This window comes from Leptonotus elevatus, chromosome 1 (genome assembly GCF_054856555.1).
Source record: "Leptonotus elevatus isolate MCC_2025b chromosome 1, RoL_Lele_1.0, whole genome shotgun sequence".
Taxonomy (NCBI): Eukaryota; Metazoa; Chordata; class Actinopteri; order Syngnathiformes; family Syngnathidae; genus Leptonotus; species Leptonotus elevatus.
In genome coordinates, this window is record NC_141239.1 from 426,274 (window position 1) to 496,261 (window position 69,988).

General features: G+C 47.0%; 4 protein-coding genes and 1 long non-coding RNA gene across 8 annotated transcripts in view; 2 read left to right on the forward strand and 3 right to left on the reverse strand.

Annotated features, from left to right (window-relative positions):
* Positions 1-235: 235 nt before the first annotated feature.
* Positions 236-30,265, reverse strand: smg7 (SMG7 nonsense mediated mRNA decay factor). 3 transcript variants are annotated; one of them, XM_086082695.1, is made up of 23 exons: positions 30,140-30,265; positions 29,549-29,580; positions 28,391-28,508; positions 28,170-28,302; positions 26,900-27,092; positions 26,748-26,819; positions 22,148-22,298; positions 18,048-18,183; positions 17,823-17,964; positions 16,809-16,974; positions 16,658-16,728; positions 14,738-14,798; positions 14,541-14,660; positions 8,920-9,364; positions 8,418-8,562; positions 8,023-8,327; positions 6,356-6,646; positions 5,900-6,055; positions 5,711-5,785; positions 4,366-4,516; positions 4,106-4,282; positions 2,773-2,915; positions 236-1,344 (listed from the first exon to the last, which is right to left on the reverse strand). In XM_086082695.1, the coding sequence occupies exons 1-23, from the start codon at positions 30,163-30,165 to the stop codon at positions 1,231-1,233; spliced, it is 3,423 nt and encodes a 1,140-aa protein (XP_085938821.1). In that variant the 5' UTR covers positions 30,166-30,265; the 3' UTR covers positions 236-1,230. The 3 variants fall into 3 exon arrangements, with proteins under 3 accessions (XP_085938821.1, XP_085938829.1, XP_085938838.1); XM_086082703.1 differs by lacking the exon at positions 5,900-6,055; XM_086082712.1 differs by lacking the exons at positions 5,711-5,785; positions 5,900-6,055.
* A 3,203-nt stretch (positions 30,266-33,468) lies between these two features.
* Positions 33,469-45,645, forward strand: nmnat2 (nicotinamide nucleotide adenylyltransferase 2). The gene is made up of 11 exons (XM_086071798.1): positions 33,469-33,653; positions 35,274-35,362; positions 37,705-37,772; positions 37,854-37,932; positions 39,136-39,262; positions 39,329-39,409; positions 39,475-39,519; positions 39,640-39,716; positions 41,881-41,982; positions 42,057-42,124; positions 42,940-45,645. Exons 1-11 carry the CDS (start codon positions 33,569-33,571, stop codon positions 43,040-43,042), a joined length of 924 nt encoding a protein of 307 aa, XP_085927924.1. The 5' UTR covers positions 33,469-33,568; the 3' UTR covers positions 43,043-45,645.
* Positions 45,646-45,923: 278 nt separating this feature from the next.
* Positions 45,924-63,558, reverse strand: lamc2 (laminin, gamma 2). The gene is made up of 21 exons (XM_086071783.1): positions 63,446-63,558; positions 61,285-61,458; positions 59,892-60,009; positions 59,226-59,341; positions 59,016-59,147; positions 58,743-58,932; positions 56,948-57,060; positions 56,496-56,876; positions 55,562-55,795; positions 55,296-55,435; positions 55,050-55,212; positions 54,758-54,963; positions 53,666-53,745; positions 53,463-53,600; positions 53,236-53,380; positions 51,721-51,870; positions 51,106-51,220; positions 50,826-51,022; positions 50,208-50,357; positions 50,052-50,151; positions 45,924-48,737 (listed from the first exon to the last, which is right to left on the reverse strand). Exons 1-21 carry the CDS (start codon positions 63,501-63,503, stop codon positions 48,484-48,486), a joined length of 3,354 nt encoding a protein of 1,117 aa, XP_085927909.1. The 5' UTR covers positions 63,504-63,558; the 3' UTR covers positions 45,924-48,483.
* A 4,138-nt stretch (positions 63,559-67,696) lies between these two features.
* Positions 67,697-69,443, reverse strand: LOC147180220 (uncharacterized). The gene is made up of 3 exons (XR_015094759.1): positions 69,022-69,443; positions 68,199-68,252; positions 67,697-67,956 (listed from the first exon to the last, which is right to left on the reverse strand). It is a non-coding gene; the product is annotated as an uncharacterized LOC147180220 (long non-coding RNA).
* LOC147180221 (dynein axonemal heavy chain 17-like) overlaps positions 68,957-69,988 on the forward strand; it is a 28,702-nt gene continuing 27,670 nt past the window's right edge. For both annotated transcript variants that reach the window (XM_086074959.1, XM_086074960.1), the window contains exon 1: positions 68,957-69,617. The gene's annotated coding sequence lies outside the window, so the exon portion shown is untranslated. The remainder of the gene's footprint in view (positions 69,618-69,988) is intronic.

The window sequence follows — 69,988 nt, forward strand, 5'->3', positions numbered from 1 at the left end:
AAACGAGGGAACAGTGTAATAAAAGCATGTTAATTTATACAATAAAAGAATGGACATTTTTATCTGATTCAATTACTGGATGTCCTGCTGGCCTTCGTTTTCTTAACGACTCTCGTTGCCCTAAAACCCAGTTCGTTTGCAACGACGCGTGGCAAACATAATTGTTGAAATGAGAGCCCTCATTCTCACGCGCGTCCCCCCCCCTCCCTCCCTCACCCACACACGGCATCTTGCATGAGCCTTTTGTTATTTATTGGCAGCAAGGACACAAAAAGAAAGCGAAAAAGACGACAAGTGAGCGGAAGCAGTTCCTCATTTTGTCTTCCTCCCGTAATGATGAGCATTTAAAAGTTCATACACGCCGTCACGACGGCGGCAGGAAGTCGCCGACGGCCACCTTCATCAGCAGCGAGCGTTTCTCCCCTTCCCGGCCGCGCAACAGAGGAGGAGGCGGGGCTTCGGGCCAGCCGTCACGTGGCGTCGCCGATCGGAAGATGACGCTTACATTTAAAAAGCGGACGACTTTTTGTTCATCAGCCTTCCGTCACCGCTGAGCTTAAAAAGTGGTTAAAAAGTTCCGGTCCGGACGACTTCCCGTATGCTCAACAACTGGCAGAAGAAAAAAAGCTAACGCGGGCTAAACTAGTGAGCTTAACGGTCAGGATTATTACAGTAGCTGTCACGCTAAAAGACGGCTAACAAACAAATCACTAACTACGCCGTTTTCTACATCCACCTTTTTGCGCCGTTACATTTTCCGACGTTTTTGTCATCTTCATCAGCAAGGAAAGAAAAAAGTTTGGTGTGGTAATCAATCTCCGGGTCACCCGACCACCGCAGGGTCCTCGCTCCCCCTCGTACTCACCGAAGGCCACGAAAAAGCCTCATGTGGACAACCGGGTCCCGCCTGTCGGCTCACGTGTGTACTTTTTGTTGAACGTGCGTGTGTTGTATGGAAAGTGTGTTCAGTTAGCGATGACGACATGCGCGGGTTCCGCCACGGTCAGCGGGCGGTCGGTCGGCGGTCGGTCGGTCGGTCAGCGGTCGGTCGGTCGGTCGGTCGGCTCCCCTTCAAGCGGAGGCGGCCTGGTCCGGCCGGGTGAAGTCTCATCCTGGTGTTTTGGAGGGAAGGGGGGGTGGCGGCTCCCCGACCCCCATCCCCAGCGTCCACCAGCAATTGCCGGCGCGGGTCAAAGTGTGACGGCCATGATGGCGATGATGTCACGGTGTTCAGTGCGGCGGGTTCATGGCGCCGTGCCCTCGCTGTTGTTTCTGCTTCTGCTGGAGCAGAAGCTGCTCCAGCGCCGACGGGCCCGGCTGCATCATCGAGCTCGACCAGATCGACTGCAAAAACAAAAAGTCATCCGCTGAACTCTTTATCCGTTATCCAAAAAAGTGCCGGCCCACTTGCAGCATTTGAACCTCTTCCAAGGCAAGCACAATATTGTGTGCTACTAAAACTACATGAACACATGAAAGTGTCTTTCGACCTTATTCCATTCTTTAGTAATCACCGTTTGAAAAGAGGTCATTTGAGTGACATTGAGGGAAATTTGAAAAGGAGAAAACAAGCTTTTTGTGAAGAGATCCATTTTCTGCACAACAGTGACTTGGACACGAATGTTTTTTGAGTACCGACGCTCTGTGGATTCGATTTCATGCGCCAAAGGCTTTGATCATTCACGTCATCCTTGAAGACGTTCGATTTCCTCCGATTCTTCGCGTTTCGTTGTAATTCCGTACGACGGAGCTCATTGAAAAGAGATACAATGCTGCCATCTGCTGGCCATAGTTAGTGGCCGTGTTGTGATTTCACAATCTTTCAAATATACTTGCCTAATAATTCTGCACATCCGTATAGTCAACCTCGTCCTGTTTTTATTTTGTCTATTTTTTGTTGACTAAATCTCGCTTTTGAGTCTTTATTTTAGTCCAAGAAACATCATTTTATTCCTCTCGTTTTAGTCAGGACAATCGTTTGATCTCTTAATTTTGGGGGTCAGCAGATAATGTTGAACATTTGGGATGGAAAACGATTTCCCATCAAATGTTCTCTCATCTATTTGATGACAAACAACTTGACACGCAACGGCAGGATATCGACACGTGGCTACTATAGCTCCATGCTACAAGCTAGTAAGTTAGCCGGCATGAGTTAGCGTGCGGATTAACATTATTGTTGGAACGTTCGAGCCGTTGCATTAATGTTATATTATAACTATAATTGATTTGTTTGTTTTTTAAGCGTGAATGCACTTCCTGTCTGTCCCGTGTTTGTGCATGTTGCACTCGCGAGCTGCACATTTGAAAGGAGGCGTGTCACTGTGTGTCACATGACAGCGTCGCAGTGACAACATTTGACAAAATCAGATCGTTTCCTTTCATTTTTGGTCATGAACAAAAATGTCCTGAGATTTGAGTCCAGTTTTTATGAAGTGAAGAACATTTTCGTCTCGTCTTCATTAGTCGACAAAAATGCAAACCGATTTAGTCCCACTTATTGTTGATTAATGATGGATTTTGAGTCAAGTCGAGTTTTCGTCTGGTGAAAAATGTGCGTTGACAAAAATATTTTTGTTCAGTTTTGGTTGCCGTAATTAAAACGACTTCAAACGCAGACAAACGCGAGAAGCAATGGTGGATGCTTGAAATAAAAAAAATACATTCAAAAGAGGAACGCTCATGTCACGTTTCTTAAAATCCTAATCATCATCAACTGTCCAGTGGCGTCCGCTTGGACTGGACGCACGACCTACGGCGACCTCTCGCTACCTTGAAGCTGTCCAGCAGCACGCTGGAGGACGACTCTTCCATCGGAGAGTCCTGATTGGTCCAGGAGCCGGGCGGGACCTGGTGCCAGCCGGCATCCGAAGCGGCCGCCGGCAGGTAGTCCAACCCGAAGCCGCTCGCGCCACCTGTGCCACATGCAAATCCACGCTGCAAAAACTGACAACATACTGCAAAAAATACACCATTGACATACTGACGGATTGAACTGCGTGCGTGCGCGTATATAAACAAAATCGGAAAAGCTTTTCTTTCTTTTTTTTAAAGACGCACGTGCATCAAATAGAATCCGTATTGAAGATTTATTGATGAGCTACGATGTATCCTCGAACTGGTGTCAAACTTATTAACTCAGGGGCTGCATGTTAAAAAAAATTGCCGTCAATGATATGCCGATTTTGGCGATTTGTGGGCCAGCCCGAAATTACGGAGCGCAACTGTAATCATATTGTTCCAAAAAAGAACATGAATGCAAAACTTTGCCTGTATGACTTCCAAATGTGTTAAATGTACCAGTTTTGCATATATATTGTTGCTCCCAGAATGCATTGTGTGGCAGTTAATGAAGTGAATCAAGTTGCAAGGACGTCCATCCTTGTCGTATGTGTTTGTTACCGGTAATTGAATTTGTGTCGTATTTGACACGTTTATGCGTCGATCTATGATTTTTTGAAAATGTTTCTAAAACTAACCGTGACTTTCGGTTGTGTGTAAAATAATGACATCCAGGACGATTCCGTGCACAAGTTGCATTGCTCATCTGAGGACTGCTTGTGAAATGACCAATTTGTATGTTCTGATTGTGGTCGGCTGATTAATTGGTCCGGCATTACAAATGTCTTCTTGCTTTACAAAATTGTCTCGCCGGCCAGATTAAACCCCTTTGCGGGCCAAATGTTTGACACCCCCGTCCGTCCTCCACGGAAGTGTCCGATTTTGCGTTGATCCAAATGTATGCCTAAGTCTGATTACTATCTCAAGGTGGCGCTGTGTCTTCATTTAAGGAAACGAAAACATCTTCAATATTGGCAATCAATATTTCTTACTGAGCAGGCAGGCACGTTTTTGTGTTGCTTCAACAATAATATTTTTTCTTTTGTCCTGCATTCAAACTTGTTGCAATCTTTTTACTGGTTGTGGCGGAGTCTTGAGTGTTTCACTTTTTTTTCAAAAGTTCGGGTTCGGTTGTGACCATATAAATTCCACTATTGCAGCTTGACCTCACTATTTTCCTTCTAAGTATGACGGTCAAAAAAATGTCTCTTTGGTTTTTTCTAAAGAGACATTTGTTGCAAAAGCCGAGGAATTTTGAGCGCACCTGTCTTGTCAGCTTTCCAGCGATCGAGCGCCCTGCGCTCGCGACTGTCCGGCGTGCCGATAGGACCGAAGTTGGAGAAGGGCGCGCCGGCCGCCGCGTGGTTGTGAGTGGGCGGGGAGGAAGGCAGGCTGCTGGGGTTGGACGAGTGAGGGGATTGGCTGGCCGGGGTGGAGTGATCTGCCAATCGGAGAGCAGCCGGTGAGCCGTCGGCACGGTGCCGGCGCGTGCACGTGCGCACGCGCGCGGTGTGCGCTACGCACCTGAGCTGGCGGGCAGCGAGGGCGACCACGGTGTCCACTCAAACAGGGAGTACAGCGACGTCTCCTGGTGCATCATGGGAGCGTCACACTTGGAGCTGGACGCCACGTTCTTCCCGTACGCTTGACTGAAGATGCTGTTGTGGTTGTACTCCTGACACACACGCACACACACACAAACACAAACACACATAAACAAACAAGTACTAGCTAAAAAGTTTAGTAGTCAATGGTAAAATCTTACGAGGTGAAAGTCGGGTTTTTTTTAGATCCCCCGAGAAAGAAAATCACAATTGTTCAGGGAAAAAAACAACCTTGCATATAAACGTCCTAATCTTAGAAGAAATAAAGTCGTACTGCTCGCGGCAGTCACAGCACTTAAATGCAAGAGGCGAGCGACACTCGATAGTGAATTAACGGCAGCCGCGTGTGGCTCCCTCTGGTGGTAAAGCAAATTATTGCGCCGTAATAGGATGATGTCAGGTTGTGCCTCAAAATTATTTACACAAATATATTCATAATTTTCACGCGTTTTTCAGATGCACAAATATATAGACGATGTTTACATGTCTATCTTAATTTTGTGTGTGCATTTTCCATGACTTATGCCTGCGAGTTGTGGAATGTGTGTGTTTGTGAATCGTTGCGCACGCACATTTATTTTTGAGACAAACATCACGCCGTTTTGAGATGCGCCGTTTCTCATTACAAATTGAAAAACAGAAATGGAGTGTTTATCTGACCTTCCATTATGTGTTTATTTTACACAAGTCGGGAAACAAAATGCGAACTTCGTTTGTTTCCCTTGAGCTTGTTTTGCCTTCACTTCTTCTGTCACCTTTTGGCTGTTGCTGCTTTAGTGGAGTAGAAGAAGAACATTTAACAATAGAAGAAGAGTGTCTTTTGAGTGAAGGCAAAACAAGCTCAAGGGAAACAAACGAAGTTCGCATTTTGTTTCCCGACTTGTGTAAAATAAACACATAATGGAAGGTCAGATAAAGACTCCATTTCTGTTCTTCACTTTCCAATCTTAAACGAGAAACGTCTCGTTCCCGTTCAAGGGAGACAGCAATGATCTCGAAACCGCGTGATGTTTGTTTAAAAAATAGATGCATGTGCGTGGCGATCCACAAACGCACATTCGACAACTTGCAAGCGTTAGTCATTGAAAATGCACACAATTTTATTATTATTTTTAAAATCACAAATATGTTTGTGGATCTGAAAAACACGAGAAAAGCAAGAAAAGGTTGTGGATCTCAAAAACGTGAAAACCACGGATTTATTTGTGCGAATAATTTGGAGATAAATCTCTCCCCATAGTCACGAGCCGGGAGGCGGGGCTAACCTGCGCAGGCAAGAGGGGAGACGATTGGCCGAGCGCCTCGGGGCCACCGTCCGTCTGTCTGCTGTGATTGGGCAGCTGGGGAAGAGGAAGAAGAAGGAGACACGATGAAGGACGGCGGCGCGGCATGACCGCGGAGGAGAGTTGGAGGAACGAGAAACGAGGCTTGAGCGCGGGAACAAAGCTACGTACAAACATGTTGGGTCCGGGAAGCGAGCTAAGAGGAGCGGACAGAGCCCGGAAGAAATCGGGAGGCTTAGAAAAAAGCAGCTCGTCCTCATCCTCCACATCGGCGGCGGCCAGAGATTTCAACAGGTCGGGAGGGAGAAGAGGTGAGCGCGCGGCCTCCTGAGCGGCGGGAGGAGAAGAGCGGAAAAAAAGGAAGGAGAAAGAACGCAGGAAAAGAGCGACAGGCACAGGAAGTCAGCAAGATCGTCTTGAAACCCGAACTCCAGTTGAGACTGGAACCCAGGCTGGCTGACAAAACGACATTTTCAAAACACAAGCTAACCTACTTTCATGAAACGAAAACCGAGACTTGCAAACCTATTTTGAAAACCAAAAGTTGGACTTGAACCCGACACCGAAACTTTGAATCCGAAGCGGGGCTCAAAACCCCCCTGGAAAGCGTTTGTAAGCTTGGATCACCTCAAAGGGGGTCCCTCTGGGCGCGGCGGCGTCCTGCTCGAGAGGCGAGGGTCGCTTCATCCTGCCGTCGGACGGCCTGAAGGAGGCGGCATCCCAGTAGGGCGGGAACTTCATCTTCTTGTCCACGGCCGAGGCGTGCGGCTGCGGCGCCATCTGGTGCTCGTACACTTTGACAGCATCCTGAGGCGTCAAGTAGAAGGTTTGCGGCTTCAGCGACATCTGGACCGACGGCGGATGCTTCTGCAGTGCCGCCTGACTCGGACTCCACAGCTGCGCGTCCTGCAGGAACGCCTCACAAACACAAACGCAAACGCAAACACGTTAGGACGCACGGCTGGACCGATGACCCAAAAGAACAGAACGCAAATATCGAACATGCTGACGGGATACCTACGGGTGCTTTTTGCAGCAAAATCAATATTTCAATATGTTCCAAAAAACAATCCGTACGCGTAATTTGAGTGGCACGAGTGTCAAAAGTCTCACGTCAGAACATCCAATGTGGAGGCCCAATGTTTACATCACGCGCAGTCGAGTGCGCACTCAAAGTCAAGGCCAAAATATGCTTTCTAATAATATGTTCTATGCGCCTCCGTTCATCGAAACATGACATTCTGATTTGGGCCCAACAATTAATTGCATTTGCAATTAAACTGCGGTTTGACGTAACCGTGAAAAGCTGCCATTTAAATGCTCATTAAAACGCAAGGAGGGAAGGCGGGTTGGGGGGTTGGGGGGTTGGGGGGTTGGGGGGTTGGGGGGTTGGGGGTTCAGGAACGTCACGGCCGTGACTAAAGCCTGGCGCCATAAGTGCACGTCATTTTGGTGAGTTTTTTTTGTCTCATGAGACCTTGAGACGAGGGTCTAACATGTTTAATCACTTTGATCTTGCTTTTAAAACAACACTTCACCGTTGTGAGTTACGACTTTTCGGCTACCGTAGCGTCGCGCCTTTTGTAAACGAGTGTGCGCATGCAAGTGTGCGGCCGGCAGCGGCTGATACATTTGAGTTGTCCTATATTTGGAGGCTAAATACGAGGCCATATGTTGTGTCGTCCGATTTCATGAATGGCGGACGAAATGTTTATTGCTCGTCATTACTCGCCGCCATTGAGGTGCCGCTGCCGTATTGTAGCGTTGGTGAAGTAATCAGGCCAAGCGGCGAATAAACAACAAGTCTTTCTCGACAATTTGCAAGTAACCGTCAGCCGTAAGCACGCCAGAAAACGACACCACTGAACGCGCTTAGCCAACAAAACAAAAGTCTGTGTTGCCTTCATGGCCCATGGGAAACGACGCAACCCGCGACCCACCCACAAGGATTGCTACAGAATGCTAGTGGTTTTTGAAATCAAATTGGAAAATGTAAGTCATATAAGCAGGTATAATTTTACTTTGCCTACGCTTTAGCATGTGTGAGTTTACTTTTTGGGATGTCTGCATTCAAGTTTCATCCCAAAAACAAACAAACGTAAAAAAAAAAATGGACGTAAGCGTTTTTCACATAGCAGCGACGACACACGAATTAGTGCGGAGCCAAGTGCAGTTGGCTGGGAGTCAATTTACTGTAATTGCTCTTGAGGGCCCCCTAGTGGTCACAGCACCAAAGGCAGGAGCCCAGTTGGTTTCAGGATGACGGTGTCGGCAGGGAGCGGAACACAACTGACCTGCTGCAGGTGGGGTGGACTCTTGGCCATTGCGACCTGCTGGGCAGGATTGGTGGGCGACGTCACCTGCAGCTGGGAGGGGGGCTGCTGCTGCTGCTGGCCGGGTCCCGAGGAGACGGGTCCCGACGGCCTCTGCTGACTGTACGGGATGTGCGACTGCTTTCCCCCACCGGCCGCCTGCGAGCCCGCCTGCTGCAGGAAGGGGCCCGGCACAGACACACCCGCGGAGAAGGCGAAGCCCGGATTCACCTGCAGGCCCGGGAACGCCACCGGGGGAGGGATGACGAAGGCGGATGGCGGGAAGCCTGCAAAACGTGACACTCAAACGTGGCTCACAACTCGTGTGCTTGCGTTTGTGCGTGCGTGCGTGCGTGCGTGCGTGCGTGCGCGCATACCAGGGCGACTCGGCAGAGGTGGGAAAGCTCCGGGATGATGGATTGGGATGAACTGAGAAGAGCATGTGGCCGTTTGTGTTTGAGTCGCCGGAGTCTTCTTGGCCTCCGAGACCGGCGTCTTCCTCAGTTCTGTCTGAGCTTTCACCTGCAAGGAGGAAGACAAAAGGGATGAGGTCAAGATGGAGGTCAAGAGGAGGAAGAACGAGACAAAAAGAAGGTGGAGAAAAAAGGAGACGGATTAGGACAAGAAGGAGAAGACAGAGTCGGGTATCAGAAGACAGGTGTCCAACTCAAGGCCCGAGGGCCAGATGCGGCTCGCAACATCAAACAGCAGTTTTGTGTTACTTGAAAATGAATTGAATAATAGTTGACTGGACTTTTGCTTTAAAAAGGAGTTAACCATCAATTTGTTGTGCGCGTATAGACGACGACGATAGCAAGCCTGAGAGAGAAATCCAAAGCAGGATAAAAATGACTTGGATAGAAGCAGAACGTTGTTGACCTGTTTTCCAGCCTCGGGAACTTTCTCTTGAGAAATTTTCTTGGTCTCGCACTTCCTCTTGCCGTCTCTCTTCAGCTCACTTTTCCCTGTTGCCGCGGCCGTCGCCGTTGCCGCTCCGTTGCCTTTGGCCAAGTCCCGCCGCTCCTTCCCGCCATCCTTCTGATGCGCCGCGCGGCCGAGCTCCCGGCTCTGCTCGCGCGGTTTGATGTTTTCCTTGAAGGTGACGACGGGCCGCTCGGCGCCGTCCGCCCACGAGTTGGCCGCTTTTCCCGCCGATAGGACTGACTTGAGGCCGGCGTTGGCGCCCTCGCTGGCTGCCCGCTCGCCATTGGACGCCTCCTGCAACACGCACGGCTCCCTCTCCGCCGGCTCTTCGATGGCCTGCTCGGGAATGTCGCTGAGGAAAAGGAGCAGGCCGTCCTCGCTGGCGCGACACTGGATGAGCCTGTGAGAAAGGGGCGGAGTCACCAATGTAAAAAAAACAACAACAACTCACCAAGTCAATCAAAGTCCCAACATTGCTGATATAGCGACAATATATCTGAACCTTAGAACAGATGAATTCATTTGCAGTGTTTTTCTTTATAATTCAATTTAGAATATTTCATATGACATCAGAGCCTTGAAAAAGTCAAATCACTAAAGAATTTATTAGGCATATTTTTTGACAATGGTTGACAGTCTGCGGGGAAAATTTTGGATTTATAATGGGAGTCAATGTGACCAAAATGGGCACGAAACGTGGTCTCCATCTCTCGTTCCCATTTGCAACATCTTAGAAATGACTGCATGGTGCCATTTTGAAACTCGACATGTTCTACTGACATTTTTAGCTCGCGTGCTATGGATGTACTTTTTGCTGCAGGAAACTATGAATTTCCTCTTTGGTGGGGAATAAAGTATCTATCGAGAGGCAAAAGTCATCTTCAAAGTAGGCATGCGCCAAGAACCAGTTTGACGATTTAGCATTGTTTTGAAAGGTCAAGGTTCAATCATCGCTAATACTGTCTGTCTGTCACAGCTCATGAGTTCTTTTTGCTCAGTTGCGTAAACGAGCCAATTTGAAGTTAATTGCCTTTAATTAACTTTCTTCTCCTACAGCGAGTGCACATGCAGTCTTCCAAGACAGCTCTGGCAAAAGGGTCCTCGTGCCCAAAAAAATCGAAGTGTTCCCTCGCTATAACGCAGTTCACTTTTCGCGGTCTCGCTGCTCCGCGGATTTTTTTTAAGTGCAATTTTGTATGCATTATTGGTACAGTAATGTAACTATTTCATCAAATTTATGAAGGTAAACGAGAGAAATGTGAGAAAATGTAAATGCCTTGATAAGAAAATTGTATAAACTCTGTGGTGAGGGGTTTTAGAGCCTTAAAATTTGATAATAAATGTAAAACATGAAGCTAACTCCATTTCATTTATTGCAGGTATTTTCTGGAACCGAATCCCAGCAGAAGACGAGGAAACACTGTATTCGAATTCTACACTTAATTCCCTTTAAAATGATATATAATACATGATTGTACGTACCTCAATAATTGACAAAGTTACAGCAATTTTAATGTGGGCAGGTTAAAATCCCTCGTTTTGAGAAAAACGTGTTTAAAGTTTTGGTACTTGCATCGGTCCAATGTCCAGTACCTTAGTAAAAAGATATAACCCAGAATTTTTCAGGAATTGTTAAAATATCAGTGGAAAGTCAATTCCAATGCAGGTAAGAACATCGTCCGAGATCGGAACCCTTGAAATGTTTTGGAAGTTTGACCTCTCAACAGATGAAATCAGCCTCAACTTTGAAAATCACAAACTTTCCATCTTGTGAGGCATCAGCCTAAGTTTGTTTTTTTGTTGCTCCTTGTGGTATTTTTCCTGCTTAAAGGAGGTCATATTACAGCAGTGGGAAATTTGATTTCATCATTTTATGTCAATTCAAAGATGATTTGCCATTTGGTGTGACCTGTGACAAGTTTTGGAGGTTATGTCTCAACTGCATTTGTCCACATAAGGTAAATGAAAGTGTTTTGATGGTTCAACTGTTTTTTGTGTGTTTTTGATTCCCGCCCACCCCTTCTCAACTTAATATAGGAGCACAAGTCACTCCAAATATGCGCTGCGTTCATTTTTCATCTTCAAATTTTATATTTCATTGTAATTTCATCCCACTTAAAAGAGCATAAAATGAACATTTGTGGTGATTTTCTACGACTCAATGTGGCGCGCTGACGTGTTCTTTCACAGACGTGACGACATCAAGGAGTGATCAAAACATTTCATTATGTGGTAAATTTACAATACATTGACCGATGATCCCATACACGGCATTTGACAAGTTTGCCACTTGTCCGAGTGTGTGGCGCGACTCTTGCAGGCTGCTCCTATTGTGGAGTCTCTCCCCGTCTCCCCGCACGGTGAAATGCGCAGTGCATCGTTCACGTACATTCAAGTAGAAATAGAGATTGCGGAATTGAAGAGGATCACGATTCGGATGACAAACCTTCGCCGCGGTGTTTCCCGATGACGGTGCGCTTCTACTAAACTGCACAACAAGGTAGGATGCCGTTTTATGTCGTGCGTCTTCTGTTTGTTTTCATACCAAATGGTCACATGATGGGTGTATTTGGACTTTTATAGGTTGCTATGTCCATTTAGGTGTTCGTGTCACACGAGGAACTCAGTCCTTCGGGCAGGTTTCCGACATGCGTCGCTAACTAAAGTCGGCTAAAAACACATTGGCAAACGATGCACTTGTCCTAATAATTGCGTATTTACATTATCGACCTCTTGCTCTATTTTGCGCGACTTGTTACTTTCCGACATGTGGACCGTTTTGCCGGAGCGGGTCACAAATAAATAAATGTATGTGTAGGTGCAAGCTTGTCCCCAGGGACAACATAAGTAACTGGGGTCTGTTCTAAAAATAGCTCACCTGTGATGTGACACACAAGAAGAATGTCAACATTGATTTATTTAAACTTAGTATATAGCATGGAAAACTTTTCTTAATGTACCAAATATGATATATTTTGTTTAAAAATAAAATGTGTTGATTGAAAAAAAAAAAAGAAGCTGTTAATTTCATTTTCTTTTTAAAGCACAGAAGCTCGTCCCCGCCTTTATCTCCTCCAGGCTAGACTATTGCAATGCACACCCGAAGACTTCCCCGAACTACCGGCAACTCCAGCTAAATCTCCAGCTGCAAAAAAGGCTCTTTTTTCATTTTATAATTAGCTTATGTTAAGTCGAATATTTCAGTATTCGAATACCGGTACTACTGAATACTAAAAATGCTTTAAGTACTCGAGTATTCATTTTATAATATATTTTCTTGGATATAGAGTATTTTTAAGTTCACAACAAAAATACCACATTTTCACTTAATGAAAAAACAATTAGTTTATTTTTTCTTAAATAAGTGTGTTTTTCCAAATTGTACATTTACATTATACGGGAGGGTAGTGGTTGTGCATTAATAAATTTTGACCAGCTCAGCAGTAATTAGTAAGGGTGCACCGATCGATTTTGCGGGATCGGTTATCGGCCGATCCTTTGAATATAAACCGATCTTTTCCCTCCTCAGAGGTCTGAAAAAGTCAGCCACTGTCCTCTTCTGCTGAGATGACTAATGAGCTTTTCATTTTTATTTCAGAGAACTACTTAATTTGCAGTTAAAACAACCGGTTAGTATTATTTCACAGATATTGTTCAATGTTTTCCAATAAAATAAGATTGGAACTCTGAAGGTGTATGCTGCTTGGTATGAAAAAAATCGAGATCTGCAAAAATCGGGATTCGCAGGTCAGACTTTTTAAAAGATCGGAGATCGGCCAGAAAATTGTGGTCGGTGCACCCCTAGTAATTAGACAAATAAGGAATTTTATTCCTTTGCGTTACAGGTTCAAATATACTGTATATGGTGGACAAAATATTTTCGCATGGTCCTCAAATGAGCACCAGATGAGTTTGGTGCTAATTTTTTGTTGTTTGGCGCTCCTTTTTTTTTTTTTTTTTCAGCACCACCCGTGGTCTTCATGCTGAGCTAGCAAAGTTCTTATATCCAGCACAGTGGAGGGAAGAGAGAAATTTGTCCTAATGATTTAGGAGTCCTAAGAACGACTAATAGTGTTTTATTTTTTGCTCATAATGTTAGCATTAAAAAAAATGTTAACAAATGGACACTGTAGACATGTTTTCATGTAAATCTTGATTAAGTAATGAATAAATGTTGTTTGGAGACGTCATTTTGATGTAACTGATTAGCATTTTTATCAGTTATCAGTTTTTAATTAAACTTTCAGAACAAACTATATCAGGGCCACACAAGTGGAAATGCAATATACTGCTTTATAAAAAAGAAGACATTCAATTCCTATTTAGCACATTTGAGTTAGCCTACCATGTTGTTGTGGACCTTAATTGGCAACCGTTTGAGTTTATCCACATGTCAGCTTCAGCTGTTTGAGCACAGTACCTTTTTTGCATAACACAGCACTTTCACGCCATGTCGTACTTTGACGGGTCATCGAAGCCGCGGTCGTTCCCTCGGTGTCGACCCCACGTTCGGCGGCTCGGCCACCGCTGGAGTCTAGCAAGCTACCGTTGCCATGAGAGCAATCAAAGTCAAGCCGGCCACATAACGTTTGTTTATTCGCGCCGCGGTAGAAATTTCTAAATAAAAGCATCATAAGTAAAACTTTATGGATATCGATGACTTGGGAGTCTTTTATTCTGAAATTAACCTAAGGAAGCAATCATAGCGGCCGCAAGCTTGTGTTTGACTTTGAGAAGCTGCCCTGACCGCAGATTGCTGAATAAACGAGTACTTGATGCAGAAAAAAGCCCTCACGGTTATTTTTTTTACACTCTATTTACTCAGGACAAAGAAAAAAATAAAGTCCACCACAATGAATGTAGGCTACGAATGAATGACGCGCACGTCATAACACGCCATCATACCTTGTCGTAGAAGCGCGTTGGCGGTCCAGTTACCGTGCTGCGTAATCCAGAGATAATTCCGGGATCTCTTTCTTATTTTATCGATTTCTACTTTGAATTCAAATGATTACATTCACACTAGTCTTAAAGGCATATCCGCTGACGAGGTGCAAGCGAGGAGCAGTCAGGCGCATTGATTGACATGACTGACAGCGAGTCAGGAACTCGGGATGAAATGTAATTAAAGCTTTTAAATGCGCCAATGCAGCATATGTAATGTTTTGAGCACTTCTCGATCTCAATTTCATGAGAAGGCATCTGTGAAAGATGACACGCCGCTCGTCATGCGCCAAAAATGAACCGCCAGCCAGGTTCATATCTTTTTCCTAAGGTACTGGTTGCTATGGACATTTAATAGATGCAAGTACCAAAACTTGAAACCCGTTTTTCTCAAAACGGGGGATTTCATCACCAACATTAAAACTGCTGTAACTTTGTCAATTTTTGAGGTACGTCCATGTATTATATTGAATTCTTAAGGGAATTAAGTGCAGAATTTGAATATATCAATATCAATATGTCAATGTTGACTTTTTGGCACATGAGGACCGTTTTGTCACATATAGACCAAACTTGTCATTACAGTCGGTGTTCCTTTTAAGACTTCGGTCTAACTTTGGGCGGCGCCTCACCCTGGCTGGTTGTCGGCGATCCACTTTCCCAGCGCGACCAGTCTCTGGTGACGTGTGCGTAGCAGAAGCACGTCGCGGTCCACCGGAACGCTCTGGTGACCTTTGGTGAAGTCCACTGACCTGAAAGAGTTGAGCGCTTCACAAATCAAGAAAGCGTCGCTCCGGCTGGTGAGGACGGCATCATACGAAAAGGTTACCTGAGGGCCGGCCGCAGGGCCAGGAAGCCTTGAAGCTCAAACTCCTCCGGCAGCGGCGTCACTGAAGACCAACAACAACATTTATTCCGAGTATTCCTGGACAGCTGAGTCCAAAAATGACATTCGCTTCTTTGAATTGGCTTGGTTTTAGAGATCAATTATATTTTGGACAGTTGATGGAAAAAACATTCTGTGGAGTTAGATTTTTATATTGATTCTACGTAGATTGTCATGCTGATTCCAAAATGGCAGTCTTTTTTTCCCTTTCTAGCCCGTCAAGTTTTTGCTCCACAGCTTGGCCTCCACATAAGCACATTTTCGCTGGTAAGCCGCCGTAAGAGGAGCTGATTCCGACTGGACTACCCAATCAGAATCACTTGTTTGTGCACCTCCTAATAGGTCAGTGCAGTGAAAGCTCGGAGTTCGAACGTCTCGGAACTCATACAAATTGGACTTCGACCAAAAAACACGGAGTAAAAAATGGCCCCCGAGTTTGACCTAATTGTTGGAGAACGAACACCCAAGCAAAGCCAAACATACGAAGAGCAACATGTATGTTGAACAACAGCTAAACTTCAACACTTCCTTTGTCCGCTTGACATCGTTTTCTACCGTGACTGTAGGGGTGGGCGATATGACGATATGAGATTGTGTAACAAAATGCATGGCTCACGATCGGTCATTTCCGTGGAATCGTCTGATCGCGACGTAAAGCATTTCAGCAAAATTTGACCGTCAGCTCATTTTCTGCCACTGATTGAAAAAGATAGCCATGCGGCCTTGCCCCTATTTGACAGCCAATCAGTGTGTTCAAGTAGCGCACACACTTCGACCACGCCCCGCCCCATGTTTTCCCCAAACAAACGTGGCTGCGGTATGACGGTCACGGTCACAAACAACAAGTTTCCTATGATCCCAAAGGAGAAAACTTTATGCTGATGTATGTGCACAAATCTTTATTTATAATTACATTATTTCACTCTTTTTTTTGTGATATCTTTTTTTCTCCCAAATAGTTCAAGAGCGACCATGTAAATACAAATAAGAGTTGAATAAGGCCCCGTCCAGACGGAATCAAAGCCGGCAACGTTCCTCAAACAAATCTCGTACACACAGAAGCGTTTCAAGACTTGCGTGTGTCCAAAAGAAGACGCAGAGGACGTTTAACGGCTGTAATGTCGATGCCAAGTCAGGAGTGGCGCTGTAGCGCAGCCACAGGGAGTTAACGGAAAGCGTAGAAGGAGAATCAGCAAAGGCGACGAACACTTTATTGCAATTTACAGAACAAACATGGCTTTGCGTGTATCGAAACATGAAGAAGACGAACACAGGAGAAGTGACAATGGCGGCTGATTCAAGTACAACGCCGCTTGTTGAACGTGGGAATAAAGAAGCAAAATATTTTGCTGCAAAAGCAGAAGTAAGCTAAGGAGGCTGCGCAAAACGACTACGACGCGGCTATCCGCCTTTGTTGTTGACAGACTTGACGGTTCGCGCGAGAATGGGCGCATACGTCATCAATCTGCGACAACGCGTCGTCGCGGAGCTGCGAGCATGACGTCATCGTTGGAGGCGTATCCTGCATCTGGTGTCCAGACGGACGCGTACGGGCGCGTTTTGAAATCTTCCCACTCTGGAGCCCGCTTTCAAAAGTGATCAGGTTCCAGCTCCGAAACCGCGCCGTCATCTGGACGAACGTCCTAAACGGTAATAAACGTGTGAGGATTCATTGAAACGGGCTTTCGTGTGGACGGGGCCTAAATCAGACAATGACGGCAGAGCACCCTTTTTTTTTCTACTTCGTTTCAACGAGAAATGCTTTGCATTGGTTAGGGGGTAACTTGGCTGAAAAAGTATTTGACAAGACGTACGTCACTGAAAAAAGGTTGAGAACCACTGCCCTAAGGACAAAACGGATACCTGAGGATGCGGACACGTGCTGGTCTTTGGGCTGGAAGCTGTTGAGGATAGACACCAGCCAGGGCCAGACGCTGATGGGCAGAACGACATGTGACAGCAAGTGAGAGCCGGTCGTCGGCGTGGAAGGAAAAAGGCGCGAGAGGGGACTTACTGCTGCCTCTGGTCCACGGCGGCCTCGTGGAACACGCCGGGCTTCAGACGGAGCCAGTCCAGAGAAACTTTGATGGCCGGCAGGGGACACTCTCCCGCTGCCATCTCCTCCTCGTCGCGGTTCTTGTTGAGTAGAACCTGGCTGCACATGAGGCCCAGGAAGGACACTGGGAAGACAAGACAAAGCCATGCAGCAGTGACACGCCGAACCAACAATGAAATGTTTCCACTCGATGGCAGAAGATACATCATTGACCCACATGTTGCAGTAGCCAGTATGGTGGGTTTGGCATTTGCAAGCTTCAGTTTCAGGCTAGTCCTTTTTGGCCTCTCATACTGAACATTGTGTGTAAATCTGGAATGTCCAAATAAACTAAAACAGAAGTAGTGAGTGCATTTGTGAGTATTTTGAGACAAGATCAATATCACGCTATATGTACTTTACTTTCAAGGCCATTTGCTGTGGGATTTGGAGTTTCTTAAGCATTTTGTGTTGCTTTTCAAAGCAGGAAGTCAAAACAATTTTTGCAAATATAGGGACTATGTGGTAAACTCTTATTCTGATGAATAAGAATGGAGAAGACTAATCCAACCGTTTTCAGTCATGTAAGGGGGCCACTGAAATTCATGTCAAGGTGCCTTGCGAACGTCATGTGACGCAAACCCAGAGTAGAGGCCAGTTTTTTTTAATCTCGTTTTTTATTTATATATATATATATATAATATATAATATATATAGTCGGGGCACATGTTGCCAAGAAAATGTTTGATTTGACTTTGGCTTTAAAAATGACAGCTGTCATATAAATACAGGATTCTATTGCGGTAAATGAGCCTCGACTCAGTCAAGTTGGGGAAACTGCATGTCAGCAAGATTTGAACAATGGACACCAATAGCCAACCCCATTTCTACAAAAAAACAAAAACAAAACAAAACCTCCAGACACCTGACAAAGTGGAATCAATGTTTAAAATGGCCAAATGGCCCAGCCCCCGGCGCGGGTTCGGTTCTTACTGAAAAGTCCGAGTAGCTGGAACCAGCTGACCGCCTGCTGGCCATCGGCCGCCATCTCTCGCAGGTGATGCAGCTCGAACAGGTTGATGACCGTCAGGTGGACCAGCTGCTGCGAGCTGAAGGCCTTCTGCATGATCAGCCTCTGCACGCACACACGTCAGCATCCACGCTAGCATCAACGCAGACGGCGGGTTGGGGGCGGGTTACGGCGGACCGGGCGCCTACCTGGAATTGCTCCTCCAGACGTACCCTCAGAGCATCCAGCTGCTCCACACTCTTGCTCAGGTACACGTGTCCGTGGAACTTGATGAAGGCCTTGATGAAGTCAGGCACGCTCCACTTGCCTCTCGACTCCTCGCGGCTGCGCAGACATGTCGTGGCTTTTACGGAGCATCATTTGCTTCCCAAATCACGATTAACGCAGGGCTTAAAGTCCCAAAAATTCCTGAGTCTGAACTTTTTGGGGGGAGCGGTGGTACAGTGTCCAACGTGCCGATTGGTTGTTCGACCGACATCAAGCCATTCATTACTATTGGATTCGAGGCCGTGGATGGATCGGCCATTTGGGAAACTCATGAAATTCCCGATGGCCAGTCCACCCCAAATGTCAGCTCATCTCTTTCATTATCCCTTTTTATTTTGTATAGCACAGTATAGCACTGCGGGTTGCAGTCCCCTCTCGTGCTGCAGCTCTCGAATATTTTGGTATTCAAATATCCTACGGAAAATTCTATTGAATAATCAGGTATTGGGATACAAATAATTATATAATTATGAATACAGAAGACATTAAAAATATATTTCCACTTACTAAAGATCGACCAACTTTCTTTTCTAGATAGGTTCCCTTTTTTTTTTACTTAAATTGTGCTTTTCAGCACATTTTCCTGTCTAGAAAGTTGGTGAGATTTTCAACAAATCTCTCCCCATGGATTTTGGAATGACCTTCCGTTAAATATTAGGCAACCTCCCTCTCTACGCACTTTTAAAACACATCTTTGTTCTTTGGCGTTTGACTGGCCATGAGACTCATTGTTTCACCACTTGAACATACTTTTGCGCCACTCCAGACTTCCTCATACAAAACCACAGTTCCTCTCTGGGCACCCCGTCGCAAGCTTTCTCCAGATCTACAAAGACGCAATGCAGCTCCTTCTGACCTTCTCTCTACTTCTCTATCAACATCCTCAAAGCAAATACTGCATCTGTGGCACTCTTTTTTTTTTGGCACGAAACCCTACTGCTGCTCACAAATGTTCACCTCTGCCCTTAGTCTCGCTTCAACTCTTTCCCATAGCTTCATTGTGTGGCTCATTCGCTTTATTCCTCTGTAGTTGCCACAACTCTGCACGTCTCCCTTGTTCTTAAAAATGAGCACCAGCACACTTCTCCTCCATTCCTCAGGCATCTTCTCACGATCTAAGATCCTGTTGAAAGTCAGAAATTCTACCGCTACCTCTCCTAGACACTTCCACACCTCCACAGGTATATCATCAGGACCGAGTGCCTTTCCACACTTCCTCCTCTTCAATGCCCTTCTCACTTCATCCTTACTCATCTTTGCTACTTCCTGGTCCACAACAGTCACCTCTTCTACTCTTCATTCTCTCTCATTTTCCTCATTCATGAACTCTTCAAAGTACTCTTTCCATCTTCCCATCACACTATTGGCATCCGTCAACACACTTCCATCCCTATCCTTTATTACCCGAACCTGTTGCACGTCCTTCCCATCTCTGTCTCTTTGCCTTGCCAACCAGTAAAGATCAGTCTGTCCCTCCTCACTGTCCAACCTAGCATACAAGTCATCGTAAGCCCCTTGTTTGGCCTTTGCCACTTCTAATTTCACCTTATGCTGCATTTCCCTGTAGTCCTGTCTACTTTCTTCAGTCCTCTCAGTGTCCCACTTCTTCTTAGCTAACCTCTTTCTCTGGATCCACACCTGCACCTCCTCATTCCACCACCAAGTCTTCTTATCTCCTTTCATTCCAGATGACACACCAAGGACTGTCCTACCCGTCTCCCTGATCACATTTGCTGGAGTTGTCCAGTCCTCTGGAAGCACATCCTGACCATCCAGAGCCAGTCTCAACTCCTTCCTGAAAGTCATACAACACTCTTCCCTTTTCAGCTTCCACCATTTCGTCCTCATTGCCTTTGCCGTCTTTGTCTTCCTCACCGCCAGAGTCACTACCATCCATGCTGTCTGGCTCCACTCTCACCTACCTTTACTTTGCAGTTGCTGATCTCCTTCAGATGACACCGTCTACACAAGATGTAGTCTACCTGTGTACTCCTACCTAAACCGTTGTTCCTGCCTCATTCTTTTTGCAAAGTCAACCACCCTCTGTCCTTCTGCGTTCCTCTCCTGGATACAAAACGTACCCATCACCTCCTTCACCTCTCTTTCCTACACCAACGGGTCCATTGAAGTCTGCACCAATGACAACTCTTTCGCTTCTCGGGATGCTCATTCCATCAAGGTCAAACCAAAATATTTCCTTCTCCTCCAGCTCACACCCTACCTGTGGCGCATACCCACTAACAACATTGATCATCACACCTTCGATTCCTACCTTCAGGCTCATCCCTCTGACACTCTTTTTACCTCCAGGACGCTCCTAACAAACTCCTTCACGATAACTCCTACTCCTTTTCTCTTCCTACCTACACCATGATAGAACAACTTGAACTCTGCTCCCAAACTTCTAGCTTTGCTCCCTTTCCACCTGGTCTACTGAACACATAGTATGTCCACCTTCCTCCTCCGCATCATGTCAACCAGCTCTCTACCTTTTCCTGTCGTGGTTCCAACATTCAAAGTCCCTACTCAATTTCAGTCCTTGAGGGCCCCTGTCCAGCCTGTTTTCCATGTTTCTTTCCACGTACACACCGGATTCATGATCAGGATCGTTATCAGGCTTCTGCAAAGCTTGCTGATTAGCTGATCATTAGATTCAACTGTGCTCTAAACTCTTGTTTATACACCTGCATTGATAACATGTATTGCTGTTCCTGAAAGAATGTAAACATTGTCTGGCTCTATTTCTGTTTGGACATTTGATGTAACATGCAAGGCTGTCGTGATAAGGTTGTATTGTGGCTGCAATGTATCTGCTGTAAATAGTTACAATGGGGTTGATGAACATGGTTCCGGGATGCGGCTAGCGGGAGCTACTCCGCCGGGTGGGCTGGCCTCGGTGAGCGCTCAGGAGTAGATCTAAGCATCATCGGATGCTGGCAACAGTGGTGGCTGAACTGACCAGAATGGAGTGAACAATGCTGTCGACGCAATGGGCAGAATGCAAGCCCATCTACTCTTCTGAAAGCCACAACATGTGTGGAAGCTGATCCAAGGTCAGCGAAGACGCTACTGGTGAACGAGCATGCGTTCGCCTTGGCTGCTTGCCTGGTTGAGTGGGCCTGTTGGTGGCGTCCGGGAACCGATTTATTCATTCCAAATGATTGGTACGAGCTGCAACTTAAGATGAACTGATCCAGGAGTGTGCAGACTTAAGTCTGGGATTGATAACGATATGAATCAATGACTATCATAATCAATGTATATGACTGATGCGTATAGTAAGAATTGATGGGGACTGGTTACTAATAAGCCATGGCTTCTGCTCGTCAGCCCTTCTCTCGGATGTCAATGTTGCAAATGATATTACGTGATCGATGTAACCTGTAATGTGTCCGAAAGGAAAAAATGAATAAAACAAACAACAAAAGACGAGTCTTAAAAAACAAAAAGCAACGGTATTACAGTATACCCCGGTGAAATGTGGAGACGGTAAAACGGTTTAAAATTTTGAATACCGCCCAACCCTTCTAGGTGGAATATGAGTCTTAAATGATTACTCCTTTAAGGCTTCATTTGCCTTTATCTTAAGATCCTGTAATCTATAATAGATCTGATATGGTTTATTATATTAACTTTTTGTTAAGTAAAAAAATCATTGAAATGGACCTTGAAATATATCAATAATAATACATTTAATTTGTAATGCACTTTATATTTCAAACGAATCTCAAAGTGCTAATAAAATAATCGCATATGATATCGCAATCGCAATTTTTTGGGGGGGGGGGGAATCGCAATTAGATCATTTTCCATAATCGTTCATCCCTAGTCAGGACTAACCTATGCTGAAGGGGGTTTAAAGGTTGCCTCCCATTCTTAGAATCGGAACAAGCTTTCCCTCCAATTATTTTTGGCTCAATTTTCTTGATTAGGAAAAAGGAAGTCGATAAAAAAAAAAGAAAGATAAAAAACAATGCGAAGAGGCCCAAAGTGATTTTCGAGCTCTGAAAGTGGCGCTTACCTCTCCAGCGCCTTGGACAGCGCCTTCTGCAGGTTGGTGGAGGCTGCGGGGAAGGGGAACTTGACGGCAATGCTGCGGCAGTAGTAGAAGATAGTGGTCAAGTGGTCTCCTTTGGAGGACGCGAGGATAGCCAGCTGGTTGTACGGCTGACCTGAATTACACAACAATCAACAGCATAATAATACCTTGGATCTCTTAACATTGGAACATATCATTGGATGCTACCACTGGAAGCTCTGATGTAGTGGTAATATTGGAAACTATCAACTGAAATTGTGTTGGAAGTTAACTTAAGCAGCTCACGATGGCCAACTTTGGCTTTGAAATGACATGCAACAGTAAAGGTAATGTTGAAGCTAAATCATGGGTTAAAAATATATATATATTTATTTGACTGAAATGTTTTGATTCGTAAAATGACTGCGGTCAAATTTGGCAGTGCAATGATGCGCACACTGATTCTTTTGAAATAATATAGTACATGACAAATATATATAGCTTGTCCAAATGGGGAGATTTTCAAACACAAAATATCAAGGCATTAAAGTAATCAGTGGGTGTCAAGAACAAGGGGGTGATTAAAAAAATAAATAAAAAAATAAAAAGGACCGCTAGTCAAATTGGGCATTCCAGGCATAATCAGGTCAGGGATGAAAAAGGTGAGAAGGAAAGAACCGTTCTAAAAGGGTACAAGGGCATGTTCCCTTGGAAGAAAATATATTATGCAGTATTTAATATTTAAATGCGTCAATTTGATGCATTTTGATTTAAAAAACTCACGCAAAATTTAAAAAAAGTATCAATAAAATGGTCATATTATGCTATGGGTTGGGTGGGTTACTTTTAAAATGTATTCTGAGTTTCTAGTAAAAAAAAGAAAAGAAAGTAGTTTCTATAATAGTATACCATAATAGTAAAGTAATGCAACTTGAATAATATTTATGACTTTTGGATTAGTCTAATTCCAAATATGCTTATGAGGACAAACTAAAACTAAGTAGCACTACAGTACAGTGGACGCCTGCTATTTGCATTATGGGATAGAAAGGGAATGCAAATGGAGAAAATCCCTGCATAGACACTCGGGACTTCACATTTGAACCAGTACTTTTCCAATACTCGGTACCTGGTAATCGATACCGGTACTCAACGGTACCATTTTTCGGTTCTTTTGTACTCTCTTTTTTTATTAATTTTTATATTTTCCTTTCTGATGATATTCAAGTTAGTTGAAAAATAAACCTGCAAATTGCAGCTGTGTCACACTTCCGCACGTCATTAATATTAACTTAACACTTCCCGCCGCACCTACAAAATAAAAGTGTCCACATACTACAGCTGTCAGGACAGCTTTATTGAGGCAAGGTTTGACAACAACCATGCATGCAACTCTGCGCAATTGACATTTTCATCTGTCAAATAGCGCAGTCAGCACACGCCTGTTTCTTCCTGATCAAATTTTGAACATGTTCAAAATGTCTCTATGGCAAGAAAAACGGTTTGAGAGCATAAAGATGGCTTGGGAGAATGTATCAAGTGACTTTGCAACGTTTTACAACACTGACGGAAGCCTGCCGAAAAAGCAACACTCGCTATGTACGCGAACCCTTGCAAGCATATGCGGCTCAGTGTGACAAGGCCTTCATTTTTCTGAATGAACTTTAACCCTTCAGCTAAATCAATTCAAGTGGGGCACTTAAAAAAAATCAACTGCAGCTAAAACCAAACTGTACAATAATAAAAATCTAATGTAAACCACAACAATAACATAATTGATAATAAAAATAAATACAGGTATTTTACACGAGCCAGACAGGAAGTCAGGTGACAGCATTCGATGTAGATCCAGCATATTTCAAAAATAAAACCGTTCTGTGAACTGTTTTTTATGAACATACTTAAAGCAACACGGAAGACTTTTCAGTTTTCGTTGACTATGGCGGCACCACATGGACAAAATTGGTAGTGTTTTGCCTTGAATGAAGACCATATTTCCCATGAAGACCAGCGCATAGCATCGCGAAACCCTCTTTTCCCGGTAGGCTGGAGTTGGATTGCAATACATTTCTGTTTGCAGTGGCTGTGTGGAGGATGTGTAACGATGAGGTAATCAATTTCCTATTCCTTCTTGATATAATAATGTAACAAACTGCTACGCTCCCCACTCCCTTCCCGCGATGCATTCACAAGCACTCGTAAACAAGAACGCACACAACTAATGGCTATTTATTGCTACCACGCAAATTTCCGATAGCTAACATTAGCATAATCATTTTGATTTGAGCATGGAAAGCTACCTACTATAGATAGTATTCACATGACGTCATGTGCCCCACATTGTGTGCCGTTTACGGGTCCATGGAATGTTGAATGGTGAATGGAAAATAACCATGGTTTGATATGTCCTCATGTAACCTCTTATATAAGGATATGTTGTTGTTCTGAACTGTTGTCCAGTCAAGGTGCCCAACAATCTGGGAACTCTCAAGTTGAATGCCTTGTTTATACTACAGTCCTCCCCGTTTCAAAAACATGTGGAATAGAGCCTGGGAATTCTCAGGTTGTATGCCTTGTTTCTCACGCTCATCCCTTTTTGTTAACGCATAAAAGACGGAGCGGCACACGGTCTGGGTAGAGTCAGCTGAGGGATACGTACGATCGCCCAGCCGTTAAGCAGCTCGTTCTACCCGGACCGCCGACTCTCCGTAGTGTCATGGTAAGCGCTGATTGGATTATATTATACTGCTTAGCGTTGAAGTGTGTTGATTGCCGTTTGCGGGGAATAAAAGGCACAGTTATTCTAGCACAGTATATCAGTCTCTGTGTATTCATTGTTGCCGCCGATCACTCACGATCCTACATAAAAATATAAAAGTGAAGTAGTGTTTTCCACAATACAAATGGGAACGAACAAAGAAGTGTCCGGAATAGCAAAGATAACTTGAAAGGATTTGCAACTGACAAAGTCTACCAAAGTGTGTTCTGACCATTTTGATTAAGGTAAGTGTCGTCGTAAGATGGTAAAAATGCTTTTACAATAATGCGATCATGATATACGTGAGCCGCTAGCTGTGGCTAACTAGCTCTGGGTAGCTAGCTCTGGCTAAAAATAGATCTTGTGATCAAGATGTTCCCTCCAAATACCCTCCTCAAGGTCTCTTATTTTCCTTTCCCAGCATCCCAAAAGTTGAAATTGTTGTTAAAGTGTACGAAAATAAGTGATGAATCAACAATGTTGTTGTTTTTATTGTAACATGCTAGCGCAGCGCCAGTAGCTAACGCGGTCGGGAAATGAGCTAAGTTGGTTTAAAAATAACCCGTGATTCTTCACCTCAAATTCACAAATGATAAATGCACATAGCAACCAATAAAAGCCGAAAGTACAGAAGAAGATGACGTTTTGGGAGCCACCCTACCTCAGAGCATACGTTGCCATGTAGTCCGGTCCGGGCTGCAACATCGGCAAATGTTTGTATCCAATCGATTCCACTAATCAAACGTTTCAATGTGTACCACTGCAAGGTGTGTTGAGCTAAATCTTACGCATACGTCTTGCTTACACAAGCAACGTTAGAGGACCCACCATGAGGAGCCGACTCGCGATCCCGTGACGTCAGTGAATACTATCTATTCCAGCAGGAAAAGATTCATGCAAGCGATGAAAGCCAGTCCAAGGTTAATCCTGTACTATGCTTTTATCCAGGTAGGCTACCTTTTCTTATTTTTTCCGTCTCCTCAGACAAATATATTCGTTCCGTGGGTTGATTTGCAGCATCTCCATGACAACAGTAATCGCGCACAGATGTTCTACCAAACTTCTGTCTTTAAAACGAAAGGGGACGTGATGTGTGCCGTAAAGCAATCTGCAAGTGTTTTGTGTGGCAGTGTTCCGACCACCCTTCTCAAAGTTGCTCAGTACAAATGAAAACGATTTGACAAAAGGTTCCATGTTTCATCAGTAGAGTTATAAAAATATGAATTGAGGGTTGAAAAGTAAATAATCGGGCCTGCAATCGAGATGCATCAAATGATGACAAAACCTGTGTTTTCTTAGTAAGCTAGCTAAGTACATAGCTTGACAAGAGTTGGACATTTAAAAGACATAAAACGATCTTGAAATAAATTAAACATGACAAAGACTATTTAAACCCAAAACGCCCTTAGCCACGGTAGAAAAGCTAAAGTCCGGGAAATAATGTCCAAAAAGCGGATCAATGTGAACGACAGGAAAGTGTGGTTATGTGTGGGTTAGGGTTAGTAGCACGGTAGTTATGGCGTGAACTCAACACTTCAGCGTGAAGCCCCGAGATCTTGTGGTCTCGCGGGCACAGATTTCCAGACACGTACGCCTCACGCACCGCACTCTGTGTGAATTGCAGTATGTTCGGACATCGCTCTGTGTCCGTACCGCAGTCGGTGTGAACATCAACATTGCGTAATAAAGTGCTGCCGGAAACCCTGCATTGGTATTTTTATGCTTTGCTTTGTATGTAGCAATGGTTTTTAAATGAAGTTGAGTTAGAGTCTGCGAAGCAGCAACATACACACCAATGTTGCAAATGGAGACAAGATGGCCGCTACGATGAAGCATCGGACTCACCATTGGATGGGACCAGCTGGGCGGCGTGCCGGTAGTAGGACTCGGCCTGGCTCGTCTGGTTGCGGTAGCGCGCTGAAAGCAGCAAAAGATGCGAGAACGTCAGACGTCATCTCCATCTGCACCGTTAGCCTCGTGTGGCTCCTCCTCCTCACCGATGTCGCCCAGGTGCACCAGGCAGTGCTGGCAGATGTACGAGCACGAGCTGGGCTGCGGTGTCACAATGCCGCCGCCGCCGCCGCCGCCGCCGCCGCCGCCGCCCTTTCTGTTGCTGATGATGCCCAGCCGCGAAGACTTGACGCGACACGGCAGGTCAACGTTAAAGACGCTGCACAGCTCCTGTAACAGCTACACATGGCCGGCATGTCATGTGACACACCAAAGCACACGCATACCACAACATTCCAATCAAACTGTTTACATGACACTTGTACAGATTGACAAAAGGGATAACCCACCCCTATTAATCCCATTCAGATTTTTTTTTCTGACTAAGGAATTTATATGGAGCATTTTCATTCCGTTTGGCCGTTCGGATTCATTGTAATCGGATTACATTCAGCTCCAAATGTCAAATATGTCCATTTAGAATGCAGAAACACAACAGTGCAACATAAAACGGAATTGCACAGTGTTCCTAAAATCTTAACGGCCATATTTGACATTTTGAGTTGAACGTTCTTATTTAATAGGTAGACGTGTTTTGTAAAGAATATGATGATGTTCTAATTATTTTTTTTTAAAGAATGAAAGAAACATCAATGTGCAATTTAAGGCACATAGTCTTCCTTTAAACATGAAAAGTGAATGACAAACGTTAACAATAAGCTAACCCAAAACGAGCTAAAAAAGAAGAAGAAAGAAATCAAAGCCGCAGCTGTTGGACAACTTTAAAAGGACCCGGCTGGGCACTCACTGCTAGCAACTAGCTGCTAACGCAGGAGACCTGTGCTGAATCACACAATGACGGCGTCGTCAACTAGCGGTTTCTTCGCATCCTATATTAGCAATTTGATTTTAAGGATGGCAGAATGACATTGTAATGAAGTTGGCATGTAATGGCAATAAAAATGACGATAAATGTTGAAATAAGTCAAGCTAGCTGTCAGTTGGTCATACCACCACGCAGGCCAGCTGCAAACTAAAAGCTTCCTAAGGCTATTGCATCGGCCTAAAAGGTATATTTCTTAAGCTTTATTTTGAAGATAGCCTTTGTTTCGGCAGCATGTTATGTTACCGAGTATGTTTGAAGCTTCCTTGACAAGTAAGTCTAAATGGCGGCCGCAATAAGATGCCATTGATGTTTGCATTTGTAGTTTTAATACACACTGCTTAATAAAACAAGTGGAGATGTGGCTTTAAGTGTAAAAACGTTGCCAATTGTTTGAACATGTTGAGCCATCACTCCACTTGGCCACAGCTCACCTGAGTGTAGAAGCCACTGGCCGCCTCCAGGAACAAGGACAGGTTGGCCTGTACCTCGCTGCGGTTGGGGTTGGCCCGATTCTTGGCCTGGCTCTGCAAGGTGGTGATCTGGTTCTTGAAGGCGTGGTTCCAGCTGCAAGGGGGGCGACAGACGACACGCCAGTTGCGGTCACGAGCGCCCGAGGAACGTCATGAGCTGGAGGGGAGCGGACGCCACTTACAGGTCCTGCTCCACCTTCTTGTCCAAGGCGTACTCCAGGTCCGTGACCAGCATCTTCTGGTACAAGTCCTGCAGGGCCTGGCGGGACGTCCACACCTCAGCCGCCGCCAGCTTGGAGTCTGCGCCGTGCAAACACACGCAAGGCAATTAAAGTGTGACGCTGCAGTTACCATGGCAATTACACACACCAAGTAATAAGCGAGATGAGGAACTTTGACATCACTTCATTTTTTATTTTATTTTTTTACACACATTATCATTCCTCTTCTGATCATTTTTTTCCAACATGAAATAGTGATCCCAGACCTGCGCGTTGTTTTTCTGGACGCTAGCCCAGTGGTTCTCAACCGCGGTCCTCGAGTACCCCTATCCAGCCTGTTTTCCATGTCTCCCACAGCCAACACAGGTGTCAAACGATCAGCAAGCTCTGCATGAAGCCTGATAACGATCCTCAGGTGTGTTGGCTGAGGGAGACTCGGGCTGGATAGGGGTACTCGAGGACCGCGGTTGAGAACCAGTGCACTAGGCCATGTGCCTGATAAATGAAAGTGGAACTTTCATCATTTTAAATTCTCACTTTTATTTAAAGTCATTCACTGTGACCACAAGTGCATTTCACAATGAAACGCCACTATTCGGCCGAGGATCTTCTGACCGCTTGATTCCAAGCATGATGATACGGAACATTTTAACATTGCATCTTCTTAGATGTCGTCCTTCCACCAAATCATCACATTCATGTTAGTGTTGCATTAAAAATGGAAATACAATCATTCGTCCAAGAACAGTGTGTTCTGTCGCCATGGCAACAGGTTGCGGCTCCACACCAAGTCACTACGAGCGTGATTATGTGGAACTTTTCATCATTTGGTATGATCACATCTTATTTACGCGTGACATATCATTGTGATTATAATGGCCCTTATTCGTCCTCTGTGTTCCGTTACCGCAGTAACCACACATTTTAGCAAATCATGAACACGATGACCGCGTGCCACTTTATCATATCATAATTGCATAGCTATCATTAGAAAATACACTACAATACAGGCCTTCTTTGCCCTCGAGTAATGCATCCTGTTGCCATGGAAACGGAACTTTTCATCAGTTCATGGATCAGCTTTCGGTCAAAGAATGAAGTTTGGTCGTAGGTGCTCACCTGTCATGTCCGCCTTCAGGGCCTCTGCCTGTCTGCTCGTCAACACAACAGAGAGCAACTGGTTAGTCAACAACACGTTTCATCCTCCGCACTGACGTCAGCAGCTAAACGTCATTAGAATGTCGTCGTGACGCAAAAGTCTCCGGCAGCGACCGCACTGCCTGAAGTAGCCGCACAACAACCACCCTCTGTGTTAACAATATCAAAAGCGCACACTCGTGACGTCACACAACCTTGTCCAACAACGCCAGTGTTAGCAAGAGAAAAAAAGAAGCTAAAGCTACGTAGCAACATGGAAATGTGACGACTACGTGTGGCAGGGGGAAAAACGAGTTCCATTTCGCTGATAAACATTCTCAAGTTAAAGTCAATGTGACGCTTGAAGGCACGATGCTAGTATATTCGCAAAAGTGACTTTATCCGCGTAGTCTGGCGACATCGACTGTTTGTTGATGTCCGAAGCTAGCTAGCCGCCGCTAGCTTTAGCCTTAGCACGCCACGAAAACAGCAGCGAGCGTCGCCTTCACGGGTCACTTCTTGCCGCTGGTCGTGTCGTGTGTGACGGCGTGGGAGGCCGCGGGCACAACCTACCGTAAAAAGTGAGCGCAGAGGCTCATCGTGACGGCTCGCCCGCGTTCACGCTACGACGAGCTCACGGGGGGCTAACTGCGAGAAAGCCGCCACCGCCGCCATATTGTTGCTTCCCGTCGGTCTGCCTGCACGCGGGTGAGGGCGGGGTGGGTATTAGCGTGGCAGCTTCGGCAATTTTCGGAAGCATTCGGCTCAGCACGAAAGAACGATCAGACCCCAAACGACAACGTTTGATACTTTGATCGTTTCACTTGGATTACTACTACTACATAATAATAATAATAATAATAATTTTTATTTGTAATGCACGTTATATTTCAACAATCTCAAAGTGCTTAAGACAGTGGTGTCAAAGTTTGATTTGGTTGTTTTTTATTGAACATATAAACATAAAGAAAATACAAAACACATTACAAGTTTAAAAGCCTGCAGGACTCCGGCCCTCGAGGACCGGATCTTGACACGCGTCTTAAGCTTGTTTGAAAACGTCAATCGGCTGTCGGGGAGAGCATTTCGAGGAGAAGTTCCGATCGCCCATAGTGCGGAGATTGTTTCACTTTTGGGGGCTTGAAGGAGGTTTGAGGATGTAGAGCGGAGGGTTCGTGAGGAGGTCTTAGGTATGAGGGGTTCTTTGAGGGATTGTGGGGCATGAACTGATGGGTGATGAAGAGGGAAACCTCGTATTCAATTCTGAGGGACACCGGGAGCCCATGCAGTGATTTCAGGATGCTGGTGATGTGGTCAAACGTGCGCACCCCCATCAGGATCCTGACAGCGCAGTTCTGGACAGGGCTGGACTGGTACAAAAAAATCAGCCCTGGCATGTTGACCCTGCCCTCTTGCCTAACATGATGTTTATTGATGATGTTTATTGATGATGTTTATTGATGATGTTTATTTTGCTATCTATATTCAAAATGGATTAACAGACTCGTCCCTCTAAATTGTGGGCCAGTCTCTTGGAGTAAAATGTAGGAAAATAACAATTAAAAAGTATTGCATCGGCCCAAAAGAGGCCGGCCCGCCGGGCATCTGCCCTGTACGCCAGACGGCCAGTCCAGCCCTGGTTCTGGATGTGTTGCAGTTTCTGGATGTTCTTACCAGGAGTCCCGATGAGGAGTGCCTTGCGATAGTCTGGCCGAGAGGAGACGAAGGCGAGGACGAGCTTCTCCGCACCTGCCGGCCGGGTTTTGCAATGTTTCTGAGATGGTCAAATGAGGTTTTACGCAGATGTTGAATGCGTGTCAAATGTGAGCTGAGGGTCCTTTTTGAACGCCTACGCCCTAAAAACAGATTGGTCCAATTTAGCGAAGAAAAAAAAAAGGTTACATTTGACCAATCAAGCTGCTCGTTATGTGTCCCACAGATCTTTGGGTTAAAACAACCACTCGGAAAGGTCGGCGCTTTCAACCGATCGATATTGGTGATTGGGCCAAGCCATACAAATCGGATCTTGGTTCGTCTGTGTTAGAGGCTGACAAAAAGTACCACCGATTGTGATCTCCACATTGGACCCATCCCCTGCGGCAGCGGTGAGCAGCAGGCTTGGGAATCATTTGCTGATCGAACCTCCCCAATTGCAACCACTTTTCAGTCTTTCAGTCTTTGGTGAGTTTTTATTCACATTTTGTGTCTCAAAAAAAGAAAAACAAGAATTCCTACAGAAACGATAGGGCCTCGGGTCCTAACAAGCTTCCACGAATCCAATCCAGGAAGTGCATCATCGTGCTTGGAAACACGTTCCCTGACGTCCTGAAATTCGGACCCTCTCGCTCTGCATTCCTTGTTTGCCAACTCGCCAAATTCTAAAATGCAAATTTGGCTTGAATTCCTCTTGACAAGCACGAAACCTGCTTGTACTGCGTGCTATGCTGCATGTTTTTTATTTCTATTTCGCACCTTTGAAGCAAAAACTGCGAAAACGTGTTATCTTTGGCGTGGCGTTTGTGGCTGAGCAAGCATTCCGAGGGCGGCTGTCACCGTTGAGTGACGTCATCTGGCGCCGCTTTTTAATTGGCTGCCGCCCGATGACGTCACACAGAAAAAGGGCCACACATTTTCCTTCTTCTGGCCAACAACCGTGTTGTAAAACCGAAAACCAAACAATTTATATCACATTTTGAATCAACCCCAAAAGATTCAATCAATTGCCAAAGACAAAAACAAAGGACATTTTCACTGTAATTATAGTTAGTTTTACTTATTTTAAAAAATGTAAAATGTAGCTTGTTTTCATTTATTTATTCATTTTACATTTTATATCGCAAGCAAAAAAAATTTTTTCAATTTCAGTTTTATTTGGTAAGTTTTGGTTAACTAAAACAGAATGTGTTATTTTCAACGAACTTTCAACGCTTCTTTTATCTTTCATGCTTGCTATGCTAACAATAACAACCAGCAGAATGCATATTCTCAGCTGAACTATTTACTGGATGCCGGAAAGATCGAGTACAGATGTGTACTCACATCTGTGGAGCCTTTTTTATCTTAATATGCAGAAGAAGGTGTCCTCTGTCCAAAATGGTCCCTACTTTCATACTGTCTTGGCCGCCCACCCGCACGGGGGGCTGCTCAGCCTCGCCCGGGTGAGAATGTGTGACCTGATGGTCTTAACGCCTTTCAACTGGATAATTGCGCCAGAGTGCAGATCGATGGGAAGACGCCAAGCCAGGACGGGTCACAGCGACACAACGATCTGTTCAATAAGAGGCCAATCATTTGTACAACATTCCAAGAAAATCACAATCATCCTATCATTGTTGAGCTATTTTTCAAAGAGCAGTCAAAGGGCGCCACGCTGGTGACCCTCACGAGATACAATTCCGCCCTTCAACAGTTTTGACTCGGCATCAAACCGTTCCAAAAATTCCCACAATTCCAAAATTTCACTGAAGGGGGTGTACCCCGCCTACTGCCCAAAGCCAGCTGGGATAGGCTCCAGTGACACCCCCCCCCCCCCCCCAGACCCTTGCGAGGACAAGCGGGTAAGAAAATGGATGGAGACCTATTCATTGGTTGCCACATGGGGGCGCATTTGCCTATTGTCAATAAGTCGCCACCCACTTGTGTTTGTTGTGTTCTGAACCTCTGCAAATTTTGACGACGTGTAAAAAAAAAAAAAAAGAGTAGCTGCGTGAGTCGTGACCTACTTTTAAAAAAATAATCAAAATATCCACTTTCACACGTAGCCTAATTTATCCTAGGAATTCTTTTCAAAATCATTTTGTTTGTTCGGAATGAATAAAGCAAAGCAAGGCAAAGCAAATCTTTCGCATTCACGCACGTGACCGCCGTCCGTGCGTGCGTGTGTGTCGAAGGCATGACGTCACTTCCCCCCAGCATCCTGCCGCAGACTGGGCGACCTCGCCTCTCGCTCCTCGTCGTCTTGCTCTAGAAACGGAACCGCGCGACCAGAACCGGGTCGGAGCCATGCCAGAAACCAGCAAGAGTCACGTGATCCTGCTCTCGTGCGGCAGCTTCAATCCCATCACCAAGGGACACATCCATATGTTCGGTAAGGGCTTGCGCGGTGCGTGGGAACGGCGCGTGGTGACGTCACGGCGATGGCCTTCGCCTTGCTTTCTGTTGCGATCGTCGCTGTCCAGCAGTCCGGTGCTGAATTCTCGAGGTTCGCTCGCGTCGTTTGTGCAGGCCTTTAACAACAACAACAGCAGCCGCCCCCACCCCACCCCACCCGCACCCCCACCCCCCAAACCAACCCAACCCCACCCGCGATGTGACGCAGCCCGCAAAATCATCTCCATCTTCCAAACAGCAACCAAAGATGCATTTTGACAACACGATCGCCATCTCAAGTCGCAAGTTTTGATTGAATTGAACTCTTCTCGTTTCTGGCTAACTTCAAATCACAAATTAGCTGATGTTTCATCACTTATTTGACTTATTTTCTTTTAGCCCTATAGTTGACATTGTAAATGATCATTTGTTCTCAGTTTCCCATCTGCTTGAAATAAATGCATAATAATTGATGTTAGATTATAAACATGGCGGCATGATGACCAACCGGTCAAACATGTCTGCCCCCTCGTCCAGAGGTTGTGAGACGGAATCCGGCCCTCTGGTCTCCCTGGCCGGAGGTTGCATGTTCTCTACGTTCCTGCGTGGCTTTTCTCCGGGTACTCCAGTTTCCTCCCACATTCCGAAAATTATGCACGCCGTCTTCATTGAACGCTGAATTGTCCCGAGATTGTCCGCGATTGGCTGGCAACCAAGAAAGCAGCTTTCTTTTGAAGCGTCACGAATTTGGTGTACGCTAAACAAGTGGATACCCGAGGCATAAAAAATGCATGGCTTGTTTTTTAAATTTGCAATGTAGTAATAATCTTCATATTCCGATGCTGCCTTCACGTGGTATCGAAATGACGGCGAGTAGAAAATTGCACGTCAACGCCCCCTCGTGTGGTATTTTCTAGGAAATGTTTTTGATACCCGAGTTGAGAGAACTTTTCAAGTTTCAACATGGCGGAGAGCGCCGGAGGATTTGTGAATGGCAGGAAATATTCAAACTTATAAAGGCGTTGACGTCCGCGAGCACAGCAGCTTGTTTGAGAATCGAGCCAAATTACGTCGCATCCACAATTTGGCTACAAAAATCACATGAACACAACTCGGTCGTAATTAGGAGGTTGCGAGTGCGAAGGTCCGTCGTTCCCACGGCACGTGAAGGAAGGCAGGGTCGGTCCCTGTCGCTCTTCTCGCCACTGAAGTTCCTCTCGCCTCGTCACATGACATAAACGATTCTTACATGTTGTGCTACGCTAACACCGAGCTCAGCTAGCAGTCGGAAAAGCTAAAGGAAGCATCGTGTGACTCATTGTCAAAAGAACGATTTGTTACCGCCCGCCGCTGTCATCGGCAGGCCGGCACGATGGTGCGAGGGGCCCATGAGAAACCAAATCAAATCAATAAGTACATGTTCAATAAAGCGCTCTGGTATCGATCCGATGCTCACGTTAGTATCGGTTCTATCCATACTCGGATGGATCTGCGCAGTCCTGAACGAAGGAGCCCCTGGAATTTTGTTGAGTCGCTGCGATGGGGACCCGCCATGTCAGGTCGCAGGTCAAGTCCCCGCCATTTGCAACTTTCTTCCTCTGTTTGTGTGTGCGTGCAGAAAAGGCAAGGGAGTACCTGCACAAGAGCGGCCGCTTCATCGTGATCGGCGGGATCATTTCGCCCGTGCACGACTCCTACGGGAAAGCTGTGAGTTGAATTCTACACTCTCAGGACAGAAAAAGCGGGACTGACCGCCAGGGGACATTTTTGTTCTGCATTTTTTGCGTTGTACCCGGCAGGCTTCACAATGAAAGCCCTCACTCAGGGGTCTGCAACCTGTGGCTCTGGAGCCACGTGTGGTTCTTTTCGTCGGTCCCTCTTGTGTGGGGATTGTTTTTAAAAAACAGAAACCAATATTTTTGTGCACATATTTCTTCCGTTTTTTAGATCAACTATTCTTCAAATGAATGATTGATTTAGATTTAAAAAAATTTAAAATTTAAATTTAAAATTAGATTTAAAAAATGAACCATTAAAGTAGTGCCCTGCGATTGGCTGGCAACCAGTTCAGGGTGTACGCCGCCTACTGCCCGAAGCCAGCTGGGATAGGCTCCAGCAACCCCCGCGACCCTTGTGAGGACAAGCGGTACAGAAAATGGATGGATGGATGGAATCATTAAAGTAGTACTAAGAAACTTTTCAAACTTTAAATATTTTCATACCTCTTCTGATGAAACATTGACTTCCAGCTCGATTAATAAAACCGTTGCCGCTCAACATTTTTGAGGAGGTTGGTCGGAACACACAAAAAAGGACAAATGTGCCGACTGCTCGATGTCTCCGTCACTTCCGCTTTTCCACATTCGTTACCAAGATGGAAGTCAGTTTGAATGTCGATGCACGATTACTGCTTTCCTGGCAGGAGCTGCAAAACAATTGAAAAGTTTTTGTCTGAGGAGACAAAAAAGGAAAAGGGAGGCTACCCGGACAAAAGGACAATCAAGGATCAACATTGGCCCGCCTTACATTCGCTGGCGTGAGCTCAAAAAAACGACGCAATGCGCTTGTCCTCGTGGGAAATGTGGTCTTCCTTCACACATAACATTACCGCTTTTGTCAACCGAACTGAAAGTTCCTTAGTGTTGCTTTAAATACAGAAAAAAATGTCCAAACTTTTGAGCGGTCAGAAAGGAACACAAAAGGTAAATGAAAACGTTTTAAAGTGTCTCAAAAGTGACCATAAAATGTCCCAAAAAGGAAAAAAAGTTACCATCAAATGTCCATGAAATGATCAAAAATGTCAGAATTGGAGGAAAAAGGCAGAAATGAAAATGTTCAAAAGGGTCGTCATAAAATGGCCACAAAAGGGCCCAGTGTCAGAAAATAAAACCACCAACGGAGACACAGGTGGGCGTAATCAGACATAACGAGACAAACACAACAAACCCACCAAAATAAAAGAGAATCCCAACCCCTACAAAACCCAAACGTGACATTTACTCAACACAAATGTAACCACAGCACTTTTGTTTTTGCTCTCATTTTTTTACGAGATGAACTCAAAAACTTGTTCCACGTACACAATTTCTCTCAAATATTGTTGTTCACAAAGCAGTCTCAATCTGCGATAGTGAGCACCTCTCCTTTGCCGAGATAATGCATCCAAGCTCACAGGTGTGCCATATCGAGATGCTCATTAGACACCGTGATGAGTGCACAGGTGTGCCTCAGACTGCCCACAATAAAAGGCCACTGTGGAAGGTGCAGTTTGTTTTATTGGGTCCGCGGAACTCTGGAAAAACCAGTACTGGCTGGTTTTGACTGGACCTGTGCACGAATCATGATTAGACACAATCGGCATCTTGATATGGCACACCTGTGAGGTTGGATGGATTATCTCGGCAAAGGAGAAGTGCTCACTGCTACAGATTTAGACTTTGTGAACAATATTTGACAGAATTGCTGATATTGATTGGGTTTCCATCCACCCATTTCTATTCAAATTTTCAAGAAATGTGAAAATAAAACACACAAAAATCCAAAAAGGGCCCAAAACTGTCCAAAACGTTTTTACGGAAAATGCGAATTCTGGTTCTGGAAACGGGTTTTGCAAATAAACGCTGGCGAGACCGGATACACGTCGCACGTACGTTTGTAGTCCCAAAGCAATGTCGGACGATAAAGTAAGGTATGTTTGGGGGGACGAGCAAACAGAAATCGAAATTGGAATTCATTAAAGAAGCGAATATTAATGCTAGTTTAGATGCAAAACAGGACGGAAACGCTACAGTTGATCAAAAATTACAAAATAAAACTCATATGAAGTCACCGCACGGCGCCGTCGCTTCCTGGTCTTCTTCTTTTTCTTTTAAATTGCCGGTGGATCACATCTCCATGGTGTATAGCGCCACCTACGGCGGCGGAGGTCCCCTCTCAAGATTTGCAAAAGAAGAACCGATGGAAACGGGTTGCGTGACCCCAATGGGATGCCGCGTGGCGTTTCCTTGACACGTGTCATGACGTCGTCCCGCTGTCTGTGCCTCCGCCAGGGCTTGGTGTCCAGCAGGCATCGTCTGACCATGTGTCAGCTGGCCGTGCAGTCGTCCGATTGGATCAGGTGAGTCACGCGCCGCCGCCGCCGCCGCCGCCGCCGCCGCCATCGCCGCCGCCTGCTCTCAAGTCTTTGCTGCACTCGCAGGGTGGACCCCTGGGAGTGTTACCAGGACACCTGGCAGACCACCTGCAGCGTCCTGGAGCACCACCGAGACCTGATGAAGGTGACGTGGAATTTGCTGCACGTTCACATTCCTGCCAAGCGGGCATGGGCGAGGGTCTCGGACCGATACTCGGCCCTATTTGCGGGTTTTCAACCCTTTGGCGATGCAAAACAAGTTGTGTTTTCCGTTCCAAATCATTTCCGTCTGGATTTCGAGCACTTCTTCAAGTCTTCGGGCACATTCATGTGAATAACGATGCCTGCGAGATCTCGCATAAATAAGTCGTCATCATTCAAAAATAAAAGGGAAATAAAATATGAATAAACTTCTGCTCCACAGATTGGAACAGTGGGCGGGGCTTACTGCCATTGTGGTCAATTGCTTGAAAACGAACGACTTTCTTCAAGTTGTTTGGTTTGCCATATTTACTCATGTCTGATTCTGAAAGCGATGCTTTTCATTTGAAAGACCGCGCCGTATTTCCGCTTCCTGTTTCCCATCCTCCGTTCATCCTTCAGCTCGCAGCGTGCAGACACACTAAACGGTCGACTTCAACTAAGACTTGCATTCTCTCTCAATCCTAAATAACCAGTCGAGAGTTTGAATCCTCAACACGACGTGGTCGTCATGAGTCTGAGTGAACACGTGCGGAGTTCCACAAGGCTCCGTCCTTGCGCCACTTTTGTTTCATATCTACATGTTGCTCAGATTATGGAGCAGCACAACATCTGGTATCGATATTGATGCAGACGACTCGCAACGTTTCAGGGCCTTAAAAAAAAAAATCGGCAAAATATTCTATCAGAAAAGCCTTATGTTGAGACGTGATGATGTTTTGGCGGCTTGATTATTATTATTATTATAATTAAATATCTTTCATCAGGAAAAAAAGTATATTTCTATCTGTTTCCGTTTTTGCAGCAATTAGCATGAGAATGTAACAAAGTTTCATCAATATTCACATTCCTGGTGAAAACACTGACAAAAAGAGCTTGGCCCTGGCTGATCTCTTATACTCTACTGCCACCGGCTGGCAAGCACGGACTCTCGGCCGTGCCGCGCCCTCTTTGGCGCGAGACCGGCGGCTCTCCGTTAATGGCCCCTCCCCCGCAGGTTCCCCCGCGCAGACCTCGTTACCGCTTGACTTCCTGTTTGATGGTCTTCTCGTGCCCGTCCCAGGATCTCACTCAATCGTGCAATTGGTGGTAGCGATGACGGGTCACCTGATTTGATTTGCCTTGGAATGCGTTTTTGTGCTGGCAGAGAGTGACGGGCTGCATTTTGTCAAACGTCAACACGCCGTCGTCCACTCCCGTCCTTGGTCAGCCGCAGACACAGGCTCCGCCCATTTACCACAACCACAACAACCTCAACCACAAGCCCACTTCCGGTAAGCTTGATGTGAGGATGATGATGATGATGATGATGATGAGGATGATGTGTTTGTGGTTTGCAGTGAAACTTTGGGGGAAGCTGAGTGAGAGTTTGGGCAAAGTTTGCTGCGTGCGTCCTCACATGGAACGCTTCGCCTTCATCGGTGAGTCCAGACGCAGCATCGCCATCTCACGCGTGCGTCCAAAACTTTGATCTTCCTCCCGTTAGATGAAAACGCCAACTTGGGGCCCGCCATGACGTACGAGGAGATCGGTGAGTGGCAAGCGCGTCCGTCCGTCCGTCCGTCCGTCCGTGTGTGTGCGCGCATCCGGTAAAACGTGCGCTTTACTGAGGATGTCTCTTTCCTCCCTCCTCGCCGTCTGTGTTGTGTAGAGTTGCGCATCTTGCTCCTGTGCGGAAGTGACCTCCTGGAGTCCTTCTGCATCCCTGGCCTGTGGAAGGACAGCGATGTAAGCGTCACCCTGGCCCCGCCCCTTCCCACCTCACCCGTCATGTCCGTCTTGTCCTCCTGCTCGGCCCAGCAAGCGCCAGCCGGCAAATGAGTCCCAAACAGTTCGACGCAGGGGTGCTCAAGTTGGGTCCTGCAGAGCCCCTACCTAGCCAGCCTGTTTGCCACGTTTCTGTCCACTGACACACCTGATTCGTGATCAGGCTTCTGCAAAAGCCTGCTGGCGAGCTGATCATTAGATTCAGCAGTGCTGCAGGAGGGAAACGTGGAACACAGGCTGGACAGGGGCTCTCCAGGACCCAACTTGGCCACCCCTGGCCCAAACACACAGCAAGCAGCTCACAAATGATGAAAACAAACAGAAAACATTCATAGAGCAATTGTCAGAAATGGCTCGCGAAGGACTCGAAAAGACTAAAAATGGAATTGAATAAATGAGGACAAAATGTACGAAAGCATGGAACTGCCCAGGTAAGCGTTTTGACTGGCCGCTACGTTCAAATGTACGACGGCGTATTAGGGCCACATATCATTTTTGTTTTTATCTTAGGTGTAATATTCAGGAGGAAAAAAAATCATAAAGTTACGAGAAAAAAACTTATAAAGTGGCAAATTTGCTTTAAAAAAAAAATCACAAATTTACCAGAAATAAACTTACAAATTTGCAATATTATAAAGTGGAAATTTTACCAGAAAAAATAAATGCTTATGAAATAAGATAAAAACAATAAATGAAGCAAAATCACCATTTTGGTAGTTCTCGAACGCTTTCAGGTCGGAATTGAGAAAAACCAACTTGGATTTATCCGACTTCCGACCATCCTCGAATGCAGCAAAATTGTTGGATACGAGATGAAGACTGCAACAATCAGACGCGCGCGTACTTTCGGTAAATGCAAGCGAATGACGGAGAACAGCAGATTCGACATATCGGCAACGTGAGTGCGAACCTTCGCAAAACGAGGCGTCGCCGTCGCTGGCCGTCCCGAACGCTTCGCAGTGCGAATGCTTAACATCGGATGACGTCACAATTTGAAAACCGAAAAGTATTGGCACAAACATCCGAGTGCGTTACGTGCATTTCTCGCCAGAGTTTTTTTCTTGCAAATTTGCCACTTTATAATGTGACAAATTTGCGAGTTTATTTCTCGTAAATTTGTGATCCCCCCCCCCCCCTCTCTGAATATTACCCTTGCTTCTAAAAATATAGATATATTTATACGCGGCTCTAATACGCCATCAACGAATGTACTTGTTGGCTAAATGCTAGAAACATATTGATTTAGATTGTTGCATTATGAAAAAAAATGCCAAACTGCAGACATAATGAATCATAAATTAAGAACAAACAATGTTTGGAACATATTACTATAATGTGTTCCAAATGCTTTAAAAAAAGTTTTTTTTTGTTCAGTTTTTTTGTTCCCCTCACTTGCGCTAAATGATACCCCGCGGCATGTGGCTAACATATGCTACATTTGTAGCATTGAGCCAAATGTATTTGTTTGAACACATTTAAATATGGTTCAATGTATTTGTGAGTTAAACATTGGCAGTTCCATGAAAACAAGACTTTGAAAGAAAATTGGGTTCAAGAGCTTACACCAAAAAGAAGAAGAAAAAAGCAACTCCAAAGCATTTGAAATGAATTGCAATTGATTTCAAATGTCTTAAAACAAACAAACAAACAAAAACAAAAAAAATAGCTCCTGGTGAGAACAAAATCAACGGAAAAGCAATTGGATCAAACTTTGGGAGTGATTGAAAGTCGCTTTACGAATGGCAGAAAAAGAAGTCCAATTTCAATTACTTGAAAATGCCTGAAACGCCGCAAAAGAACTTTTGAAAAGGACTAGTCGGCCCGTGATTGAACTTGAGCGCGGACCCCCGAGGCCGTCGTCGTCATCAGTCGGTCGCGTCACGTGGTTTGAAGTCGTGCTTCCGTTATCACTGCATTCAATTTGGACTCAAATCAGGAACGACTCACGATTGGATTCATGTACAAACTTCGCAAGTATTCAAGCGGAAACAGTAAGCGGACTCTCGGGCCGCCCTTCGGTACCGACGGGCTGGAAAACAGCTTGTAAGCAACTCACACAAGCTCTCGAACGTTCCTGTGGAATTTGTGTTCTTTGCAATCGTTGCAAGCGTCTGCGCGTTTGCAGATGGAGGTGATCGTGGGCGACTTCGGGATGGTGGTGGTCCCGCGCGACGGCGCCGACACGGACCGGATCATGAAGCAGTCGTCGGTGCTGCGCAAACACAAGGTTGTGGCCGTCTTTCTTTTGGGGAAGGTTTTTTTTCCCGACACGCGGCCTTACTTCCCTCCGCTTGCTCTCAGGACAACATTGTGGTGGTCAAGGACGACGGCAAACATCCCATGGCGCAGGTCAGCTCCACCAAGAGCAGGTAAGACACCCGCAAGGGCGGACGCAAAGATTGGCAAACGTGTTCGCCCGCTTTTCAAAAGTTGAGCCAAGTCCGCCGTAACGCTGAACAACAACAACAAGCGTTGTGTCGCTCAAATGTTAGTCAATTGTAAAGACAACTCGTTATGTTGTTCCTTCGCCAGTAGAGGTCAGCCTTGCCATAGTTCCATGTGTGTTGACATATTTGATTTTGTCAAACAGAGCCACCTACTGGCGAAGCAATGTAAGCAGCAGCTCGACGATCCAAAGCCTGTATACGAAACGCAGTCGCAGCACGGGAGGTCCAAATAGCAGCGATTCCCTCTCTCAACATTGCTTTTCATTTCGGAGCCTTGGCACAGCAAAATATGGAAGTCAGAATGCTGATTTGTCTTTTGTGATTATTTGAAGTTTCTAAATGGCGAACGTTCTTTAAAACGGTAGCGCGTTGCTATTAGCCGTTAGCTGCTAACTTATGCTAACGTCAGAGTTAGCCAAATGTGCTACGCAGATGTTAAATACTGTAATGTTGTTTTTATGCAGGAGCACTTATGTTTTATTTTGATCTGAATGTTGCAGTTTCACCCAAAAAGTATGAAAGAAAAAGTAAAGACCAAAGGCTACAACAAGCACGACTTTCAAATGTTTAGCTCGCTGCCTTAGTTACGTCCTCTACACTAACCGAGGGCGGAACAACAACAAATGGAATCCAAAAAAGAAAACGGGGGGAAAAAAATGATTTTTTGATGTACTGTCATCCAAATCTAAAACGTGAGATGAATTGCCGACATTGAAATGTGTATTTATTGTTTTCAGACTGGCGCTGCAGCACGGCGACGGCCACGTTGTGGACTACCTGTGCCAGCCCGTCATCGACCACATCCTCAACACACAGCTCTACATCAACGCCTCGGGATAGACGTCGGCCGCCTCCACGTTACGCACGCGCCACAGCCAAAAAAACAGCGCTGTCAAAGTTAAAGCTTTAACTTTGACAGCACTACCAAAAAGAAAACATTTGTTGGTGCCATTTCGACACGCTGGAATTGGTGACGACGTACTTCAACTTTTTTCCGGATTCCTTCATGCCTGCTTTCCAATGCCGTTAGTTTTGTGTCACAAATACAGGAAATAAGAAATAGAATAGAATTCAGTTGAAGCAAAGTTCACCAGCTTAATGCTAACACAAAATGCAAAAGGCGCTAGTAGAAATTAGCATTGACGTTATGGCCATGCCAAAGCTTCAAAACAAGGGCCACGTTATGCCCGGGCAGGTCATCAGGGTCGGGTCACCGCAATCCGCAAAAGTTGGAGTAGAACATTCGTGTTCAAGATGTTTCACCTTCAGTTAGAAATGTTTTGCTGCGACGACGCTGGGCCCGTTAGCGCTTTCACACGAAAAGTGGTCAAGATATGTGAATGGAAAGCAATGAACTTGAAAGAGGCGGCTGGTGCCTCTTTCAAGTTCATTGCCGTCAATTCACTTTTTCTAATTTCTCTTCTGGGGGGAGCAAGACGAGCAATGCAAACTCGCGCATGGTCCAAAAGAAAGGTGCCTACGGGTCATAGTTAGCCCCAAGGACAACATGACAACACTAAAACTACGGATGGGACTCTGAAACAATACAAACACATTTATCACATTTATTTATTGAATTCAACTTAACCCTCCTGTTATGTTGTGGGTCAAAATCAGCCACATTCAAGTTAAAGACCAGTTATTCGCTATGAAACTTGGCACCAACAGAGAGTAAGAAATGTTTTTGCCATTTTGACATATTTGCGATGAATGGACTGGAACAATGTTTCCCGCCATGCTTTTGGAACCGTGAGCATAGCCAGAATCAAATGGACCCAGTTGAAAGTTGAAAAACTACAAATGAGTATTTTTTTTTACTTTTTGCTACAAAACTTCTCCTGAAATGGTTTACTTTGACACATTTTCAATTAAAATGGTTACTTTCCAAATGTTTTTGTAACATTAAACATAGCCTGGCCAAACTGACCCCACAGAACTGCAAATGGAATATTTCATGATGAAACTTCATTTGAAATATTTGCAACGAAAGCGATTCATAATGTGGGTCAGGATGTGTTTTTTTAACATCAAACCTGAGTCAAATTAACCCGGCCGGGACCATTATTGCGGTTCCTGAGAAAAGCAACCTAACAGGAGGGGTCACATGATACACGTTTTTAATGCTGTTTTTTTGGTATCCAAATTTTCAAAAAAGCTCATTTTAATACGTTGGTATTTTTGCTGGCATTTGTCACAGCATCCAAATTTCCTGTGGGCAAGCGACACGTTCGACAAAACTCGCATTCTTCGTGGCGTCCGAACTGATCTCAATATTGGACTGGCCCATACGCGGCCGTGCAAGCCGTTGAAGTGGCATGGCGGCCATCTTGCTCCTCCCATCTCCTGAGCAGACAAGACTACTGTATAAAATATACGGTAGATATGTATATACATCTCGAGGCAGTTAGTATAAGGGCGGGGTGGTCACTTTTTTAACAAGTAAAAAAAAAAAATGAACAAGTGGACATTATGTGCTGCTTTAAAGACCCCCTTTTTCTTTTGTCGCTCAGTTCCTAAGTTAGACCCCAATCTTAGATTTGGCAGAGGCATATTTTGTTGAATTAGTTATCATTCTTTCATAAATTTAAAAAAAAAATACAAGTTTCCTCCTGTAAACATCATTAAGCATATATTTAATTCATGTATTTAAGGCAATTTGTCTAAAATCCTCTTGTTTATGTTGAACAAATTTAAAAGATGATAAATCATGCTGTTTCTTAAGCACAGTCGCAAATGTTCTCCAATTTGGATACTGTCAAATGTATCGGATGGTATGCCAAGAAAGGTTTCTTGGGAGGAGCAATATGGCGGCCTGGCGGCTTCAAAAGTCTTCTGTCCAGTCCAGTCATATGCTGTACTCAGATCAGTGGACATCCGCTTTTCTCTGCTCAGCTCCGTGCTGGCCGCCATGTGGCACGAGGTGGTACTGCATCGAGCACAACCTGGCTGGACATGACATGATCTTGCCCGTTGACTGTAAAGAAGCCATGAAAATGTGTAACAAAGGGGGCCGGATGCAAGATTGCACGGCGACTTCACTGGAAGGAACTGCGTCACCGGCGTGCGCGTGCGCGCGTGTGCGTGCGATGAGGGGGTTGGTTCACTTTGGCTTCACTTCCTGTTTTTCATCCAGTCAGTCGATGCACGCAACCACAGCTGCTTCGGAACTGCAGTGTGGACCCCCAAGCTGGACCGGAGGCCCGGACTTGGGCCCCCCTGGTTTAACACATGAAAACATCTGCCCCACTGTCCATAATCAACCAACCTGGAGGAATTTGGAACCCACTCGCAGCGAATTAACGGATGTTTTTTTCTTCCCGATTGTGAATGTCGGACTGCTTGTCGGTGTCGGTGTCGACTGGTCAGCATGTTGACTCGTTCTCTGCTTGTGCTCGTGACGCGCATGAATCCGATGGATGGATTAAAATTCTGCACAAAACAAACGACTGCTCTGCGGCCTTTTATTCAATTCCACACAATTGATGAGAAGAGGAACGAGAAAAATGGGAAACGTGCGTGTGGCGTCCCTGAAAACTTTTGAGTTAACAAACATGTTGCTCATTTGTTCATTTTGCTTTTGGTGGTTTACTGGTTGGCTGCCGTTTCAATTTGGTAACTAGCGGCAGACATGCAAAGTAACAAAGTACAAGTACTCCTGTACTTGAGTAGTTTTTTCCAGTACTTTGTGCTTCATGGTTTATTTTATCGCCGTACGAGCCAGTCTGAACTTTTGACTTTATTTTCAAAACGGGGCCATCCTTGAAATGTTTGAAGTACAAGTTTATTGAACAACTTTTTTTTGAGTTTTTGGCACCAACAGACATTTAAAAACAACAACAAAAAAACAGATATATTTGCAAGGAGCATTAAACTTATACCGAGTCAAACTGACCCAGCATTCACATCAATAGACTATAGAAAGGAAAAAAAAGGTTATTCAACATATGTGAATGAAAACGGTTAATATTAGAACAATGTTGATTGTGTTGGTTTTGCAATGTTAAACATACCGCATGAATGCTATTTTTAGACCGCAAGGTCACGTGACTTCAGCAGCTTGAACCGGAAGGAGGTCAAAAATGAAGCCGGCTGGTTGACGAGCGACGCAAAAGTGCTGCTTGTTTTGTTCTCGCTGATCTCGGGGGGGAAAACGCCGAAAACGGAGTCAACGCAGCTGTTGCGCAACTTTCAGAAGCGACTCCGGAGTCGCGACGAGCGTCCGCAGATCAACGATGGATTCTTGATTCCTTTCCCGGGACGTCCAAAAGATTTTGTTGAACGGCAGCCAAGTGAAGACGTTCGCTCGCCTTCATATGGAGTCAACATTTTGTTCCCGTCACAATCGCAACCCTCACCGCCGGCCAATGACGTCCCCAAAAGAGGTCAGCCATTTTCCCCCCCTTTTTGTCTGTTTGGCCGACCGCGATAACGAACGACGAGCAAAAAGGCTCAAATGGCTGTTTTGTGCCTTTCATTTCGCTGCGACATGACGAAAATGCCTTTTCTGAATTCAAGCGGTTTCTAAGCGACGAGGACGTCATCGCGGGAAGAATTGAGGTCGAGCGAGTGTTGTCGTTCGCGGCCAAGAATTTCCGAGTTGAATTGCGACGCTCGCCCGAACCCGGTCAAAATGTCCCCCAACGACTGTGAAAGACGCAAGACGAGCAGATAGGACAGGCGGGAAAGGACCGACGGTGCGAAAGGAAGGAACCGAGTGCAGAACGTCCGTGTCAGTTGCTACGACGATGTTTTGAGGGGAGGAAGAAGAAAAACGTGACTTCTGGATCAAGTCGTCTCCTTTTCGCGTCTTTTTCAGCCCTCGACACTCAAACCATCTTCTTAACTGCCCATTAGTATATTCTTCGACGTCTGTGCCAGTGGATTTGGCACCAGGGACATCTTGACTGTTTACATCCGTTTAGCCGAGAGTTTAGAGTTTGACCCCCTCGCGAGACTCATGAATATTAATTAAGTGTGGTGACGTTTATCTTGCGGTATCCCATAGGAAGCTATAATAATGTATTATAGTTTTTTTTTTCATTTTTAGCTATGAGACATCTCATCGACATACAATTAAAATGGTTCACTTGGACATTTTCTACATATTAAATGCGTTTTATGCTTTTGGAACACGAAACATAGTCCGGATCAAATGAACCCATTTTAAAAGGAGTCGTTTTTCGCTTTATCAACAGACAATAAAAATGGTTCATTTTGATATATTTGCAATAAAAGCGGTTCATAATCATTATTGGGATGCGTTTTTATCATTCAATATAGTCTGGGTGCAATTATTAACATTATTGCTGTTCAAGTGCCCTCACCCTGTTTGGCGATCGGGACTAACTGCCGCCACTTGCTCCTCGCCGCACGTCACGCCGCCACCGTACGTGTCATGACGCGCTGGCGCGCGCAATCTTTGACTACTTATTGTGGGGAGGAAAAAACGACTTATATTTCATTTTCTTGTGCGTATTTTCAATTAAAACGAACGAACGGTCGCCACTTTTTGTTTTCCTGCTCGCAATGAATTGAGGGCAGCCATCTTACGTTGCCACTTTTCCTGACACCTTTTGTGTAGCTTTTCTGAAAGCACTGTTATCAGGTGCGTGTTTTACGTTTGGATCCCCGCATGGAGTCATGACAAAGAACCAAATTGACTGTTTGCGTCCAACGTTCGGACGAGATGATCTCAAAATGGGGAATTGTGAATCGCAGAGTTTAGGTTGAGCTTCTTCTTTTTTCCAGACGGGCTTTTTGCTTTCATTTCATTGCTGACGACTCAGACAACACGATGCAGACTAAATCTCAGAGATAAAATGTCAAGTCTTTTCTTACTTTGAAATGTGCAGGTCGCGCTTGTGCCAGACTTATTGCGACAACCGTGTGTCCGACACGGTGGAATTTTGGCCCTAAAGGCAGAAAACAACATGAAAACGTCAATGTATGCAATTGAGTGGCAACGTAAGATGGCCGCCGGTGGCTTGACTTCTCCCAAGGGCGAGTCAGCGGCATTTGGTGAGAAAACGTCCGTTTTTAACTCTTTAATGAAAGCAACCCGTGATCTGCTATTGGGTCAGCTTTCCAATTGGGTCAGCTTGTTCTTTGTGGCAGTTTTGCTGCTTAAATTGCAAAACAATTCAAATCCGTCCCAAAACTCAAATGGCTGCCAATGAATGAGAATAACAGCGGCACAAAATATCATTGAGCGTGTATTTGACAGCGACGATGCGTGTGTGTGCGTGTGTGCGAGCGAGGAACGCCATCCGGCGGCCGGCGTGTCAAGCCTTCTCGATGGCGGGGCTGTTGAAGCATCCGCCGGGCACGGTCCTCAAGATGTCCTCCAGGTTGGCAATGTCCCACAAGATGGCGTCGATGTCCCCGTCCAAGACGGTCAGCCGGCGGCGTTGCGCCGCCTCGCGCTCGGCCGCGTCCCTCAGCTGAGGCGCCAGGCGCGTCTCCGCGTCCCGGCGGGCCGCCGTCACCGAGTCCTCCAGCTCCTGAAGGCGGCGCGGGTCAAACGTGCCCGGTTGGCCTGTGGAAGGACAACGAGGTCAAGAGGGCGCAGCTCTTCTCAAAGTGGGTTCGCCGCACCCCCGGCGAAACCCTGAGTCGCAGTCTAGACCGCGCCGACCGAGAATCCAGACATTGTCGTCCCGGAGAGACACGGACGGTCATCTTTTTCTTCATCTTTCCATTTCAATCACACTCGCAGGTGAAATGTTCGTCCTCAGCCTTCAAACTGCCGATTTGTGCCGTTTACCGCGACACAAGTTGGCGTTTTGCAGCCAAAGGCGTATGCCGACATGCGTTTCTTGGGAGTCCCAAGATGGCGGCTCCGCAGCTTCAAAAGTCTCGTCCTATGGCTTCTCTCGCGGGCGGTCGTGGATAGGGGGACTCGCGGGAACCCCCTGCCCAACCGCGACCCGGAGCGCTGGGGTTGGGGAGGTGGCGGTCGGTCGGTCGGTCGGTCGGTCGGTCGGTGGCGATGAAGCGGCGGTGCGTTCTCGCCTTGTTTCGGCCTCCCCTTTCCCCACGTCCACTCAATCTGGTCCAGGTCTGGCCGCGGCTCGCCCGGGGACGGTGCCAGCGCGCCCTAGCCTGGCAAGCCACACCCACTTTCTGGTCTGAACTATGCTGCACGGCGCATTTTGCGCCGCACCCGAGCGAAAATAACCGGTGTTGTTGGACGGCTGCGATGATTTAATCCTGATGTTTAAGAACCACGGTTAATCGTAAAACCAGTTACATGTTGCACCCCCAACCCAGACGAGAGACTTTGGAGACGCCTTTGACTCTGAGACGAGACCCTTAAAATGTTGTCTTGAGACCGGTCTCTCGGTCCACGTTCCTGCTGAAAGCAGACGGAAGAAGCAAACTGTGGCGGGAGGCGCCACACATATGGACTGACTCCTCCCTCAACGAACTCTGGGCCAATTAAAAGCTCTGATGTTTATGATTCTTCCAACCAAGTGGAGAAAAATCTAACAAAAGGTCGATTGTTTTTCCAAGCATCATAAAACATAATATTATGAGAAGTGTGATCCTGACAAAATGCATTTCTCTTCTGCAGTGTTTTCACACTATGTTAATACTTGGGCGGACCACCCAAGACATTTGAAAGAAAATGGAATAAAAATATATACCAAAAAAAAACCCAGTAGATTTCAAATCTGTGGGAAACATTGGTCCTTGTTGGCTTTCTTTACTTTCAAAAAGATTCTCCTTGAAAATGGGCAACTTTCGAATGGCTAATGATCTTCAGATTCATTAGCATGACTGCATCAAGAGGGGCCGCCTGGAAAACAAGTTTGAGGAGCGGTTGAGGTCGACGGCGCGCGTTCCTTACCGATGTTGGCGAGCCCGGCGGCGACGTCTCGCAGCATCCTTCCCACAGCGTCTCGAGCCTGTTGGGCGTTCCCCAGGGCGGCGGCGGCGGCGGCACCGGTCTGCGGGTCAAAGGCGTCACTTTGCTGTCGTCACCTTCCCGCCGATTGCGGCTCACCTGCGCGGCGTCCGCTTCCAGGTTCCTGGCGTCGTCGAGCTCGCGGGCGACGTCTGCGCCGACGTCGCCCGCCAGCACCTGCAGTTCCTTGGCAGCGTCGTTAAATTTGCTGACATCGGTTCCGAGATGCGGCGTGGACCCGATCGCTCCCTGACAAGAAAAACGTTTTTCGTCACTCGGTGCGAAGTTCGGGGCTCTCTTTTCGTGCTCGTCATTTGGCAGACGAGCACAGGACATCGGATCCGCCTGCGAGTCTTCAATCACAGCCAATGAAAAGGCCTCCTTTCGCTCCTTCCAGCTGCCTCGACTGCGCGTGCAGTCGGCAGGTTTTGCGCTCTGACCGGCGCATCTCCAAAATATCTGACGTGACTGCTGACCCGCTTAGCTTAGTTTCACTTCGTTTATCTTAACTTAGCTGAAACCGGTCTGCCAAATTTGGCAAACGTGCAGTGAGCCGCTGCACGTTTGCACCGTCGACATAAATAGAACCCGAGGACTGAACACTTTTTTGTTAGAAATTAGAGACAACTTTCTGGAAGCGCAGGGGAAATCTTGAACCTGAGATTAGCACCCTTGCTAGTCATCAATCAAGGCTAGCACTCTATGCTATGTTGGCACCTCCAGTTCGGGGATCAGGCTCTCCAGCTGGTTGATGGATGCCATGGCCCCGTCCGAGTCGGCGGAGACGGCGTCCAGCAGGGCCCGCGTGTCCGCGTTGTTGTTGGCGGCCTGCTGAATGGTCGCATTGATGACAGGAAGTAGCTTGATGGCGGCGTCCGCCTGCGCTTGGTTGTTCATGATCTGCTGGTCGAAGCCTGAGGACGGACAGGACGGCGAGGACAGGTAAGACGGGCGGGACGGAGGCGGCTTGTTGGCATTCGCTTGACTTTCTGTTGACCTCTCAAAGTCGTGAGGGCGGTGTCCAGCTTGTTGGTGTTGTTGTTGATGCGCTGCAGCGCCCCCTTGGTGTCGGCGTGGGCGGCGTCCACTCGGCCTGTCAGCATGTCTATGTCCTGCGGGGGTCACATCACTCACAATTAGTTGATCAGTCAGAGGGCAGGACAGGACAAGCGTTGCATCCAGGAAGTGCTGCACTCTGAGGAAGAAACGCAACCAGTAGCAAATAGGACAGGACAGAACAGGACAGTTGTTCAAGATGGGCAGTACTGTAAGAAAAGAAAGCAACAAATAGCCAAAAGACAGGATGGGACAGCAGAGAACAGGACAAGGATTTTGTGCCTCCCGTGGGGAAGCGATGCAATGAGTAGTTAATAGGACAGGACAGAAATGAATGAGACAGGACAGGTGAGTATCAACCAGGACAGGGTTTGTAGCCAGGCAGTGTTCGCCCCCAATGAGAAAGAGACGCAATGAGGGTTACAGGACAGGACAAGACAGACATGATGGAAAATGAATCTGATGAAATTGATGACAGGAAACCCTGGCAGAGGTCCGTCAGCTGACGTTGCCAAAAGTCAGAGGACAACATCAATTCCCACAATGCTTCCCTAACCTGCATGTGATTCCTGCCTTGCTCCAGCAGGTCCCGGACAGCCACCATGTCCCGCCCCACGTCGTCCCGCAACGCCGTGAAGCCCGCCACGTTGCCGTCCACCGTATTCCTCAGGAGGTCCAGTTGGGCCGCCATGGCGTCCTTGTCCGCCTGAGTGCAATTGGGAGGCCAAAGACGCCGCGTTAGGATGCGCAGGAGACGTTTCATCCGAGCACCGAACATTTTGGAACTATTCCCAAAATAAAATGGATATTTTTACTCGGATACATTTTCCTTCAAAATCTTTGGTCCTCGAGGGTGCGTGGAAGTCAACCCAACCAGTCTGCATGTGTTTTGTGGACTTGTAGAGCTCAATCGCATCCCTCAAGAAGTTCTTTGGATGGTGCTTCGGAAGAATTGAACACCTTAATTGCTCCCTGTATAAGCAGCCATTCCCGCACCATGTTAATACTTGGGCGGGGCGCCCAAGTAAAATGGCCGCCACCCAAGAAGTTTTCAAGAAAATGTTACGTATTTTAAAACTACGAGGCGCACTTAAAATGTGTCTTATGCGCGCACCGAGTTCCGGAGACGTTTTCCTTCCAGCCAAGTTTCGGGGCAAATGTTGCCGCGTCAACGCACGTTTCTGTTGGCGGGCTGGTTCTCGGTTGGCTGCTGGCTTGTGTTGGGACTGCGAGGGGGGGGGGGGGGGGGGGGGTATGCAGTATGTATTCGAATGCGGAGATGGAACCAGAAAATGATCAAAAAGAGATCCAATGAAACGCCGGACTTCAGTGCGACCTTCTGTGTTCCATTTCGTTGACCCCGTTTGGACCCCCAACCATTTGGCGATGTCCGAACGCTATCCGCGGAGACGACTCGAACTCCGTAAATGGCATCACCTTAAAGTCCAGACATGCACAATTTAAACTGCAATCGATCAGTTATGCAGTTGCGCCGATGTTCGTCATCACCTGGCCGTCCCACGGCGGAGCCCGGGCGGAGGGCGGAGCCCGGGCGGCGCCCAGAGGCGGCGGCGGCGCCTCCGGAAGCACCCGGTTTCTCATTCCCTCCGACAACGGCGGTTGGGCGCCCGCTCCGCAAGGCGAAGCTGAAACACGGGCACGCGCGTCGGGGCTCACGCGCCCGGTGGGCCGCCACGGAAATAGAGCAGTCGCGAGATAATTCCACATCGATGAATCCGTGGTTCGGAAGGTTCGGAAGCAAGAAAACGTCGGTGCTTGCCATCGTTCCGGGAGGATCCAACCGCTGGACGAGAAGGCGTTCAAAGCTGAGCTGCGTTGTTGTGCGCCCGCTAAACGGGCTGTGCTACGAACGATGCCGCGTGGCGCATTTTGCGCCGCATGTGAGTTTAAACGGACGGACTGTTGCGAGCGGAAATAACCGGCGTTGTTGAACGGCTGCGGGAATTTAATCCTGCTGCACCCCTAATGGCGGGATAGCGTATTACCGCCATCTCTTCCAAGCCTCGCGTCCTCGGTTGGGGATCAACTGAAAAGCGTCCGATCGACTGACCGTCAGGGCGGGCAGGACGTCTTTGTCCATCCTGCTGATGTCTTCCAGCATTCCGTTGGCCCTGTTGCTCTCTTCCTTGGCCTCGCCGGCCACGCGGACGGCCTGGTTCTCCAAACCCTTGACCCGCGTCGCCAACCCGTCATACCTGAGGAGGGAGCGCGTGCGCACGCCGTGAAAACCAGAGCGAGACGTCGCTAACGGGTCAAGAATGAAAAAAGGGAACTTACGCCGTCTTCGCTCCTCCGATCAGGTCTTTGACATTGTTGCCCTTGCTGAGAAGATTCCGGACCAGCGCCAGACTTTTCTCCGAGTCGCTCAGAGCCTCGTTGGCGCTCCGCTCCACCGCCACCGCCTTGGTCTGATGCCTGACAGATCCAGACTTAAATATCTGAGCAGTTCTTTGGAGGTGAAGAGTGTCCGGCGCACGCACTTATCAGCCAAGCTTGTCGCAGCCTGCGCCATCGAGGAGAGAAGGTTCGGAACCGCAGGCGCGTCTCCCGCCGGAAAGTCCTGACGGGAACAACAAAACTACGTAAGATTGGCATTAAGGTGAAAACCGCCAAGTCGGAATTGTCACGCCGAGCCTGCCGGTCACGTGACACCTGAAGCCAGTCTCACCCCAAACGCAAATCCGGTCCGGTACGCGTGAAAGTCACGTGATGAGAACCCGGCCCCCTCATGTGCGCCCCAAAAGCTTTCGTCGTACCACGAGTACCTCCTCACTCATCAAATGATGTCATTTCATTTCCTTGATTTGAAGTGTGTGTACTTAAGCGTTGTCTTCTTTTTAACTCAAATTCAACATATTAATAATAAACATTTGGACTTGAAAATAAGTTAATAGAGGCAGCAGGCGAGACCAGTTCCCTCCACAGGCTCCCTTCGAGATGCTCGCTCGTCCGGGAGGCGCTCAGAGTCAAGCCGCTGCTCCTCCACGTTGAGAGGAGCCAGCTGAAGTGGCTCGGGCATCTGGTTCAGATACTTCCCGGATGCCCCGGAGAGGCGTTATGTCCCTCCGACGGGAGGCCCCGGGGACGACCCGGGACCCGCCGGAGAGACTGTGTCTCCCGGCTGGCCCGGGGACGAACGCCTTGGGATGCCGCCGGCGGAGGGGCTGGACGAAGTAGCTGGGGAGAGGAAGGTCCGGGCTTCCCTGCTCAAACTAAAGCGGCAGCGAATGGATGGATGGAAAATAAGTCCAATGAATGGAAAAAAAGATTATGTCCAAATAAATAAAGCTGCCTTTGTTCTATATCTTACCGATCTCCTATTCTTAACCCTTAACCTCTCGCCACCAACAACCAACTGAAGGTCCTTTAATTGAATAATTCCCCTTTAAATGGGAATTGAACTTGAAATATGAGGAAGAAAACCGTAAAGACAAATAATATTCAGACCCAATGCCCGTAAAGGTCCACGCGTGGTCCTGGTCGGGAAACCCTGCCCTTCACGCTTCACTCCAGTCATTTGAGCGTGTCGGCCGCGTGTCGGCGGGAATGCGGCAACGGGCGCAAGTTCTTACCGCTGAGCGGAGACCCGTCTTGGCCTCGTCCAGTTTGCGTTTCATGTCCTCCAGTAAGCTCTGAAGCTGCTCGGCTTTGCTCGCGTAGGTCCGTTGCCGTCGTTTGATGTCGCCGGTGGCATCGGCCACGTTCTGGACGTCCTGTTCTTGGGCCAGACGAGTGCGGCTGATGGAATTCAGACTGTCCTGCAGACCCTTGTCCAGGTCTGCGGGACATCACGGGCGGTTTGAGACCAGACTTGACTCAATGTTCTTCACGCGCAACATTTGAAGAGACGTGAGGAAGACGCACCCGCCAACTGTTCCACGTCGCTCTCCAGGTCGTTCGCCAGCGCCTCGACGGCACTCAGCGCAGCCTTCGTGTTGCCGTCGCTGCCGGTGCCGGTGTTGGGTCCGCCGCCCGTCTGAGAGTTCTGCACTTCCAACTGCTGAAATTTGACAGCCAACTCCTCCATCTGCAAGTCGCGCATTGAGAGAAGGATGACAAAGATGGCCGCCAGAGCCGGTCGGACGCCATTGATCCGAGGCCGCCTCGCACCTTGGCTTTGGCGCCGTTGAAACAGGCGGGACACTCGCGCGACATCTGGCACTTGAGACCCTCGAACCCCGGTCTGCAGCGACAGCGACCGTTGTCGTCGCACCGCGCCGACTCGGAGCCCCGAAGATCGCAGTCGCACGCTGCGGCGCCCAAACACAGGAAACGGTCACGTTGGCGCACGCATGCGACCAAGCTGTTATCCGTGCGTCACCAACATGCCGCCGATGCGTTACCGCCGGCACGCCGGCTCGGTTCGGCTAACTTACGTCTGCAGGCGTCGTCCGGGCTGCGGTGATAGAAGTTCGGCAAGCACACGTCACAGTGGCGACCCATCGTGTTGTTGACGCACTTGAGACATTCGCCGCTGCTTTGATCGCAGCTTCCCGCCACGCTGACGTCGATGCGGCCGTTGCACTGGCAAGGACGGCACGGCTGCCACCCTCCAGCGCCCCCTCCTGGCGAGCCGTAAAAACCTTCCTGGCATTCGTCGCAGCGAAGGCCTGAGGGTGCGACAAAGATGTACTTTTTATGCTAGCACATACAGAAGGCTTTGATGCAGCCTCTCAAGTGCAAAGAACGGTTGAAAAAATGGTAGTTATTACAAAAACGGCCATCAGGTGGCAGCAGAGCTAAAGAGATCAACCAGGGCCGTGTTGAAAAAAAAAAGCTCATTTACTCACAGTTCTAAGCAGATTTGTGAATGATGGTGAAACTTAGCTATATTCTAATGCTAATTGCTACAAAACAGAAACAGATAGAAATTACTTCTTTTCCTGATGAAAGGAGAGACGCTAATCTTTCTTTTGGTAGGTTCCATGTTTTGATAGCAATATTCTGCGGGCCTTGCAAAATCAGTCAAAATCCAGTAAAACAGCCGGGAGCGAAGGGGATTGCTTCGGTTAAAAAAGGTGAAACAATTGAAAACATGTTTTATACTCGAGTTTCTCGCAAATAGTCGCTCTTTGCTCTGATGGTTTCTTGTCATTCCCTGGATGAGCAGTCACCTGAAACGCTTTTGCGACAGTATTGAGGGAGTTCCCACCCACAGGTGCGAATGCCAAGAGGGTGCAAATGGTCTTTATTTTCAAGAAACTACAATCTCAAACATGTTTTCAGTTATTTCATTTTTTCCGTGGACGAAAACCGAAGACCATCGCATCGCATCCTGTAATGCCTCCATTGTGTTGCATTCGAACCCACCTGTGGTTCCAGGTGGGCAGATGCGACACTGCGGCCGCGTCGACCCTGAAACCAGCGAGCACGGCACTCCCTCGGGGCAGGGACACGGGACGCAGCGGCGATTCCAGAAGTCCCAGTAGGATCCGTCCGAGCAGGTCTGCGTCTCGTCCGCGGGGTAGCAGTCGCCCGTCTGCGGGTCGCAGTCGCCCCCCCCGCAGCCGCAGGGCTCGCATGGGCTGAACGCACCTTCTGCCGCTCTCCGCCGTCTGAAACCCGCTGCGCATTGCTGGCAGAAGTCGCCCTCGTACCCGGGTGGACAGACGCAGGTCCGCACCCAGGACGCCGGGGCGCCGTCCCCTCGCCTCGCCGACACCAATTTGACGTTGTCCAGGTACCCGCGTCCTAGAGACGGGCAAGAGTTGAAAGGTCGACCGCCCGATCCAGGACGCGGGGCTCGGAGCTCGGACGCTCACCTCTGTCTCCGAAGGTGGCTCGTATCTTGATGGTGCTCAGGTTCTGGAGGAGAGTCTGGAACTGGAAAGGGCTGAGCTGAGGGCGCCACCTGCTGCCGGGCTGCTCGTCCAGTCTGTTGTCACGCGAGAGAGACCGGAACACAACATCACTGCATCGCCCGAGAACCAGTTCTTCAGGACTACACTTTTGCCTTTGAGCACATTCATTTGATGCAAAATGGATTTTCTTGTCTTGCCCAAAGGCACCTCAAGAGTTTGAGCTGGGATTCAAACCGCTGACCGTTCCGTCATTGGACAACCAACTGAGCTACCTGTTGGAACTCCAAATTGTTGGATCTTGGGGTGCGTGCCCAGAAATGAAGTTCAACATCAACATCAATTCTTTCTGAAAAAAGTCAAGAGCGAGCCAAACTCGTCCGCAGCTGGATCGGCTGAAAGTCTCGGCTGAAAGTCTCGGCTGAAAGTCTCGGCTGAAAGTCTCGGCTGAAAGTCTCGGCTGAAAGTCTCGGCTGAAAGTCTCGGCTGAAAGTCTCGGCTGACAGTCTCGGCTGAAAGTCTCGGCTGAAAGTCTCGGCTGAAAGTCTCGGCTGACAGTCTCGGCTGAAAGTCTCGGCTGAAAGTCTCGGCTGAAAGTCTCGGCTGAAAGTCTCGGCTGAAAGTCTCGGCTGAAAGTCTCGGCTGAAAGTCTCGGCTTCCCTGCTCATGCTGCACCCCCGTTTTACTCCTGTCGTTTTGAAAATGGTATCTATTCATTGTATTTTGTTAGGTTCCTTGACCCCAAAACTGTGCGCTTTGACGCCAAATGTGTCATTATTGCTATGACAGAAGCAAAACAGTCGGCAACCTTCTTCTTTTTTTGTGTGTGTGTGATCTCAATTTTGCCTTAGGATAACTTTACTTCTATGAATCTAAGGCACTCCTGTCGCCAAAGGGGGGACATGAATTCAAGTCCAAATTAAACTATTGGGAACTGCGGGAAACTCTTATGTCAATGCATAAGTTCTCGTTTGAAAGCCGCCAATGTCGAGGAGCGCCGCCAGTCATGATGTAACCGCGCGAGCGCCACAGATTCCGGCTTTGTTTCGACTTGTTGGACCGCCTGGAATGCTCCTGCTTTCTCCCTCAACAGGCTTTTACCTGCGATGAGGACCAAAAATGCAACAACAAAAAAAATGTAATATAGAAAAGAGAAAATAAAAAAGGATATACAAAAAATTATTCAAAAATTTAATACAAAAAATATATAAAGATGGAATTAAAAACAACAATGTGTATATAAATATATATATGGCCCGGTCAAAATGTTCTAAATCGATTTTATGTTGCTGGTACAATTGCTGAAAACTGGTTCCGCGCTCCCCGCTGGAGACTTAAGTTTGCGCGATTACAACCGCGTATATGAAGTTGTATTTGTAAACGTTAGCATCACACTTGCCTGTTGCCACATCGATATGCTTTTGGATATTATTTCTGTGACTTCTATCAGAGGTAAGAACGTTTTCTGTTTGAATAGTGTTATTTTGTCATGTTTAATTGAATCTGAGCTCGTTTTTTTTGTCTTAAATGTCCGACTCATGTCAAACTATGTGAGAATACTACATTTCTCGTTTGCCATTAAGGCAACCGAAATCAACGCTACCGTTTTGATTTGCACTTTTTTTTTATACATTTTTTAATTCATCGTTTTTTATTTTCCCTTTGATTTATTTGGAACAATATTTTTCTGTCCATTTCTATTTTCACTTCTCTTCCTTCATTTTGTCATCCGCACACCTGCGGCAGCCGCAATTCTGACCTGAAGGTGTAGTTGATTTTCTCTCCGCAGGGAACGATCGAGCGCAGGTCGCCGAGCGAGGCCGAGACCCGATGACCGGAACCTTCCAGGATGACGTCGTTGACGGACGGGTGCCGAATGCCGCGGTCCAGACGCAGCGAGAAGGACAAGTTGTGACCGTAGCTCAGCACCTTGTTGCCCAGGTAAGGAGCTGCGAGAAAGACAAACTTGATGCAGGAACAGGAAGTGGCAGGAAGTGGCAGGAAGTGCGAGAGGGCGGGCTTCTGTTGGCACCTGGCGCGTGCAGGTAAACCGGCAGACTGTTTGTGGAGATGACCTCTATGTCCTGATACTTGGGGGACCAGCGGGAGTGGACGTCCGGCGCGGTCAGCCCGTGAGAGGTCGCCGCCTTCCAACCGTCGGGACCTGCCGACCAGACGCGTCAGTGACCTTTTGGGACGCGTCAGTGACCTTTTGGGACGGGCTCAGACGACCAACGCCTACCGTGCTGGAAGGCGGACGAGACGTTGTGGACGCTGTACGCCGACTGAGCAGAACATTGGCTGCTGTGACCGTAGCAGAAACACAACGCGTTCCCGGAATCCTGTCGGGGTCGCCGCCTGCGAAGAAGACGGCGAGAAACTACACGTCAACACCAGGTTTTGGTTTTTAGTTTCAAGGGTGGTTCGGTTAGTTTATATTTGTTTTAGTTCTTTGGGGGGGGGAAATGATTAGTTTTTAGGTCCAGAAAGTCAAAACCCTGCCACAGTTTGGCTTTAGCCAGGATGCTAGCTCGCTAGCTAGCTAGCTAGCTAGCATCCTGGGGTTGAAAAAACAGTTGCTTACAATTGGCGTTTTCAGCTTAGAAACAATAAAAGCCATTTACTCTTTAATATGATTGTTTTGGGCTAATTTTAAGATTTCAATTCCTTGATTTGTTGCTAAGAATAAGTGTGTAAAGCTTATTTTAAGATGATTATAGATCTACATATATGTCTTATTTCAAGAAATCTAAGTTAGTCAAATGATCATAATTTCACTTGTTTCTAGTAAATTGACACTAAAAACATTTGATGAAATATTAAGGAGAGTTTTTTTTTTTTTGCGGCTGTTCTGAACGACGGCGGTCTTCGCTGGATTTTTGTCCCAAAGTCATGTTTTGGTCTTAACCTCGGCGAACATCCTCGGGGTCCGATTGGTCCGTGGGGGCAGAGGTCACACTTTGCTCCTGCCACTCCTTCTCTGCAGGCGCAGCGCCCCCTGCTGTCACACTTGCTGCTCACAGAACCTGGAGGAACACCAGGGGGCTCATTTATCATCATCATCATCATCATCATCTTCATCATCATCATCATTTGACAACACATTTGACGTCGGTGCGTACCACTCTGATTGAGAAAAACGAAATAAATGTGCAGACACACCAGGAAGGAAGTTGTGCGCTCGCGCACGTCTAGCCTCATTTGCGCCCCCTACTGACCATTTCTAGTAGCAGCAATCCTTTTCAAGCTCACATTCTTCACGTCAGGCAGGCTTCGTTCATGTTCACAAACGTTCACCAGACATTTGTTAGGCCTTCTCATGTTTGTTTGTTTTGTCGCAAGGACATTTTTCATGCTGGCCACCTTGAACGAACCTCGAAGACAAATCAACATTCGCTACCTTGGCAAACGTTCCACAATCACGGCAAAGAGGGCGGAGACAATCTCAGAGACCGACACTGAGCTTTAGGACTTGACCGTCTGGCCCAAAAATAAGATCTCGAGTTTTACATTCATTCTGGAAAATTACGATTTTATTGGATTTTAATCTAATAAACCCAACGTTTATTTAAAGGTGTCATTTATTCAAAAATAATTCCTGTGCAAAATGTTCACACAACAATAACGTATGCGGATTTGAAATCAGTTTGAACATCAACTTAATATTCGCACACCAACATTGCTTGCCATTCAAAGAAGAAAAGAAGACAAGAAGAAAATAGCGAGATAGAAAATAGCGAGCTATTCCGAATGCATTTACATGAGCAAGAATTGCGGTTACGAAAGGAGTAACCCAGAGATTTGAAAAGCCCGATAAGAGCATATTGGGCCCGTTTACACGGCCTTGCAAAACCCCAATATTGCTTATATGACTTTTATTGGCGTAACTTGACTTTTTCCGTCGACTCTAATGTGGCCACAACTTAACAGTGTATCAGAACGCTCGGAACCACACTGCCCCCAAGTGGCCAAATCGTGTACAACATGAACCAGCGCTCCCAATAAAGGCAGACACCAACAAAAGCAAGACAGTGTAAAATAATTGAAATCAAATCGATTTTGTGACATTTCAAATGGATTCTGAATCGTACTAAATGAGAATCACGATTCTTATGAGAATAGATTTTTGGGCACACCCCGAGTGGACCGCTTAGTTTGACTTTGACGATGAATGGAAGAGTCCTGAATCTGTCGCCGTGTCGTGTCGTGTCGTGCCGTGCCGTGTCGTGCCGTGTCGCGCCGTGTCGCGCCGTGACGCGGGTACGCAAGGATTCCCACTGGAGCGTCAATGTCGCCCTCACCTGCAGGGTGGCAGCCGCACGGCACGCAGCCCAGAGTCGCCCCCGGTTGGTAGAATCCATTTTTGCACCGCTCGCACTGCCGACCTTCGCTGTTTCCCGAGCAGTCGGCGCAACGAAGACCCCGCGCGTCGCGCACGCACGCGCTCGAGCGACCGTTGCACTCGCAGCGCAGCTCTGCAAAAGACAACAAAACAAACGCAGAGTTGGGAAAACATGACATTGGCTGGCGACCGGTCCATTGCTTGTTTGTCAGTCATTTGGCGACAGCCACCGCCTGCCTATGCGTTGTCTGGCAACCAAGGATTATAGTTTGGCAATTTTCATTTGACTTAGTTTTTATTTGGTTTTGAGCTTTTGGTTTTTAAATTGAGTTCGTTTGAATCGTTTTTAGGTTCTGTTACTTTTTATTAGCTTTAGTAGTTAAAAAAAATTTTTTTTTGTTTGTTTCAGTACTTTTTTAATTTTTTTAATGTGTATTACTTGTGCGCAGAGGTCAAAACCCTTCCACAGCTTTAGCCATTGATGCTAGCTAGCTAGCTCCGTAGCAGGTAAACGAGCACCATGTGAGCGAGCCAGGGAGCTAGCTAGCTAGCTAGCTAGCATCAATGGTTAAAGCCAAACTGTGGCAGGGTTTTGACTTTTTGGACCTGGATTTGCCACCAGTCTGCTTGTGCGCAATATTTGATCAACTTCATGGGAAAATCATGAGAAAAGTAACTCGTTTCTTAGCTAGCGTTGCATTTGGTTGTCGCCTCTGAAGGTGCTTTTCTATTGGCTGCTGCTCGATGACATCACTTTTGTGTGACACTTTCAAACGTCGTTAATCTGGTGAAATAAATTGCCTTAAAAATCATCCCCAAAAGGCTCATGCAATAAATGATTTACCAAAGACCAAAACAAAGGACTTTTTTGCTGTTATAGTTTTAGTTCACTTTGCAAACATCAAATGTCGTTTGTTAGTTTTCGTTTTTTAAAAAGCATTTTAGTTTTTGTCTTATTTCGTTAACGAAATTGTTTTTTGAATGTTATTTTTCGTTAATTAAAATAACCTTGCTGGCAACGAGTCCATTCTTTGTCGATATGCGCCCAATCATTGACGACCAGTCCATCATTTGTTGACATCAACAGCAGACTGCCGTGCAGCCAGCTCGCCGGGGGCGGGGCCAGCGCACGGGGAAGAGGCGGGGTTTGACTCAACCGGGCGTTTTCGAAAACGAACCGTATTTCATAACAAATGACGTCGCCAAGGTGTCAAAGGTCAGATGTAATCATTACACGCCGACAGTGTTTGACTGCGGAAGGCCGTGTTGTAATCCCTTCAATGACCACATTGTGTCCGTCATCTGAAAACTGTTTTGCGGCCCCTCGCACCTTTTGGGCGACCTCTCTTCACTTCTCTTCTTCCGCTTCCTTGTTGACTTGCATCGGTTCTCTTTCCCATTTTAACACCATGTTTATTTTCAAGGACTTTTCCCGTACATATTAGCTTTTTTTCCATCAAGAGCTTCCAGGTCATGTGACCTTTTTTTTGTCCCACTGTCAATAGTTTGACTTTTTCTTCTGGACAAGACGGACTCCGCCCACTTCCCCCCCGAAGCCGTCTTTCTTCTCCTCCGCTCGCTTTTCTGTACTTTTGCTCTCCCGAAACGTTTCCTTTGATCTTTGTGACGCGCTCGTCTTCAACCTTTTCTTCTGCCGCCTTTTGACTTCTTTCAACTCTCGACGACTCGTCGACTTCAACTCCGATTGATCGCGTACTTGATGTACTTTCACTTTGTCCTTCAACTTACTCAACTACTTTTCTACCTTTACTCCTCGAGTGACGTTTTCTACTCGTCCTCTTCCATTTCTTCTACTTTTGCCGCGTCTTTGAGTCTCCTTCCCGATTTCAGCCTTTTGGCTGCTCGTCATGATCGACTCGCGTCATTTCTTCTCCCTTTCCTATTTTAGGAGCGACGCCGACGGCGCTCGCCGGGAGAGTCTCCATTCCAGGAGGAATGGAGACTCTCCAAAAAAACGCGAGTTCACCAGCACCGGCGTTCCAAAATGCTCACCGAAGTTAAGTCAACAGCAAAGACGGCGCCTTGGAGGAAACGAGCCGAGTGAGTCCAAAGGTCAAAGGTAAAGTTGTCACGCTCACGGGGACCCTAAAGTGACTTACCGATGGTCGCCGTGACGACGCCAAGCACAAAGAACAGTCCGCAGAATGAAGTCCTCATGTCGACTTCCTCGCACCGTCCGATCTTCTTCCGATCTTCTCCCAACTCGCGCACGCTCTGCTTTTAAACGGTGTGTGCGTGTGTGTGTGTGTGTGTGTGTGTCTACACCGCGGCGTGTCAGGACACGCCGCAGTGTGGACACACACAGACACGTACGCGTGCGCTGGCATGAGTGTGTGCTGGGCGTTGTTCTGGATTTTTACAACAACTCCCCAACATGTCCGCATGAGCACAAGATGCGACCATCGGCGGCACTTGAACCTTCCGAGTGTCTCCTGTGCTGGAGTTCAGAAGGAAAAATGTCTCGGGTTAGTCCAGAAAATTGCTTGTTTTAAAACCAGCTTGTAAAAGGTCGCGGGGCATCTTTTGGCGATGCCATTGAAGCTTATGCACGCAGCCATATTTGCCTGCAGGGGGCGGTGGCGTGACCTCAAACCTTATTGGCTCCCTCGAGCAGCGCCTGCCAGAGACAACATGGCCGAATGCACGGCGCGGGGATGTCTGAATAACAAACGGACCATCGCGCACTTTGGTGTGCCTCAACGAGAATTGATGGCGCAAACGGCGGCTTGATAGCTCGGGTGCAGGACGCGCTGTGAGAACGTTCCCGTGAGGCCGCAATTCGGTGGTTTGCGAGAACCAGAAATCCCGTCATGAGGAGAGATTGCAAGCCGCGTTATTGGGAGAAGAAGAAGAAGAAGCGCAAATGTGATGCAGTCCCAGCGATATTTAGCGACCGCGGACATCGGTATGAAAAGAATGCTACCATCAAGGCAGCGGTTATTTTTCTGAGAGTGGTAAGACGTTATTTTGCCGGTTGTGAATCGGCTATTTGACCGTCTGAGAACTTTGCAGAGGCTCCGATTTGCCTTCGATGAGATTATAAGGAAGTAGCTCGTCTTTCTTGTCTGCTGTTGTGGCAAATAGAAAACGAGACACAACGATAGTGTTAGAGTGGACAATATTTAGTATTGTACTCTTTGCGTGTTCAATTATCTGAATGGTGAGATTCTGGTGAAGAAGTCCCTTTGCAAAGGTATCAGAAGCTTCTGATGACAACAATTGAACTCACTCAAACAGTCTGTTCCGATTGTGTGTCCCTCCTTCTTCTGCACATCATTATTTATTGAAAAGTGGGTGAATACGAAAAGTCTCCTCCCATCAGCAAGTTCCCAGGAATACAAATCAGATTAGAGAAAAACAATAATACATCAGCCTGTCTCTTCCGACCGGCTGAGACCGGTACTAGACTACACTCCCTTCTAGATAGCAGTGGAGGAAAAACCCGTCGCCCTTTTCTTCTCAGGCGAAAGAGACAGATAAGAATACAATACTATTCATTGAGCTACACAGCTATAACTAAATCCAAAACGGCTAAAATATAAATTGAAACTGAAAAACAATGTTAATAACTTAACAATAGGAACAGCGGACGTTTATTCCGCTCCACAATATTGCGTCGCTAACAACATCAGCAGCTGAAAATGGACGGCCAGAGGTACGCGCGAACCTTGACAAGCCAGATTCGTTCACGCAGCCGCGACGGACAAACCCGATGAATAAATACGACAAACGTGATCACCTGTCGCAAACGAGTCCCGTGAGGAGGCGTGTCCATTTGCACCTCCGGCAGACCTCGTACGGGTTGTCGCGCCTGTCGTATGTCTGTGGGCGTGCGTCGTGACATACGGCACGTCTGTGTTTAGCAAACTTTGAACTGTCCTTGTGTCCACGCTAAGTGTACGAGCTACGAGCGGAGGCTACGTGTCTATGCTCGTTGTATGCTAAGTGCCGAGGATGGCGCGCCACGCCAGCTCCAATCTACAAAGTACGTTACGCCACATTGACATACTTGAACGTAGCGTACTTTGTCGATGGGAGCCGGCGTGGGACGGCGTCCTCGGCTCTTCCGGCCGATCTGGAAGCCAGAGTGCCAGTACGGCGTAAAACGCGGCGTTGCGTTGTTTATTCGGGATGGCTTCGTTTACGTGTTCATCTGGCGAGACTGGGAAACATCTGGATTGAGCAACGGGCAGCGCGCTTCGTTAGCAAGCTCCTAATTGTTGTGTGAAGAAGCAAGAGGATCTTGATTCTGCTACTTTACACACGGCAAACCGGATAAATGTGATTTCCTGAAAAGCGGGATCACCGGGACAAGCAGGACGAACGCGAAGAACGGGACAAGCGGCACAAATGCCGGCAAGTTGATCAACAGGATCAATATGAAGAAAGATCAGGACGGGCAAGACAAACGGGACAAACGTGACAAACGTGACAAACGGGAGAATTTCTTCAGATGAGCTGACAGGAAGTGACACGCGCAACTCATCAAAGGCAACTTGACGTTCTCAGCGCAATACCGTGCGTGTGTGCGTGTGCGTGTGCACTTGTACCTAGGACATTGTGAGGACCAAAATACGTCTTGTGAGGACATTTTGGCCGGTCCTCACAACTCAAGACCTCTTTTTGAGGGTCAAGACTTGCTTTTAGAGTTTGGGTTTGAATTGGGTTACGGTTGAGATTCGGGAGAGGAATGAGGTCGGCAATCATTTTTCATGGTTGGGGTTAGGGGGAGGGGCTAGGAAATGCATTATGTCTATGGGTGTCCTCGCAATTATATGAGTACAAGTGTGTGTGAGTGAAGGAGCCCACTGGCCTGACACACACACACACACACACCCTGATGCAAACACAGACACTTACTCACGTTTAGTCATGCTTACACACGCACACGCACACAAATCGTGCGTTCCTGCAAGTCTTAACAACTCGCTCACACCCAATCTTGTTGTCATGGCAACGCCCCACCCTGAGCACGCATGCACCGATGACCTCACAAGTTACATTCGGAATTTTTATCGTCATTGTCTCAAAGGAACAAAACGCGGACAGCAGAGTTGGTCAAGCGAAAATCGCACTAAATAAATGGCCATAAAATAAGACAGTGTAAAGATTGGACAGTGTCGGACACAAGGTGCGTTTACGGCCTCCTTTAATTTGAATTTTCAAGAATTGCGAAAAAGAAACTAAATGGAAGCGGCAGAAATTTGAAAAAGGGCCCAAAATTCGCATACAAGGGTTGACGTTTGTGGGGGGGGGGTGTAAGCGTATCGGAAAAAAAGAACATTTGGGCGGTGGAAACTGGAAACAAGACCGGATATGCGTGGCCCGTTTGAATTAGAACTTTTTATTGGGCCAGACGTTTTGGAGAGGCCGGCAGCCAGCTACTCTTGAGCGTTTTATTCCACTAAAGTCTACTCGCGGTACTGCAGCTGGGAGTGCTTAATCCAAGAATTCTGCTTTCTTCTTGAGAAGCGGGGGGCCGAGTGCCATCTCCGGTTCGGGTTCGGGGTCCTGCCCCAAGTGGAGGACTTCCAGTATCTTGGGGTCTTGTTGACGAGCGAGGGCAGGCGGATCGCTGCAGCGTCTGCGGTCACGCCCACTCGGTATCGGCCCGTTGTCGTGAAGCAGGAGCAAAAGCTCTCGATTTCCCGGCCCATCGACGTTCGTACCCTCACCGATTTGTTCTCAAAGAACAAGATCCCGGAAATGAGGGCGTCCGGCCGGGCTCTCCCAGAAGGTGAGACGCTCGCTCACCCGGTGTCGAGCCGCTGCTCCTCCGCGTTGAGAGGAGCCAGTCGAAGTGGCTCGGGCATCTGGTTCGAAGAGTGGCCGGGGAGAGGGAAGTCTGGGCTTCCCTGCTAAAGCTGCTGCCCCCGCGACCCGACCCCGGATAAGCGCGAGATGATGGATGGACTTCATTATCTTTCTTGTACGATGAATAACTTTTAAGACTCGTTTTCCGCTTGCTGTCGACCAAAGATGACATCACTTGTGCTCACAACCAATCGTGGCTCACCTGTTTTCTGGGTTTGGTCAGGAAAGAAAATAGATATATCATGACGCAAATGATCGCAAGATGGACAGATGTTAGAAATGATCTTGTGAGGCGGGAAATTCTTGGATTAGATTTATAGCTCCAGAATAAAAATGAACGCACTGAATGTCAATATTTCGTGTTTTTTTTTTGTTTTTTTATGCGAAGATGCAAGCTGGATTGACTGATATTTGCATTATTCATCTCCATTCAATGTTCCAAACAATTCAACGTCAATTTGTACGCGCTTGTATTGTCACAATTGATGAGGCAGCAAATTTTAATATTTGACACTTCAAAGAAAAGACCAAAGTGCTTCACAGCGAAATACGCATTTAATCCATAAGACTAAACAAAAGCTAAAAACCTGATGCGTCCAAGCATACGGTGACAATCATCCATGAAGTCTGCTCGGTAGAAGGAAAACTTTTTTTGTCCTTCAAAAGTCATTATTAGCGTACACCTCGAACCGTGAGCTTTCTTTTCAGGTTGAGAGCAGGACGCAAGTTAAGCGCACGGGTTGCAGGCCGCTGGAAGGGGGACACCCCGTCGGCGATCGCGGTCCACCAGGAAGCGCTGCAAAACAAGACAAAGGTTCAGCCGGCTGGCCACGCCCCCGATGACATCACACAAGCCTCCAGCCCAACGACGACGTGATACGGATCAGACAAACGCTTCGGTCGTGTTTTTGTCATTGCTTTTTTCCCGCCCTGAGAACAAACTGCTGGCGGGCGGGCGTTGGCAGCTACAATTCGGCCTTCTGTTTGCATCATCTCCGCTTGTCGTTGTTGACCCCGCCCCTTCGCCGGCTCACCCACCGTCATGTCGGATCCCGCCACGATGGCGCCCCTTTGCCAGGCTTGCGTTCGTGCCTGTGGGACAACACATCAAAGTCAGTCAGAAGCTCAGGGCATTGTTTCCCCCCCTCTCCCCAAACGTGACGTGTTGGCGGATCAGAACACGCTTCAGACCGGTGACGTCACGCACCCTCCCCCACCTGTGAACAGACTGCTGGGGGCGGGGCTTCAGACGGCCTTTTGGTTCATCACTTCCACAAACAACTTCAGGCCGCATTCAAGACAAATGACTGATTGTTCTACAAAGAATATTGGATCCAATTAGGCCACGGGCCGGTGTTGTGCGGAGTTCAGAACCCCCCCCCCCCCCCCCCCCGGTCCAAGTAAGCGAGTCATTGTTTCCCCTCCCCCCGGAGAACCTGACGACAACTTCTTACATCTTGACGCCACCTATAGGCTGCTTGAGGAACAGCAGGCGGCCCACGGTAGAATCAGGGACGTGGATTCATTTTGTAAAAAGCCGCTATTTTGTTATTCTTGTTTTTGAACCGCCCTTATTCGGTTGCTTTTAATAAAAGCTCAATTGACAAGCGGGTTGTCCTACTTTTCAAGACGCATTGTAACTAAACTGGCTCATCGCTAAAATGTGCTTCCCAACACAGCGCTTCTTACATTGGCTAACATTTTTTATTCTTTGATAATGATCCATTCATTTGCGACTATGCATTAACAAAAAGTTAAGTGTGGCAATAAGCACGAAGCGATTTGATGACGGTGAAAGTTCCTGATAGTCGTGAAGGCAGCACAAGGCCACAAAGAGCAAAGCAAACTTTTACCTGCTTACCGTCAGACAAGCAACGAGCGAGGGACCGAACGCTGGAGCTTCTTCGCTTGAAGGAAAGTCCAACCAACTGCTGCTTCTTCTTCTTCTTCTTCTTCTTCCTCCTCCCAAAACGTGTTCACTTGAACCACTTCTCGTCACATTTGGCCAAACTCGACGACGTTTGCTGCAATGTAGCTAGCTAGCTAGCAAGCAGTTAGCTAGCCCGGTTAGCTTCCTTTCCGGTCACGAACAATCAAGCCTAATCAACTCAACCGAAGCCATCGAACATCAAAGAAACTGAAAGTGAAATGCAGCTGGCAGACGTACACGCACGCACGCACGCACGCACCAGATTGGTTCTTCTTCGTCTTTGAGCGTTCCCCAACTGAAGCAGCATGGCCGCCGTCAAAAGTGCTTGTTTGTGTGCAAGTCATTCTTCGCGCCAGCAGCCCACGTGACAACATCCTTCTTCTCGTCCTTGCTGGACGTTTGTGAAGGTGCCAATGTAATCGCCAGCGCCCTCTCTGGACGAGGCCTGCTTGCAACAGGACTTGGGATGAGCATTTCGAGACGTGGCTCATCAGAATCCTGCCAATACTCGAAAGCTCGTAATAAAGGTTTGAATCCCCGATTTTTTTTGTATGACTGAAAAATCTCTGATAAAGCTTGAAAATAAAATAAAAACGCTTAAAAAAAACGACACACATTTTTAAAGTATGACTTTACAGTGTTTCACCTAAAAATGATCAGAGGTTCAAAACGGTCACAAGCTGAGTTTCAAAAAAGGCATTTGGCATTGTTCTCCCTGAGCAACAATTTGTTTCCCGTTTTTGAAACCTATAAACAATGAACGTTCTCAAAACTTTGCAAACCCGAAAACTGGGTTTGAATCTTCAAAAAACATATTAAATCATTCAAACAGCCAACATTTTGTTCCCATTGTTTCCCCCACAAACTTTCAGAGCTTCAAAACGGTCACAAGCTGAGT

Coding starts and splice junctions, on each gene's coding strand:
- nmnat2 (XM_086071798.1), top strand. CDS start 33,569: ATGCCAGAAACCAGCAAGAGTCACGTGATCCTGCTCTCGTGCGGCAGC. Junction 37,773..37,853: donor CAGTCGTCCGATTGGATCAG/GTGAGTCACGCG, acceptor CTGCACTCGCAG/GGTGGACCCCTGGGAGTGTT. Junction 39,520..39,639: donor CATGACGTACGAGGAGATCG/GTGAGTGGCAAG, acceptor TGTGTTGTGTAG/AGTTGCGCATCTTGCTCCTG.
- lamc2 (XM_086071783.1), bottom strand. CDS start 63,503: ATGAGGACTTCATTCTGCGGACTGTTCTTTGTGCTTGGCGTCGTCACG. Junction 59,342..59,891: donor CCCCGAGGATGTTCGCCGAG/GTTAAGACCAAA, acceptor TCTTCTTCGCAG/GCGGCGACCCCGACAGGATT. Junction 54,964..55,049: donor CGACGTGGAACAGTTGGCGG/GTGCGTCTTCCT, acceptor GATGTCCCGCAG/ACCTGGACAAGGGTCTGCAG.
- smg7 (XM_086082695.1), bottom strand. CDS start 30,165: ATGAGCCTCTGCGCTCACTTTTTACG. Junction 18,184..22,147: donor CTGTCCAAGGCGCTGGAGAG/GTAAGCGCCACT, acceptor ATGTCTGCGCAG/CCGCGAGGAGTCGAGAGGCA. Junction 6,647..8,022: donor GTCCACCCCACCTGCAGCAG/GTCAGTTGTGTT, acceptor TGTGTTTGTGAG/GCGTTCCTGCAGGACGCGCA.